This window comes from Populus nigra, chromosome 4 (genome assembly GCF_951802175.1).
Source record: "Populus nigra chromosome 4, ddPopNigr1.1, whole genome shotgun sequence".
Classification (NCBI taxonomy): domain Eukaryota; kingdom Viridiplantae; phylum Streptophyta; class Magnoliopsida; order Malpighiales; family Salicaceae; genus Populus; species Populus nigra.
In genome coordinates this window covers 4,969,685-5,039,148 of record NC_084855.1, presented here as the reverse complement: position 1 = coordinate 5,039,148, position 69,464 = coordinate 4,969,685, and the positions used below count along the sequence as shown (strand labels likewise).

The 69,464-nt window shown below is 33.1% G+C and overlaps 10 protein-coding genes and 1 non-coding gene across 15 annotated transcripts in view; 6 read left to right on the top strand and 5 right to left on the bottom strand.

The window, feature by feature from the left end:
* LOC133690793 (vacuolar protein sorting-associated protein 45 homolog) overlaps positions 1 to 1,794 on the top strand; it is a 6,464-nt gene extending 4,670 nt beyond the window's left edge. The window contains exons 12-13 of the mRNA XM_062111056.1: positions 1 to 8; positions 1,332 to 1,794. The exon at positions 1 to 8 is cut by the window's left edge and continues 124 nt beyond it. Coding sequence (XP_061967040.1) covers positions 1 to 8; positions 1,332 to 1,392 — 69 coding nt within the window. The 3' untranslated portion in view covers positions 1,393 to 1,794. The remainder of the gene's footprint in view (positions 9 to 1,331) is intronic.
* Positions 1,795 to 4,498: 2,704 nt separating this feature from the next.
* LOC133690665 (uncharacterized) lies at positions 4,499 to 5,926 on the bottom strand. The gene is made up of 3 exons (XM_062110913.1): positions 5,699 to 5,926; positions 5,395 to 5,572; positions 4,499 to 5,296 (listed from the first exon to the last, which is right to left on the bottom strand). Exons 1-3 carry the CDS (start codon positions 5,822 to 5,824, stop codon positions 4,896 to 4,898), a joined length of 705 nt encoding a protein of 234 aa, XP_061966897.1. The 5' UTR covers positions 5,825 to 5,926; the 3' UTR covers positions 4,499 to 4,895.
* A 6,649-nt stretch (positions 5,927 to 12,575) lies between these two features.
* On the top strand, positions 12,576 to 17,084 carry LOC133692239 (protein LAZ1 homolog 1). 3 transcript variants are annotated; one of them, XM_062113027.1, is made up of 9 exons: positions 12,576 to 12,733; positions 13,168 to 13,600; positions 13,741 to 13,797; positions 14,421 to 14,529; positions 14,640 to 14,824; positions 14,909 to 14,997; positions 15,276 to 15,531; positions 16,130 to 16,375; positions 16,543 to 17,084. In XM_062113027.1, the coding sequence occupies exons 2-9, from the start codon at positions 13,385 to 13,387 to the stop codon at positions 16,822 to 16,824; spliced, it is 1,440 nt and encodes a 479-aa protein (XP_061969011.1). In that variant the 5' UTR covers positions 12,576 to 12,733; positions 13,168 to 13,384; the 3' UTR covers positions 16,825 to 17,084. The 3 variants fall into 3 exon arrangements, with proteins under 3 accessions (XP_061969011.1, XP_061969013.1, XP_061969012.1); XM_062113029.1 differs by having other exon boundaries at positions 12,588 to 12,733; positions 13,287 to 13,600; XM_062113028.1 differs by having other exon boundaries at positions 12,591 to 12,733; positions 13,240 to 13,600.
* Positions 17,085 to 19,480: 2,396 nt separating this feature from the next.
* On the top strand, positions 19,481 to 19,569 carry LOC133693038 (small nucleolar RNA Z221/R21b). The gene has a single exon (XR_009842051.1). It is a non-coding gene; the product is annotated as a small nucleolar RNA Z221/R21b (small nucleolar RNA).
* A 1,842-nt stretch (positions 19,570 to 21,411) lies between these two features.
* LOC133690548 (uncharacterized protein C57A10.07) lies at positions 21,412 to 23,888 on the bottom strand. The gene is made up of 3 exons (XM_062110774.1): positions 22,846 to 23,888; positions 22,231 to 22,355; positions 21,412 to 21,966 (listed from the first exon to the last, which is right to left on the bottom strand). The coding sequence occupies exons 1-3, from the start codon at positions 23,423 to 23,425 to the stop codon at positions 21,649 to 21,651; spliced, it is 1,023 nt and encodes a 340-aa protein (XP_061966758.1). The 5' UTR covers positions 23,426 to 23,888; the 3' UTR covers positions 21,412 to 21,648.
* Positions 23,889 to 25,759: 1,871 nt separating this feature from the next.
* LOC133693020 (glycolipid transfer protein 3-like) lies at positions 25,760 to 28,076 on the bottom strand. 2 transcript variants are annotated; one of them, XM_062114213.1, is made up of 6 exons: positions 27,654 to 28,076; positions 27,496 to 27,551; positions 27,136 to 27,266; positions 26,407 to 26,542; positions 26,128 to 26,271; positions 25,760 to 26,033 (listed from the first exon to the last, which is right to left on the bottom strand). In XM_062114213.1, the coding sequence occupies exons 1-6, from the start codon at positions 27,820 to 27,822 to the stop codon at positions 25,998 to 26,000; spliced, it is 672 nt and encodes a 223-aa protein (XP_061970197.1). In that variant the 5' UTR covers positions 27,823 to 28,076; the 3' UTR covers positions 25,760 to 25,997. The 2 variants fall into 2 exon arrangements, with proteins under 2 accessions (XP_061970197.1, XP_061970196.1); XM_062114212.1 differs by having other exon boundaries at positions 25,760 to 26,271.
* A 6,160-nt stretch (positions 28,077 to 34,236) lies between these two features.
* LOC133691383 (uncharacterized) lies at positions 34,237 to 37,961 on the top strand. Of its 2 annotated transcripts, XR_009841659.1 has the most exons (10): positions 34,237 to 34,658; positions 34,764 to 34,829; positions 35,672 to 35,752; positions 35,867 to 35,920; positions 36,004 to 36,072; positions 36,960 to 37,022; positions 37,223 to 37,305; positions 37,417 to 37,482; positions 37,578 to 37,671; positions 37,781 to 37,961. XR_009841659.1 is itself a non-coding variant. In XM_062111861.1 (9 exons), the coding sequence occupies exons 1-9, from the start codon at positions 34,383 to 34,385 to the stop codon at positions 37,615 to 37,617; spliced, it is 798 nt and encodes a 265-aa protein (XP_061967845.1). In that variant the 5' UTR covers positions 34,237 to 34,382; the 3' UTR covers positions 37,618 to 37,961. The 2 variants fall into 2 exon arrangements, 1 of the variants encoding a protein (XP_061967845.1); XM_062111861.1 differs by having other exon boundaries at positions 37,578 to 37,961.
* Positions 37,962 to 40,401: 2,440 nt separating this feature from the next.
* LOC133692868 (LRR receptor-like serine/threonine-protein kinase RGI1) lies at positions 40,402 to 44,195 on the bottom strand. Its single transcript, XM_062114032.1, has 2 exons — positions 41,339 to 44,195; positions 40,402 to 40,986 (listed from the first exon to the last, which is right to left on the bottom strand). Exons 1-2 carry the CDS (start codon positions 44,145 to 44,147, stop codon positions 40,544 to 40,546), a joined length of 3,252 nt encoding a protein of 1,083 aa, XP_061970016.1. The 5' UTR covers positions 44,148 to 44,195; the 3' UTR covers positions 40,402 to 40,543.
* Positions 44,196 to 51,226: 7,031 nt separating this feature from the next.
* On the top strand, positions 51,227 to 54,062 carry LOC133691687 (uncharacterized). Its single transcript, XM_062112289.1, has 6 exons — positions 51,227 to 51,675; positions 52,068 to 52,185; positions 52,387 to 52,468; positions 52,917 to 52,971; positions 53,088 to 53,142; positions 53,815 to 54,062. The coding sequence occupies exons 1-6, from the start codon at positions 51,259 to 51,261 to the stop codon at positions 53,838 to 53,840; spliced, it is 753 nt and encodes a 250-aa protein (XP_061968273.1). The 5' UTR covers positions 51,227 to 51,258; the 3' UTR covers positions 53,841 to 54,062.
* Positions 54,063 to 56,030: 1,968 nt separating this feature from the next.
* Positions 56,031 to 57,269, bottom strand: LOC133691641 (dof zinc finger protein DOF1.2). The gene has a single exon (XM_062112234.1). The coding sequence runs from the start codon at positions 57,118 to 57,120 to the stop codon at positions 56,209 to 56,211; it is 912 nt and encodes a 303-aa protein (XP_061968218.1). The 5' UTR covers positions 57,121 to 57,269; the 3' UTR covers positions 56,031 to 56,208.
* Positions 57,270 to 65,517: 8,248 nt separating this feature from the next.
* On the top strand, positions 65,518 to 66,583 carry LOC133692450 (nuclear speckle RNA-binding protein B-like). The gene has a single exon (XM_062113408.1). It carries the CDS (start codon positions 65,733 to 65,735, stop codon positions 66,429 to 66,431), a length of 699 nt encoding a protein of 232 aa, XP_061969392.1. The 5' UTR covers positions 65,518 to 65,732; the 3' UTR covers positions 66,432 to 66,583.
* The last annotated feature ends 2,881 nt before the right edge of the window (positions 66,584 to 69,464 follow it).

Here is a 69,464-nt window from a genome sequence, read left to right as displayed (position 1 = left end):
TCTAAGAGGTAAGTCTGTCATCATTGTGATTATGTTGTTCCAATGGATGCTCAGAACCAGACACCATGTGTCCTTGAACCATTTGGCTAATGCTCCACGAATGGTAAGGAGTCTTGGAAACAAATGCTGACTTGATCTTCATATGCTTAATTACTTATGTCCTTGCTTTTGAAGGATAAAGGAATTATTTTGGTCTATTTATATTTAGGTTGCATTTGTTTTACATATTTTTAGGAAAATGGTTTGCTCCATTTTTTAGTATGAAACAAACATCGAGAAATAAGTTGATAAAAAATATTTTCTAATCAATCCTAAATAGTTCTAATTTGAAGAAAAATATTTTAACAAGGATTTTTTTTTTTTAACACAACCAATTTCATTACTTGACCACATCAACTACCACTACTTGCATTACTGTCATCCCAAGTTGCCATATTAGCCACTACCACAACCATCGTCTTATCATAAACCCTCCACCATTATTAGCGGAGCCTTCACCTCGCCACCACCATTACTTAGTCGTTACCATCGTTACATTATCATTACCACAACAATTATTATTTAATGATCATTTTCATCAATATTATTACTATTATAATTACCATTATAAATGCTACCATCTTGCCTAACATCGCCGTCAATATCTGTATCATAAAAATTATAATTTTTCTAGTCTTATTACTATTGATGAAAATAATTTATTTTACAAGAAAATATGTTTTTTAATACATTTAAATAATAGAAAATAACTCATTTTTCATAAAAATGTTTTGTAGAAAAACTTTATTACTCGGGAAAATATTTTCCACAAAACCCTCGGTAACATAGTTTTGAAACCTGACCTGGAGCTGGAACTGGGTTGGGTGGAAGAAAAAATAATGAAAGGAAAAACTTGGTATGACCCGGCGACTCGGTAAGACTCGGTCAAAACCTGGTTGTAACCTATTGAATTTTTTTTTAATCAAAATGATGTTATTTTGATTTAAAAAAAGAATTGATCCAGGTGATCCGGTTAAAACTCGAGTTTTGGACCAGACCGGGTCTAAAAACTAAACTTGGTAAACAAGATATTATTTATGTCAGGCTCATGTTAAGTTGGCTTGACCTTATGTTGAAATCTGTACGTGCTAGACTGTTCACTGGACTTTCTACTTGCCTACTGGTGGAAACTTGGAACAATATTGTTGCATCCAAAGGAGACTTTGGTCCCGATCAATTAGTACTTTAGGAGGTGTTTGGAAATAATATTTAATTTTGTAGGATGAACATGGGGGATGACAGCTGATAGGAACCATTGTATACACGCTTGATGATGAGATGTCTCTGTGCAGGTTCCTGAAGGACCTGGAAGAAGCTCAGAGAATAGCAAAATCCAGCACCAATGTCGTTTGAAGTGAAATAACTATCTGTAGCTGTTTGAGAGCCATGTAAATAATTGGATGCGGCTTTACAAGGTGATTATGTTTTGATGACTCAAAGTCGAGAATTTGTCTGTAGATTGCAGCAGCTGCCGTCATATGCCAGATATCACTGCATCGGGCGTTAAATGAATTGAAATATTTCATTCCCTGGCATGAGAGTGGAAAAGTGAAGAATTCCAAAAGCCCTTAGCCCTGTTAAAGTCATGTTAAAGGATGTTCTCACCTCACCTTTCCCGAACTCTCAACAGAAAACTCAACTGACAGCTTCATCACAATTTTTTTGTTTTGTTCATTGAGCCAGTCAGCCAGATATCTTTGAGTGCTTGGATCGATCACATTTCATATACGATAAGAGGAACCTGGTGTTTTTCTATATGGTACTTCTGACAATGGGGTCAGTTAAAAAAAAATAATTTTAAATAGCCGTAATTAATGAAACATTAACGTCAACCAGTACAGTCTTAATTAATGACTTTTCATGAAACTTTGGCTCTGTTAGTGAAGGTGTCATTTTTGTTTTGTGGAAAGTTTCAGCATTTCTTGCAAAAGCAGGGATTGACTTTGTTATCCATGAGATGATTTGGGAAGCCATCATCCCATAACGTATGTATACACATGGATGTATGGTGCATGTAGGATCTATTCATGGATGTGAGTGTATTCATATGCATGAGAGTTGCCAATGCAGCTTTTGAATGATTGAAATGGACTCCAGTTTCCGATTTGTGACGCGACAGGGACTACTGCACGGTTATCGGAATCGAAGAGATGCTTTCAGCCAATTACGGTGGCTACTGGTTATCATGTGGTTGGATTTAGCTGAGTAAAATATCTACTTGTACTAGGCATATATAGGTTAGCTGCGCTTCTGGAAATTCAATGATGAAACCCTAGCTAGGCCCTTGTCTGATAATAGGTAACAGCAACTCCTGCAGATGAATTGGCTCGCACCGCCATAAATGGCAACTTAAAAGAACCCATCCCTTTCCATAGCTTTATCTCGAAATTTGTTTCCTTCTCCCTGTCGTGGAGGATATATTACTCACTTTGGTGATTGTGGCTAATAAGTAATGGCTACGGTGTGTTGTACCCCTCGACATGATTATCAAGCTTCTGTAGCACAACATAAAGATTCTGTCTCCGTTGCAATTTCTGTGTAGTGACACCAGTATCCAACGTATCTGAGTAGTAATCATTATTCCTGTCAAAATCTCTTTCAGTCTTTCCTTCTGTGGTAAATTCATTAATATTTTTTTGGGTACGGTATGGTAAATTCCTTGATGTTGTGCGAGTGTGATGAACTGTTTGAACTAAACCAAAATAACTCCTTCTCATATGAATTTTTATCGTTTCCCTTTACCCAACACGCAGTAAGTTTTGATTATTATTATTTTTTTCAAATAAACGCTCAATTGCTATATGAAGATGAGAATCGTCACCAGGAAAAATCCAGGATTTTCATTTATTAATTTTAAACCAGTTAATTAGTAAGTAGGGTACTCATTTATCTCAAGAGGCAGATTAAAAGAAACTAACACTATATCTGATCTAATTTGTGTCTTGAAATTAAAAGAACTCCTCTCTATTATTTGTGTCTGATGGCTTGAGTTTAGCTGTGCTATGGATCGATAAATAATCTGATCTAATTTTGTTCTTTAAAAAAGAAATCATAATGATAACACTATATCTCCATTTATCACATTGATCAGTTATGATCGTCATGAAATATTTACTAGAGTATTGCTCCACTGCGACTGCTCGGAAAGTATTTGCTCTGCTTATTTACATGCTCCACAGTTCATGTGGTTGGTGTGGAAGCATGGATATACGTGCGTCACTATACAGAAACACTAGAAATTAGCCTTGCTTGTAATGAAGTAATAAAAGACAAACACTAGCTCTCATGAATGTTTCTTGGAACCCAAGTCATGCATCCACCTGCTCTTTTCTCCTAGGTGTTCGCTCCGTTTCATTGGATGCACTCTTCAAAATATACAGTGTATGCTGCCGTCAATGAACTGAGAAAAGGATGTTAAATTGTAGAACAGGATTTTATTAGTCTCCTGATTCCAGAAGCTGAGTGTCTGCCTACATTACTCTCTGTTGTCGTTCTTATCGTTAATTGCACACTTATCTTCAGCGTAGTTTCCTTCCCTTAATTAATTCTCTCTAGGATATTGTGATCCGATCCCACTCTGTAATTGTTGGATTTTGTGATTTATATATAAAATTTGACGTCTATGTCACTACGTTTAGGTTGAGTTCAATTATGTGGGAATTATAAAAAAGAAAAAGAAAAGGTCAGTCTGCCAAGTAAATTTTTAAAAAATATAGACCGGTATCAAAGAATTTTGTCTTTACCAGAGTGAGATAACCACGGTTAAACCCGACATAAAAATCAACCCGTATAAAATCTGAGTTAAAAATTAAGTAGATTAATCTAATTAGTTTGGGTTAATAATTTTAAATAAAATTAAAATAAGATTGTTCTAAAATTTCAAAAGAAAACAATAAAATTTTGACTACATAGATGACCCGCCAAGGTCGGGATGGGTTGACCAGGTTTAATACCATTGCTAAAGAATAGAATATTGGTAAACCGAAGAATCAACACACAAGAATTTTCAATGATGAAGGGTTTAGAAATGGTGGAAAAGGTGTACTTTGATCAGAGTAATTAAAACAATCACTAAATATTGATCTGTTTACAAATAAAACAGCATTTTAATAACCTCTGTAAAGTTCCAGTGCGAAATTGTAAAGTACGCCTACTAAAATCCACGCTTGTAGAGATCATGTTTATAATTCTACAACAATATTCTAGGTTTTCAATTTCACTTCTTGATTCTGACTCAGTCCCGGGATGAGTCATATCACATTCTAATTACGAGTAATTTAATCTCAGCTAATTGGTTAGTGTGCACGGCAATCTCCTTCTACAAGTACTGTTTCCAATAAAATACACTAGAAATTTGCTTGGTTCTCTATGAAGTAATTGGCACCAGCGCTCCAGAAATGGAAGAAAGCTTGTGTGGTTGATCAATAAAGGAAGACAGGCGGTAACAGTGACATAAAAGTTGGGTAAAAAAGTTGTGGGTTTCATAAATCTCACACCCATAATAACATTTATAGCAAAATAGCAGATCACATGGCTAGCAATATTTGCTCCAGTTCATGATCCCCTTCTTCCTACAAAATTGGCGAGGCTCATAATTGAAGAAGACAGGCCCTTGATAGTAATATGATCTACAGAAACGTACAAAGTCCAAAACTGAGGTCTGCCTCAAAAAACTGACCCAGATTTAAATTTTGAAATTTGCTAGAAGATAGAAAGATAAAAAAACTCCAGATTAACATGTACTAGAGGTTTAACAAAACTGGCTTGAACCAAGCCAGAACCCACCATGCACCAGTACTGGTTTCTTAATTTCTTCTCTAGGCTTTTATAATTTGCTAGAAGTTATTGCTCCTCTGCTAAAAGATGGAGGGACAACATGTAGCGCTGTTTTTCTCTTCACTTGCATCCGAGCCCAGTTCAGGGTTGAGCATGACCGAGACCTTGTTGCAGTTCTTGGAGAACCATTTTGACTGCATGTACTCGGCTTTCCTCCATGGAGGAATATGGAGATCATTTTCTTTGAGCGATGCTTTGGCAGCTGAGCATAAAAGAGAGATTATCTTGTCAAGCCTCTCTTCAGAGCCAACAAAGACTGAAGGAAGAGCGTTAATGAGCTCTTTGTATGTTTGTGTAGGCCTTGCCAACTCAAACTGAGACCTTAAATCCATGTCTACTATCAGCCTTGTTGTCTTGTTGCTAGAGTTCTGGTCCATGATCATCACATCTATGTAGTCGTAATCTCCTGTAAACTGGATAACTGAAACCCCAGACAGATTTTTTAAGAGTAAAAATAATAATAATATTATATTCCCTAATCATTCTGTGTATTAATTTAATTAGAGCAAAGAAATGTACCTTTGAGGCCAAGAGAGGAAACCCAGGAGGTTTTACATAGAGAAGCTTCATAACCATCCATTTGCAACCTCATGGCCACCCATTTTTTGAGACTATTGGGTTCTCCCATACCTCTAACATACATCAAGACCTTGTCAAGAAGCTGAGTCTCAATATCTGTTGCCTCCAAGAGAATATCCTGATAAAAATCAAGCGTGTATATACAATAACTAAGATCAGACATTGAGAATTTTAACACCAGCGAGAACACGGAAATGCAATAATTTTGCAGATAAGAACAACGAGAAGGTTATAGAAAGAAAACCTGCAAGATTGATTGAGATTTTTTGGGGGCAGGTTTTGACACTGGAGTTGGTGAAGTTGATTGATCTGATTCAATGTAGTCTCTGATCATTTGATCGAGCTCTTCCTCTCCAAGGCTACCCAACATGATCTGTTATGATTTTTCTGCTTCTCCCCGGGAGGATTTATATGAGTTATGCGTGTTAATCAAAGTCTTGAAGAAGTCAACTACTGTTTAAAAGCCTGTGCCACAAGCTTCTAATGGTTCGTGTGGAGTACTCCTTGTGTGTTATTCCATTTAAAGCGAGTGAAGTGATTCGAGCAATGGTGATGTCACCGTGAAAGGAAAGGCACCTGTTGTCGCTTTTTATCATCTACATCCAATATGAACGCATATCCACAGTACTTCGCCATGGGATCCATGTACTGTCATCCTTTAATTCCCCTTTGACTCCATCCCTCTCCCTAGTTAAGGCCATGCTAGATTCGTTGCTCTGCAATGGATTGTGCATTCCCATTGACACTGATCGATGCTGTCATGATGAATGGCTTCTGAAGGGTGAAACGAATATATATATATATATATAGACACACACGCACACATGAAAAGAGAGGAGAAGACAAAACGGGTAGAGTATATTTTCAAAAAGACCAATCACAAAGAATGTTTGAATCGAATTTCATTTCCTATGCAGAAACATTTTTCTTACAAAAAATTAGGTAAGCACAGATGCTTCCATGTCATTTCACTTCTGCGCACATCGAAGATCACAACATGAATAGACACTTAAAAACAACACAAAAGTTTATATTTAATTACAGTTACGCAATTGTATCTTTTCTGTTCACGATCTCCTTCATGCTACTCAAGTTGTTTGTTTGTATATTTAAAAATTAAATTTTAATCATGTTTTAAAAATATGTTTGATTTAAAAAATATTAAATTGATTTTTAGTGGTTTTCAATAGTTTTGATACTGTAATGTTAAAAATAAAAAGAAATATTTTAATTATTTAAAAAAAAACAATTAAAAATTACTTTACACTGTGTGAAGAGAGAGCTTTTCCAGATTTTACTCTGTATTTTTTTGCTTCTTTCAGTTGTCAACTCATTGCTTAGTGGAAATGGAAGGCCTTGGTCCAAGCCAATTGAGCTATCCTTCTTTTATTTTATCTCCGCCATGAACCTTTCCAAGGATGACGTCTCTGAATTTCTTTATACTCTCTGGTATTGCTAACTTGCTACTGCACATCCATCTTTAATCATGCATTTTCGCCAATTTCATTTCACGGTTGCATAACAGATCACTCCTCCGCTCCAGCCGTCGTGGTGCTACAGAAAATTATCTTCCGAAGGATATACGTATTAATTGTTAATTATTAATTAATACAAAAGCTAAAAGGTATGGAAAATTTATTGTTCCCACACACTAATTACACTATTAATTACAACAGTAATTCTTGAGTATTTTTTTTCTTTTACTTTATGCTTTTTTTACTCTTTTTTTAACTCATGTATTACTTTTCTTTTTATTTTTATTTTTTTTTGAGATTATCTTTGTTAATTTTATTTTTTTATATTGAGTTAGTTAAAAATTTCTCTTTGTAATTTTTTTCATTTAAAAAACTGTAGATTACTATGGTATTTTTCCACGTGATTTTTCTTTTTTATTTTTTTATTTTTTTAAATTATATTTATCGATTGTATTTTTTTAATATTTAGCTTATTGAAAATTTAGTTTTGTAATTTTTAAAAAAAAAAACATTATTGATTGCTATAGTGTTTCTCCACATTGTTTTTTTTATGATTTTCTTTAAAATTATTTGTTAATTTTATTTTTTTAATATTGAGCTGATTAGAATTTAACTTTGCAATAAAGTTTAATCATGTGGGAAAAGAACTGTAACTTTCTTCACAAAACATTATGGATTGCTACAGTATCTTTCCACATGGTTTTTTCTTGTAATTTTTTTAAAATTATCCTTGTTAGTTTTATTTTTTTAATATTGATCTGGTTGAGAATAGCAATTAGAAGTCATTGCAAATAAGGTTAAATTATGTGGGAAAGCACTGTAGCTTTCATCACAAAACACTGTGAATTGTTACAGTGTTTTCAACATGGTTTTTTTTTTAATATTTTTTTTTCTAAAATTGTCTCTGTCAATTTTATTTTTTTAATAGTGAGTTGATTGAGAATTTAATTTTGTAATTTTTTCTTTAAAACACTGTGAATTGCTGCAGTGTTTTCCCACGTGATTTTTTTCAAAATTATCTTTGTCGATTTTTGTTTTAATATTGAGTTAGTTAAAAATTATAATTACAATAAAATTAAATCATATGGGGAAAATGTTGTTGTTTTCCTCGCAAAACACTGTGAATTGTTACAGTATTTCATTAAATGGTTTTTTTTTTAATTTTTTCTAAAATTATCTTTGTCAATTTTGTTGGGAAAAACACTATAGTTTTCCTCACAAAACATTCTCAATGGCTATAACATTTTTTGTTATGGGTTTTTTTTCTTTCAAAATTATCTCTGTCGATTTTTTTTAATATTATGTTGGTAGAAATTTTAGCCTTATAATTTTTTAGTTTTTTATTAACAAAAGTTAAATCATGTAGTGAAAGCACTGTATCTTTCCTTACAAAAAACTGTGGATTGTCACAACTTATTTTGTTCAATCTTCAAGTTTTTTATCACTAATATATTTTTTTTTTCATCATGAAATATTAATTTTATCATATTTTTAATTTTTATTACTTATCAAGTATTAGTTTATAATTATAATATTATAAAATATATTTATTTTATAAATTAGCAGCAGCGCACGGTGACGAGATTGTGTATATAATTTAAGTTGTCCCCCGTTCCTTTTATTCGAATTGGATCCTCGGTATCTCCTCGGTCCTGACTGTCAATTGTAGTTCCTTTCACGAAACTCAAGTTTTTGGTTGGCTTCTTTCTCGTTTAATTAACGACAATATCCGGAGATTTCTAGACTAATGAATCTTGATGTGTTTTTTTTTTTACCGTTTGTTTCCTTATTCATTTGGTTTCAAGTGTATGTTTATCCTTATGTTACTTTATGACTTATAGTTATGGTAATTTATGATTTTTCAAGTTGTTTTGTTTTATCTAAAAAAATATTAAATTGATATTTTTTTAAGTATTTTTGATGATTTTGATATATTGATGTACAAAATAAAAATAAATTTAAAAAAATATATTATTTTATTAGATTTTCAATTAAAAAGTACCATATAGTATCAAATAAACACTAAAAGCCAAGAACATTGTTATATAGTTAGTGTTTAATTACCCTGCAAAGGCAAGAAGGAGGGAAAGGAGTACAAACATAAATGTATTTAGTTAAATAGATAGAAATAAAAAAAAAATTTGTTTTTATAATAATTTTGAAGTGATGTATTATACTTTAAAACACACGAGGCATAAAAAAAATATATCTTTAGAAGTAATATTTATTATTTTTTGATATTGTAGTTATTAAAAAAAATTATCATTTGTTTCTTTATTTCTTCGGTATTAAATGTAAGTTTAGTATTGTTTTGATTTATATCTTTTAAATTGTTTGTTATTTGAAAATGTATTAAATTAGTAATTTTTTTAAATTTTTTTTTGATAATTTTGATATATTAATATAAAAAAATATCCTAAAAAAATATTTTAATAAATTTTTAATTAAAAATATCATATACCATGATATTAAATAAACACTGGTTATTGCGCTAATAGCCAAGGGCACGTTCATGTGACGCTATGATGCCAGTGCAGGATGTCTCGATAATAAATTTATATTAATATAGTAATCAACATATTAATCATCGTGTCAAAATAATCAATAGAACGCATTCACATGTCACGTCAAAGTACATTTTTTAATTGCTGACCATTGAATGAAGAAGGGCGGTTTGATAGGGAGGTTTATCATGTTTTTCATTAAAAATTGATTTTTTTTATTTTAAATTATGTTTTGAAAGTGTTTTAATTATTTTGATGTGTTAGTGTTAAAAATATTTTTTTAAAAAATAAAAAATATTATTTTAATATATTTTTAAATAAAAATTCATTTTAAAAAGCAATATTTGTCATACTCCTAAACTCCCTGAATTTAAAAAGTAGACATGTTGCTACATGATATAACGGGCAAGTAGTATAATGGACTTGTAACATGATATTTATGTTTTCTAAATGCATATTTAAAATTATGGTGTGATGTATTTTTTTAAAAAAAATTATTTTAATGTATTTTTTATTTTTTTATTTTTAATATCAGCATATCAAAATAATTAAAAAATATAAAAGAACATCAATATAATACTTTTTTCAAGGTGAACATACTTTTAAAAAACAATTGAAAACAAACGCTATTGCATTCTAAAACAGTTTCAAAATCAAATAATGAATTTACTTAGATTTATGAGTCCACGCTACATCAAGAAATGAGGATTTTTTTTTATCAATTTAAAAACACAGCACAAAGATTACACAAATATGTTTTTTTAAAAAAAAACTCGAGTTGGAGTGTAGACACAACTAAACAAAAAAAAGTTGGTATAATTTAAATGAAAATTAAAAGAATTGACAAGTAAGGTAAATGGACCTATTTTTTTAAAAAAAACACGAGAACTGCATAAAAAAATGATTATCAAAATAAAAAAAAGGTAATGAAACTTTGATATCAGCCAATAAAAAATTGGAGGAGTAAAACTTAAAAAACAATGACTTGAGCCAACCTGAGTGAGTATACCAAATATGCAAACCAGGTCGTGAAATTATAATATGCAAGTCAGGTCGTGAAATCATAATAAGTTCATGGAAAGCAAGTAAAAAAAATATTGAAGTTCAATTCCAGACAAATTCAACATAAAATGATGAAATTTGTGTAAACCTTTGTCTTGGGCCATTTGATCAAATGCGTCAAGTATGGAAAAACCACAAAGATCAATTATAAGCAAATTAAATGTTGAATGATAAATTTTTTAAAAAAATCAACCACGCTAAATGGTTTAAAAAGAAAAAAAACAATAATTTTTAAAAAATACACGGGTCCATCTAGGTTAACTCGCCAAATACACAGGCTATGCCATGAGATCAGTATAATCTTACAAAAATAAAGACAAAAAAACCATGAATCCTTTTTGTTAAAAAAATAAATAATCAATGTCGAGTAATGAGACTGAAAGGGAAAAAAAAAGTAAGAAAAAAATAATGTGAACCCGCGCCAACTTATAAAACCTATGATCCAACCCATTTTGATCGAAAGCACGAAACCTAAAAAAATCTTGAAGGCTAAATCCCAACAAATCAAATGTCAAATGATAAAATAAAAATAATGATAAAAAATATTTTAAAAAAATAACAATTAAAACAATGATGATCGAATTTGAAAAAAAATGTCAAGATTTATACATTTGAATTGAAAGATAGAATTAAAAAGAAAAATTAATTTCACATAGTAACTAAAAGAAAAAACCACAAAAAAATGAGGAATAAATTTTAAAAAATACAAAATACAATTTTTGATTAAAGAATGAAATTAAAAGTTTACAAAAGAGGCATGAAAAAATTGAAGAAAAAAAAGAACCAAATTTGAAAATAAAAATAAAAATTCTAGATTAAATAAAGAAATTGAAAACCAATAAAAAATTTCATGAAGATTTAAGGATAAAAATTACAAATCAAAAAAACAATAACATATACTCAAATATCCCAAACTAAGTGGACCATCCAGAAAATTCAAATGCTAAGCTGGAATTTCAAGGGAGGAGAGAGAGAAAAAGAGAAAAAAAAGATTGCCGGCACTAGACTCGACGGTCTTTGTCCAAACGCACCGCCTCCCTAAGAAAGAGATGCCAAAAAGATTGCAATGTTGCTGTGGAAAGCGACATTTGACCACCGGACAACGCTGCACAAGTAGTCATTATAGCCCGAGAGCTATCTGCATGATGACACGTGGAATACACCAATCATCAACTTCTTTTAAAATATTTTTTGTATATATTAAATTATATATTAGCCAATAAACCAACCTCTTAATTACAAAAAGGCATTAAATACAGATATAAAATGCCCTTCAATATAAGATATATAAAATTCACTTTCAATGGTATGAGAGTCATTTGACTATTTATTAAAAATAAAAAACTAAAATATCCCTAAATGTAAGCTTTAAAGTTTTTTTAATCATGGAAGGACATGCATTATGAAAAAGATGTAATTGTGAACTTTTAAATCTTTAAATATTATAAATGTGAAAATGTGAAATTACCAAGTTACTACTATTGATTTTTTTTATTGTAAAATAGAGATTTCACCCTAAAATTTATGGATGTATTTAGAAATGTGGTTGTAATTATTTTTTATTAAAAAATATATTAAAATAATATTTTTTATTTTTTAAAATTATTTTTAATACTAGTACATCAAAAAAATGTAAAAATAATAATAAAATATTAATTTCAAATAAAAAAATAAAAAATTTTAAATCTTTTTAAAAATATTTTAAAAATATAAAAATAAAGACAAACGGGGACTAAAAATACCTTATATTTAGTCCGTCTCTGACTGGCTGGATGGATCTCAACAACCAAAACCTACCAGTCTATTAGCTGACGTGGACATGGATTTCAATTACCGTACGACAACGTTCACATGCTTACGTGGACAAACAAAGCATCCCCATACTAAAACCACAGCCCGTCACAAAATACCAGCATCACAGCCCCATATCATCACCACACCTACCAAAAAGACAAAATCCTTACCAACTCTTAAAGAGATGGACCCACATCTAACCTCGAATTAACGTTCCTGATCTGACCGGTGATATGAAAACCTGACTGTCATGGTAACAGTAGCCTCTTTGAATCCTAGTAGGAAACAAAGTTCCCAACCTCCTCCGCAAAAATCAGTTTACTTCTCATTGACACAACACCACCACCAACATAAAAAGGAAAAATTTCTATCCCATTTCCCCAGATTTTCCCGGGAAAATCTCGACAACCTGGTTTGGAACCCTAATTCTTAATGACAGGCTAAGTGAGCTCTCTCTTTCTTGATTTTTGTATCTGACAACGTGTGTTTATTCGATTAACTTGGTTGTGTGTATGTTAGGGTTTTGGTTCATTTTCCGATTTCGTTAATCGTATTGGCGCTTATTTGTGTTTTGTGTGATTTAAGAATAAACCAATTAGAAACTTAGTTTTCTGGAAGAAGAGATTTTTTTTCCTTTTCTTTATGTTCGAGTTCCTTTTCTTATTGTCAAAGTAATTAGTTTAATGTAATGATTTTGTAGGCTAATCGCGATGTAAAAGAAGTTAACTTTGATGCATAAGCCATAGCACTTAATAAATCTTTTGAAAGCCATTTGAGTATGCATAATGCGGGTCTCCTGTGCATTTTATTAAAATTGACTGTGATAAGTCTCGGTGATTTCTGGGCTTCTTTCTGAGACGATGATGTATGTGGTTTAGGTTGTGATCGACATTCACTACGTAAAAAAAGACAGAAGGTTCTTGTCCTTACAGTACTGTAAATATCTGCAGAGCGGTAGGTATATTACAGTTGATGGTTACAGAGTATTTCGCTGCAGATGCTTGGGTGACATAAAGCCTCCAATCAAGTAGCATTAAAGGTTGAGCTATACATACACGGACGTGTTAAGTAGCATCAGTTGTATTGTCCTGCTCCATGGAATGGAGAGGGGCTTGTTGTTCTTTGTTTTTTCTTTTCAAGTTGGTCGAGTCCACAAGCGGATTAGGGAAAGTTTGGGCATTAACTCTGGGAGCTGAGACTGCTGTAAATGTCAGCTGGCCAATCTTCATTGCAAGCATATTTGTGCTTCTTGCTCTTGTCCTCTCAATGTATCTTATCTTTGAGCACCTAGCTGCATATAACCAACCAGAGGTTTGTTCTCGTATTTCTTTTTAACTTATAGATTTTTTGGTACCTTGTTCTTTCCTCATACACTCATAGCTGTTTATTCCCTTGTTAATTTGGTCAGGCTAGTAAAATTGATAGCTATGAGTTTGATTATTAAATTTCAGGAGCAGAAGTTTCTCATTGGACTCATCCTGATGGTTCCTGTTTATTCTCTAGAATCGGTATGAAAGAAACAACCTATCATTGTTTCCTTCTTTAATTTGCAAATGGTAACTTGCATTTTGAGTGTAATGTATTTGAGCTCACTATTTATTTATTGAAAATCTTTTATAATTTAAAAGCTCTGCTGCTAATCCTTGTAGTATTAGAGATATCTAGACAGTTTTAGAAAGTGTTTAGCCTACTTACCCCGCATATGCTAAAAACTATCGAATGAATTAAGTGTGCTAAAGTCTGCTTTGCCTGCTCTTTATTGTAAACATAACTCATAGGGTTGATGTATCTTATTATCCTGTGAAGGATAGGAACCATCACTTTATATATCCCCAGAAAGGGTAGTGTTACTGTTTTAGCATAAATAAGCAAATTCATTAGTTCAAACATCAGGACTGCTAAATGCTGCTTTTTGACCTCTTTGAGTAACGCCTATTGTTTTTTACACTTTGAAATGTCAAATCCTACAAGCATTTGTTGACTAGCACTGGCTTGGTGTAAAAAACTAGCACCTTGACTTGGCATCCTTTTGGTAGCAGTTACTCAAAATTGAAGTATCCATGTTGTGTTTATTTGTTAATTTCCGTTGATGATCTGTGATTTTTTTTTTCTTTACTGTTTTCATGGGCAGTTCTTATCTTTGTTGGATTCCAGTGCTGCATTTAACTGTGAAGCAATTCGAGATTGTTACGAAGCTTTTGCCTTGTATTGCTTTGAGAGATATCTGATAGCCTGCTTAGGTACTGCTATTTGGGGTTTTACCTCATTCCTCAACATCCTTGATAGCCATGATTCGTGGTAAATTTTTGCACTCTCTTATTTTATTTTGATAAGTTTTTGCTGATATAAGGTGGAGAAGAAAATACGATTGAATTCATGGAAAGTCAGACCTTAATCACTCCCAGCTCGCCTCTTTTGGAGGATTCACATGCTTACGGAGTTGTTGAACATCCTTTTCCTTTAAATTGCTTTCTGAGGGACTGGAATCTTGGTGCTGATTTCTATAATGCTGTGAAAATTGGCATTGTTCAATATGTATGTACATGTTTGTGTAATTAAAACTTTCCCTTATTATGACATTTGCAACCATGTGGCAGTTGCTGAATATTTACTGTGCAGATGATACTGAAGTTGATCTGTGCGCTTCTAGCAATGACTCTTCAAGCTTTTGGGGTTTATGGAGAAGGGAAGTTTGAATGGAGATATGGGTAACAGACTTTATTCATTGTACCAGTGATTTCAGCATCTAAAGCTTACATGATAATGTTCTGTATTGTGTTTTATCTAACCACAAATGCCATGCTACTTACATGGAGTGGTCATAAACAGTTTTTTCCAACACTAATCAATTCTTGATGTGTTTTACTTTGTAATTTTCTGTCAGTTGTGTATATCTGCTAATATGTAACACAATATCATTAGAAAAAAACCAATATAGTTCATTCTCTTGATCTGCCTGTGATCTGAGTGAGATTGTTTTTTACAGGTATCCATATTTGGCAGTTATCCTTAATTTCAGTCAGACCTGGGCCCTATACTGCCTTGTACAGTTCTATTCTGTAATTAAGGACAAGTTGGCCCCAATCAAACCACTGGCCAAGTTTCTGACATTCAAGTCAATTGTTTTCCTCACATGGTGGCAAGGTGTTGCTATTGCGTTTCTTTTCTCCATGGGAGCCTTCAAAGGGGCTTTAGCCCAGGAGCTGAAAACACGTATACAAGACTACATTATTTGCATTGAGGTGTGACTGATAATGCATTTATTACCGATCATTGATAATAGAGAGAGAATTCATTTATTTACTGTGGATGCATTTATTATATTGCTGATTAGGTATACTAGTGAAATTGATAAACATAAACTTGATTAGGAAATGACATTAAAGTAGAAATCCATTTAGTGCTAGTCCTTTTGAATTCATCGGTGTGGTGTCCTCTACCGTAGAATCATGTCAGACTGCATGCGAGGGTTGATAAGTTTGTTATGCCGATGCTGCAATATGACACAGCTCCACAACTAAAAGTGACAAGTGTCTTTTAGGGGCAGTCTCACTATATGAGTAATTTCTGTAGGTGGATTTGGAAACCCTAATCCATTGATGAAAGCTATTCTTCAGCTGAAGTATCTCATCAAAGCCTGGTGCTACCATATAAGAGGCTGAACATCCTAATAAACCTTTATGTGGGAGGACTGAGCAGGGATGCATCAACTCTTCTTAATACAGTGCTGTCTTCATGTCCAATACTATTTCTGGTTGAATCTTAATGATAATCGTTCCTCTTAATTTCTTCAAGTTTAGGAGGGCGTTCTTGTTTCCTGATATTGAATTTGTGATACAGATGGGTATTGCAGCTATTGTGCATCTTTATGTCTTCCCTTCTGTACCTTACAAGCGCGGAGAGAGATGTGTTCGCAATGTCGCTGTTATGACTGACTATGCCTCTCTGGGAGCTCCTCCAGATCCGGAAGAGGTTCGGGATTGTGAGAGGTCAACTAGGGTACGTCTTGGTCGGCATGATGAAAGAGAAAAACGGTTGAATTTTCCCCAGAGTGTTCGTGATGTGGTCTTTGGTAGCAGTGAAATTGTGAGATACTTGCTCTTTTTCTGTAATGATTTGAATTAATTGCTGAACTTCATTTTCTCTACAGTGCTGTCACTAACTTTCTACACTCTTTTAATGACTGCTATTGAATTCCTTGATGTACCCTCATTTTATCTTTCTACATTGCTGACTACGAATTCTTTTTTCAGATTGCTGATGACATGAAGTATACAGTTTCTCATGTCGTGCAACCAGTTGAAAGGGGAATTGCAAAAATAAATAGAACCTTCCAAGAGATTTCTGAAAATGTGAAGCGCCATGAGGAACGCAGGAGGAGCTCCAAGGATGACAATTATCTTGTTCCCTTGAATACATGGACAGGGGAATTCTCTGAAGCACACGATAACCTTCTTGAAGGGAGCGTCAGTGACAGTGGTTTGTCTGATGGAAAGAGACCGCACACCAACCCAAAGCTTCAACATTTAGAATGAGAACAGGCCCGATAATATTAAAAGCGATTACAGAGTAAAATTCTAATTGCTTGCGAGTTCACTGGGCTTCTTGGCAGCGTTTGTTCTTGGTAAGCCGAACTCCAAAAATTTATCTGTGGCCTATTTTCCCATAAATAAGGCAATGTTTTGATGATGCTTTGTTTATGGGGCGAACTATTTGGTACACCAAATCTTGGGATTCAATAACCGTGAAATGTACAAAGAACATTCTATAGATACTACTCTACCATTGATAGAAACCCATTGAAGTTTTTGCTGCCGAGCTTAGGCTCACCGTGAAAACCCAAGCATTTTCATTCAAAACAAAAATCACTCGGAAAGATCATGACTGACTATTCACTGGTACAATTTTATGTGTGGATGTTACATAATATGATTATTCTCTGACCATCTACGAGTGCCGAAGGAAATTCTAAACGGAAAAGCAATATCATGTTTATTTGTTGATGCGAGTGATGGATTGATGAAGCTTCTCTGTGTAGTGCTATCACCGATAAGTGATCCCTTTTTATATTATTTGTTTTTTATATTATTTATTTGGGAACCCGGTTTTAAAAAATTAAAATTTTCTTAAATAAGATTTGTACTGTATTGTAAAAAATTAATTTTTTTAATTAAAATGTAATATAATTTTTATGTTTTGGATTATTTTAATGTGTAGATATTAAAAATAAATTTTAAAAAATAAAAAATATTATTAGTATATATTTCATATAAAAAAATTATTTGAAAAGAGATAAAAATAAATTTTAAAAAATAAAATAAAAATTATTTGAAAAGTGATAAAAATAAATTTTAAAAAATAAAATAAAAAATATTATTAATATATATTTTAATATAAAAAATTATTTGAAAAATAAAAGTTACCTTCGAACACACTCCTAGCAACAGATATCTCGAATCTCGTATAAATAAAGCACACACTCCTAGCAACAGATATCTCGAATCTCGTATAAATAAAGCAAAATGCGCAGGCCCTGCTTTTGCGAGGCACAGGCCCGGATACAATAGACTGCCATGCTGGCTTGTCTAGTGTCAATAGGCCTAACACGCACAGGCGCACAGTAATATGTGATATAATGAGAGAAAATGTGATGCAGAGGTGGAACACTATTTATTGTTTTGTATCTTCTTTTCTCTCTTTTTAATCTTTTTGTCATTTTTAAATCTATCATTAACATTTGGTTTTTTTTATTGAATTTCATGATTTATTTTAATTTATTTTTTTATAAAGTTATTTAAGTTTCATAATTCAGTTCACAAATTTAGCGGATTAACTTGATATACTTATTTTTTTTATTTTTAATGAATTTTTTTTAATTTTATTTATTAATATTAAGTTGATTGAAAATTGTATTTTATAAATTATTTTAATTTATATTTTATAACGTAATTTTGGTCTCATGACCCAGGATGCAAGTTTGGTAGGTTAATCCAAGTTGACTTCAGTTATTTATTTATTTATTTATTATGAGGCTATCCCGGTTTTATGACACGTTCCATGTGTCTGGTGAGTTAACTAATATTCTTGTTATGTGTCTTTTTTTTTAATTTTATCTTTTAATATTAAATTGATTGAGAATTGAGTTTGATTATTTGTTTTGATTTGCTTTTTATGAGGTTATTTTAACCTTGTGATTTAGATCACGAATTTGACAGTTTAATCATGGTTCACTTTATTTTTTTATATTATTTTTTAATTGATTTTTTAAAATTTTATCATTCAACATTTAATTGATTTAAAATTATACCTCGTAATTTGTTTTAAATTGCTTTTCGCTGGGTTATCATATTTCATGATTAAGTTTGTAAATTTTTATGGTTAAACCCGAGTCAATTCAACATGTTTTTGTTTTAATATTAAAGAAAGAGATTTCTTGCATTATTTTTTAATTAAATTATGTTTCTACTAGTAGTTTGAGTTGTTTCTGGGTTGATCAAGTCAACTAAGTTATATTAAATTAATATTCGCACGGTTTAATTTTTTTTATACTAGAAACAATAGTACCAACATCTAAATATTTTTTTTTAATATTAAGAAAATATTTTATCCATAGCATAGTATTAACCATTAATCTAATTTTATCTAGATGCATGAATTAGGATCGAGACGTTACGAGATCAACTTTACTTCAAATCTATCAAGTCTTCCCCAAGCATTTTAGCTATGGAGGTTCAAAGACTGATCACGAACCCTGCCATTAGAGTGTCGAGGAGTCTTATTCATGTTGCTGTCCAATTTGTAAGAATTAAGTAATGAATTGAAGCAGGCATGATGCATCTATAACACTTTATATTTGTTTAGGTATTCCTTTTGCTCGCTGCTTGATGGACTTAAGAGCCCAAGGGAACCAACGACCCAAAAAGAAAACAAAATGGAAAATACTACAAAGCATGGAGGGTAAGAATGCCATTATAAGTTGCGAGGGCTGGATTAGGGTTTCATTCTCTTAAATGATCTGTCACTATATATATCCGATCGCTGCTAGCCTATAACTCTCGGTAGGAGACACTATGGCTTTTCTTAAGTGTTAGTTCAGTAAACAGGAAGGCAGCCTCTCCCCTTCCCTCAAGATCTCTCTATTATTCTGTGTTTAGATTTTTTTTTAGTGTCAAAGGCGGGATTTCGTTGAGAGGGCAGTGATGAGGATTTTGAGATAGTCATGCACCACTCTGATTTAATCTGTGCTGATAAATTTCTCATACCCATATGTTTCTGAGCCCTCTTTCTCCTTCTCTTATGGATCTAATCTGCTAAAAACTTTATCGGTGTTCTTTATTATTGTTTTTCTTCTATAAAAATTTATAGTGAAAGATGGCAGGAAAACAGAAGGAACCATGTGATGTGGGTTTTTCTTAAATCAGATTAACCCAATGCCATGATGCGGACCGCATAGCAATTTTCTGTTGCTTCTGGTGATAACTTTTGGTTTCTGATGGTTCCTCTGTTGCTTCTTTTCCAGTCTTTGTAATGCTTTTTATGTTTTCAATCCTGAATCACCAATAAAACCGCTGTTTACTTGTACCTACAACATATTGTTTGTGAATAATGACGTTTTGCATCGAATTACAATCAAAAAAATTGTTTTTTAGAAGTAATTTAAGATGAAAATAAATTGATTTATCTAAAAAATGTCTTAAGGAAAGATAATATAAAGAAGTATTTTAGAAGAAATATGATGCAAGTTAGAATATTCTTAGAGTTTAAGAATTTTAATAAAAATAGAAAATATTACTCAATTTTCAAAATACTGCATTTGGATAGGCCCTTGTAATTTGCGTTTGCAGATTCGCTTGCAATTGCTACGGGATGAACTATTCTATCTATCCATAAATATTTTGCAGCCTAGTTGAATTTGCCCGTACAAGGTTCATTTTGTGCCCTATGTTTCAGGTCGAAGAAGCAGCTGCACATCCTCGATAAGGGTTTCCAATATTCTTCTTCCCTCGACATTGCTCGGGGCTTCACCTGTTATCCGAAAACGAAAGGGTATCTTGAGCGCTTTCATTCTCTTCGGATGGAAACAGCAACCAGAGGGGGGTTGATTCTCCGCGGGTTATTATCAATACAATTAAAAAATTGGGTTCGGCTTTAAGTACTTGTATAAATAGCGAACCAGACTATTATTTTAATATAATTATTTGTTCACACATTTGTTCCTAGTTTCAGCACTCACATTGTGAATATGACTGCTCTTTTTTTTTTAAAAAAGCCCGAGCGGGCAGGTTTATCTTACGCCCGCGAGTTCTTTGGGTTTTTTTTTCAAATTTATTCTTTAATGTTTTTATGAAATTTTGTCACTTATTATTGAGTTTATTGTGATTTGTTATTTATATTTTTATCATGTAATAAAATTAAATAAGTTTGGATTCCAAAACTGAATTCATGAATTTGGTGAGTTATCTATAATTAGGTTTTTTCCTCAAGGAGGCAAAAAAAATCATCAATAAAGAAAAAAAAACAATGAAAGTGCCAGGCCCAACACCTGGCCAGCAAGTTGTGGGTTGTCCATGTTTTTTTTATATAAAAAAAACACAAACAGCATGCCATTTGTACTTGTTGCCAAGAAAGTGGAACGAGCCTCCCCTTGCCTGATCTTTGCCTTGCACATTAATCACTTAAATCTAAAACACGAATTTAATTCAAAAGGGTGAATACACCTGGTTTGAGGTCACTCATGACCTGCCGCGAGCGTGCATCGATTCTGTTCTTTCAATTTTTTCACCGAAGGACACTGCAGACCTAAGATCTCTAACCATATCACTAGTTTCCTATCCAAGCTGGCAAACACGGTAAGTAGGGTTTATTCAGGCACGAAGCTACTATGGTTTTCTTGAACTCATCTTCTTTAATTACATGCAAGGAACTGCTAATGCATGGAATTCAAGGCTGATGCAAAGAGGAAACAAATAGGATGGTTAATAGAATGCTTTGTCGAAGTAGAGTATATTTCGAACTTGGTTCTGTGAGTTGTTTATCCTACACCCAGAAAGGACAAAGCAAAAGGCTGCTCATCCGATATATGCAAATTGTACAAACTCTAGTTGATTTTGTCACACAAGAACAACATGAAATGCATGGTAGGATATCTTATTGAGCCACTTGCCCATGGCCAATGTGATAACAAAATTTGAAAGCAGCAAAAAGTTTCTGTCTACTTGTCTTTCAATAATTTCTAGCAAATAAAATTAACACGAAGAAGGTATACTGCCAAGTCAAGCATCTGTTCTGTGATTGTTCTGCTGGTGTATCATATATTATGGACTAAGACAGCATATTATGGTTGAAATGATTAATATTTTCTACGCCCAAGGGAGGTAACCTGGATAAGGAGCTTCTCCACAGTATCTGAATAGATCTTTAATTTCAGGACAACCATTTGGATAAGGAATCGACCGGTGGAAGGGATCACGCCCTAGTTTTTTACGCCAGAGAGAACCTTTACAGCCATAAGGATCTTCTTGAAATTGAGATCTCACCAATGATTCGCCTTTCAAAGCAGCCTCTTTGGAAGTTGATGAGGCTGGGGTGCCTGAATAAAAGAACCTGGACTCTGGAAAACTAATTGCAGAGCGATGCAAGTTTGCAAATCTTTCCGCTTTGAAATCATAACTAACGACCTAGACCACAAATGTGATAAAAATTAGAATTGACTATCCACATCAAAAGCAAAATGAATTAAACTTCTACATTCTTATTGCTTTTTTTCTTTTTGATGGTATAGAAATAAGAAGCTGGGAAGATCTGGATGTAGATTTAATATAATCTTCAGTTACTTCTTATTTTCGATCTAGTTAAAGGATTTGAACTCATTATCCTGCTTTCTCAATCAGGGTCATTCACACATCACCAAAAGAAAAGACATTTGGAAACCATGTACTTACAGTTATGTTTTGGGGATATTTTCCAGTAAGTTCTCGGAATCTACACACACTGAAGAGAAGATTCTCAAAGCTATCTCTGGCATGTTCTTCGGTCAATGCCCTCCATCTCACACTTTCCTCGTTACCTGACAATCACACATTTTAATGACAGTAAAATCAAGATCAGATGGTTTGACACCTTTAAATAGTTGCACATGCCTTGTGTGCTATTCACAACATTTATGAGCTGTGGATTCCTAGCACACATCGGTTTAGACAATGAGTGCATTAGGCAGTAGCAAGAAATTGCTAAATTCTAAGGATGATACTAATCCAATTAAACATGGATCCCTTTAAAAACATGGCCATCAGGATGTAAAACCATGTCAGAAACCAAATCAGATAAATCATTCACGAAACACAAATTTGGTTTTCATTGTTCAGTTGAGTTGCCTAGGAGTTCCCTCAGGACACATCAACAACAACAAATTCAAAGATCGCCCTAGGCAAACATTGTTCGCTTTTATGCAAATCACAGTAAACACAAAGACATATTAAATCCAAGTTTATGAGGCATTGTAATCAAATAAAAAACGATCAAACAGCATATGAACTTAGAGAAGCAGAAGAACTCACTGAACCATCCTTTTGATTCAGCAACAGCCCAATAACTCTGTGCTTCACTACGAGGACCAGCATTTTTACGAGTCTCACCACCACTAAACAAAAGCAAAGCCCCATCATCCTTCGAAACAATTTCAACTCCCTCTTGAATATGAGCCACAAAAGTAGCAGCCTGTCCGGGATGCTTCTGATAAGACTCCAAAAACCAAGAATCCTCCCTATCAACTTTCCCACAACTACTAGTATAAACCGAATGTCCAGCAACCATTACAAGATTACTAAGGTTGGCAAATGGATAATCATTCAACCCCAAATCGAGTTTTCCAAAATCATTCATTGTTCGGTGCCGGCTCTCATATAGAAATAAAACAATGAGGATTGTGACCCCAAAAGACAATGAAATGAAGAATAAAAGAAATGGGTGCAATTTGTAAAAGTAATTAAGGCGGTTAGCAAAACATTTGATCATTTTGAAAGGGTGCAGGGAGGAGTTTTTCGATTTTCGGGACCTTCTAAGGGTTCCTGACTCTAAATCAAAATCACCTCTTGGATATGATTTGAAAGCCTTAGTATTATTTGCATATATGTTCATGATACTACATAATCAAGCATACCCAGATGGGGATTTGGACGTGAAGCTAAAGTAATGGGATCATAAACTTTCTAAGCACAATAAAATAACGAGAGGAAAAGATTATAAATTGATCAAAAAAGTTAGGCAAAGCGAAATCTAGCAAACCCAGATGAGGATTTAACGATATTAAACAATAGGATCATGAATTTGATTCAATTCAACAAGTCAAGCTCTAAGTTTAAGAAGTCAAAAGGTAGATTTTCCACCTTGGAATTGGAAATCAAACATTACCCAGATAGAAATCTTGACAGCAAAAAACCCACCAAGAGAGACTGTGAAATTGTTTTGCGGTGCTTACTGTAGAGGAAATCCAACACACAGTTGCTCTGCTTGAAATTTCTTTAACCGTGTTGTTAAATGATACTAAACTAAGATTCAGTTTTGGAACATTATGTTTAGAAAGACGGTTAGAGGGGAAGAAGATCAAATAACCAAATAGGCCATTAATAGACTGGATTTGATTCCTTCAAAGTTCAAATAGCCCATTTAAACCCAAAGGCCCAACTGCTCTGAATCAATTTGTCGTTGATTCATATCAATGTATTCTTTCATATATCAAATTTTGATAAATCAGCAGGAACATGGGATCTACGTTCAATCTGCACTACTTTGAACTGCACAGCTCCACAATCCCATTTTGCATTTGGATTCCAGGCCCTTTTAATTTTAAGAGATCTTGGGCCTTTGAAATTTAAATGGGCTATTTGATATATTCAGCTCTTGATTTGGTGCGTACTAGTCTCGGCACCCGTGCTTCACCGTAAGCTGGACTATTTGTTTTAGGATCTTCTTCAAATAAGATTGATCTGCTCTTGTGTTCTTATCTTTCTAATGAAATATACAAGAGGACACCAGGTAAAATCATGATCAAACACAGTTTCCAACATATATGTGCTTTTCAGTGGATATATGTGCAAATGCCTAACAATCTCATTGATCATTATATCCCTAGCCTATTTCTTGATATAGGTGGGTCGATCCTCAAGGCCACATCATGGTGAACCACTCCAGTTTTCTGCTACAGCATCTTTCCTTAGCAAATTATACAGTAACTGCCTTAAACTTCTGCGTAGAACAGGTGTAAGTTGCAGCAGTGAGTTTTACTCTCTGGAAATGTTGCGAAGATTGTCCATATCTCAGGCAAGCATTTATAGCGCCAGAATGTTGAATTTTGCAGGTCGGACCTTTCAAATTGTCTCATTATTTCTTATTTTCTCAGGTATATTACATGCTAGGAGATAATCCAAAGAAGATGAGCTACATGGTAGGCTTTGGAAACAAATATCCAACCCAAGTACACCATAGGGTTGCATCAATCCGTTGGGATGATCAAAATTACTCTTGTCCAGAGGGAGATAGATGGTTATCCTCTAAGGAGCCAAATCCAAATATTCTTTATGGGGCCATGGTTGCAGGGCCAGACAAGTTGGACAATGTTTTGGATGAAAGGAAAGTCATGGTTCACCGAGCAACCATAGCGAGTAATGCGGATTTAGTTGTAGCACTGATAGCGCTTCATGATCTACCACACAAGTCTTCTGATTCAAATGACACTCATTTGGGAATTGATCTGCTGGTATCTTTGAAAGTATTCAATTTGTGCCACCAGCTGAATCTATTACAGTTGGTCACTAACTTTCGTATAAGAATGACGGCAACAAAGAAGATAAAGGAAAACTCATGGTAGCTGAGAGTTAGAAGAAACGTACTCGAGGATAAATTCATTTTTCTTCACTTCGCAACCACATAACTAGACTTGTTTCCAAGTAATAAGAGGAAGGAAGGTGGTGAAAATTTTTCTGCTTAACGTTCCAAATGGTTTGTTGAATTTGTCTACATTTCATACCGTGGATGGTGAGTCAAGGAATTTTCTTCAGGAGAGCTTCCGTTGCTTATGGATTTACAGCACTTCGGACTGTAAAGGCTGTGTTTACCAGGAGAGCATCACAAACTAATCTATCTATGCAACATCACGTACGTAATCAATTTGTCAATCTAATTGCATAGGGTACGAAGTCCACTGCTGGCTATGATCAGGTGGAAGGACGCAGCAATGGAAAAATTCACTAGCTCTCATACCAAAGATACCTTCGCTTGAAGACATATTTTCTTGGAATGTTGCTAGGAGCTCAACACAAACTCTGACAACAAGCCCCTGAAGGGCTAACGAGGGAGGAAGAGGCCAGGGTAACTACTTACATGATTTTTCTAGCTTCAACTTTTGAGAATAAAAATAACCGTTGGATGCTCATCCAAAAGACCCGATCCTATGATGATCAGGTCGGAGAAATCTAAACAAAATGCCTTTGCGGCCAGATATGGACATTTTTTCAAGATATAGTTTGTGGACATTACAGTAAGTTAGTGTTACAGCATATTTCCCACATAACTCGATCAGCTATTCACAAAACTCATAGTTACACGAAAGAAACTAAAAGAAGAAAACTAGTAGTTATGTAAAAGACAAACTCTGTACATTTGCTTTGCTTTCTTTTGTGTGTTTTTTCGCCCATCTTTGTGTGTTTTCACCTTAAGTGGACTTCAACCTATCCAAACCGTACAATATCTCCGACATGGAAGAAAAGAAATGATCTAAGTAACCAGAAACATAGCAGAGACACTTTATATAAAGGACAGGACACATCAATTTGGTGGCTTACCAGAACAGAGTGGATCTCTTCTAAAAAAGGCACAAGTAGTGAGATCAATGTTTGCACATCCTCTTTAAGGGTGTCGGAGGTTTCGTCTTTTGGCATGAGCAGATCAATCAAGGTTTTATTATCAGGTACTAATTTAAGAGCTACCTGCAAAACATTATTAATTTGTCAGTTCAAGATTGGTTTCAGTAGTTAATATGACACGTGTATCCCATATGTTACAGCAGCAGTGTTTAAGTTCTGTGAAACAAAGAATGAAAGTAACGAGGCTCATGTAAGTACTTTATAAGCGGCTGATGAAATCCAACCATGCCATGGCTTTAAAGTGACATTGTAAGATTCTTCTACGAGCTTCTCCATTTCCTGACCAGGATCCGCCACTAACCTTTCTAACAAAGCAACCGTAAAATCCAAGGATCTGGGGAGGAAAATGAGTTTCATTGTGATCTAAATTAATACTGAGGATGCATCTGATAAAATATGCCTAAGCTATGATGTTAGACGTCCAACTTCCAGGTTTATAAACGTAAATGAACAGAACCTGGATCAGAACTTTCTATTTTGACCCTAAATTACCACTCCATCACAGCATGGATGGAATCAAGCATGCCAATCCAGATTATGGCAGGGTCGGTGCTAAGCTGTGTCGAGTAGTTTTCAGTTTTGGAAGGTCTAAAGTTAACAAAAAAGAAGTGTAGCAGCATGTGTCTGCATTTTGCAGAAACAAACAAATTAACATTGTAGTGAACCGGCAATTAAAAGGTTTTCTCGATTTCGATTTGTCGGCCATTAGGCTAGATAATTACTGAGAATAATGTTCAAGAGCTGCCAAGTTGAACTAATTAATTATACTGTTGATATCAGTGTTACTGACACAATTCACTAAGTTGCAAGCTGTTATTGTTGATTGAATAAGTATATAACTAACGCGTGCCTCTGATTTAAAAATAAACAAACCGTCCGCGGCAGAGATTAGACTTGCATCACTTTATAACTGATAATTGTCTATACCTGGCAAGCCAAACAGAGGCTTTACTGCAGCTGGCACCCTTTCTTGCACCGCCTTCATCGGCCTCTTTCTTTAAAATCTCAACCAAATTGGAGTACATTGAAGGATCAGAATCACATAGCATCTTCAATCTCTACAAATGAAACAAAGGGAAAAAAAATACAGAGAATAGAGAACCACTGTTCTGTTAGCATTCGGAAAGGAAAATGACAAATGTTGAACATGGACAGTAATAACCTAGTCTGGTTAAACAACGAAGCCTCGGAGAGCACGTTTGTTGAAATGTCAAGATCAGGGGTGTTTTGTCACGAGAGTAATTGAAAATAAAACACTTAAACTGGGCTGCAATCTTCTTTCTTTACCTGAATATTCTGATCAATATCTTGTCTCAAAACTGTCATTGTTGGGCCTATCTTATCTTCATAGAGACAAGAACAGAACGACACAGAGAGAAAGTCAAGGTGATTGCACGTCTTGAATGAACAAGTAGATAGAGATATAATTAAGAGAAACTAATTACCAAGAACCTGAATAACAAGGTTGCAGACATACATAAAAGGCCTTGTGGGTATATGAACAGTAGTCCTATCATGATTGTCACCTGTAGGCTTGAGTTTGATCAGCATCGAAAGTTCTTCAATTGCCGACTTGATCTCTGATCCCTTCTCTATTTCTCTGGTCCTTTTCATTTTTTAAGATGATTCTTGGCTCTTCTTTCACAACTAGGTCTTAGGCAACAAAAGGGTTTCTTCAATGTCTAAGCTTGCACTTGCAACAAGAGAATCGTAACAGCGAAATGGAAGCTTTTAGAGTTTGGTCTCAGTGGCCGTTGTTTGTGAGTGAAAATTTTGAAAGACTAACAACTTCTTTAAGGGTTGAACTAATAGATTCAAGTATTCTTTAAGACATTGATGGTGATATTGTATTTGACCTTTGAGTTATCTGTCAGCTTATCCTATTTACTATTTCAAGTTAATATAATCTTGCCTCTGCATATCTAATCCCAATCGTCAGTTCTACCGTATCATGATTTGTCAATGTTTTAATATGAGTATGCTGGTGTGGGTCCTTTGCGTCACAAAAAAACTATAATTTCCCTGTACCAGTTGTGGTGCAAGGGCCGCAGGAGGAGCTGATTTTCAACTTAAGCTATCATATTTTCAATAAAGTCCTAGTTGTGTTTGAAACTTGCAATTTGGGCTGGCTGAATAAATCTTTTCTTTCTTTCCGATCCATTTCATGCTTGAGATTCTTCATGATGAGTGCATGTTAAAATCATTTTAATTTCCTTCTCGTAATTACAGCTAGTAATTATTTTGCTGACATTCGTGCGTGCATCGAGAATAATCCATGTTGTCTGCATCGATTCTTACAAATCAAAAACAAATTTTTATAAACAGTTTAATCAAAATATGTACATGCATGTCGAAACCAAAGAAGATATAACTATGAAGATTTCAACTGTAAGGACTTAAAAATGAAATGCGTATATTATATTAGAACACATGAATAAATCTCTTTTAGTGTGAAAACAAACCTTCTGATAAATATATTATTTTGTAGTTATGTGGGTGTTTTGCAGTAATTCCAATATTTATTGCTGAGTTAAATTAGGATGATAAGCGTTATTTTGAGTATTGGGAGACCTAACAAAATACCTGATTACCACCAAAAGCCATAATGTTATGTTGGCATGATCTTATCCATCATAACGAGGCCAGAAACAAGCAAGCTTTGTCAGAGGAAGCTATAATCATGATCCAATCCTTCAACGTCTCACAATTAAACCCTTCTGCTTGAGTAAAACCAAACTTCATTCCAGATTTTTTGAGCCAGCGTATAATCTCTCAAAGAATGGAAAAAATATTCCTCTTGCAAGTTACATCTATTACAAATGGCACTTGTAGAGAGCTCTCGATGGTAAATGATCAGTGTCTTAGTATATAGGAAGCCGATCGTGGAAAGCCAACCAGATCAGTGATTTAATATTCTCTTTTGTTTGTAAGTTCATCAACCATTTCCATTTACCCTCATAGGCTAGCTAGAGTCCTGGATTAAGACAGAAGCCACGAGTAAGCTGGCTTGGAATTATAAACATTCGACGTTGAGTTACTCCAAGAAACATAATCATCCAAATCAGCAGTATATATTAAATCCACCATGAAGTTTTCAGAGGGATTTCAATCGGGTATTCATTTGGACGTATCCAATATTCTTGCCTAAAATTTTAACGATTATTTAACGAGTCTCCCCAAGGGTAACATAACTTGTTACAGGTATTATCATCAGGAAAAACCTTCGGCAACAGACGATTTCCATTTTCGTACTCAATACGTACCAGTTCTTGCCCTAGCATGTCCATCTTTTCTCTCGGGCATGGGGGACTTTTTGGTCCTATGACTTTATCTCTCTAAATGACACCTTGCCACCCTGCACTTCCTGCGTTCTGCATGCCCTTACTCCGGTTTCCACCTCCTCTGTACGGTGGTTTGTCTGGTATATGTTCTCCCCTCAATTCTCTCTCAGCAACATGGACCTCTATCTTTTAAATAACACTGCTACTATCCGAGAGGAACAACGCTCTTTGACGATAATGGAATACTTAACGAATTATTGAAAAAAAATTAGTAGAGGGATTAGGTTAAAAGAGGACAAATAAATATGGAATGATACAATCAATCAATCCTATTATACTGTATGAGGGTGGATTTGAGAAGGTAGCAGCATCCTTTTGATGCTCCGGTGGGACCTCCTATATAGAATAACCAGCCTACTCTCTGGAGTGACTTCGTTGTCTCTCTCCCTGGAAATGGAATATTTCCATTCTAGAAAGTCATGCAGAAAATACTGGTTATTGTCATAACTATTTTTTTTTTGTGTGTGTGTGTGTCTCATTTTACCTAGCTATGATCCGCTGTGAAATATGTAATTGGAAAACATAAAAAACATCATGCGAAGTTAATCTTTTTAATTGGAAAACAGAAAACACTTTTATGAGATTTCAGAATTTTTAATCTTCTTTCATTTCCTTATTTTTTTCTATTGAAGGGTTTTATTGTAATATTTAACTTTCCTACAAAATGTTTCCCTTTTAAACTCTAAGAGAATTACAAATTAAAACGTTAGTATTGATCATTTGAGTTTAATTAATTCCTGCCTTGGAAAATAAGAAATAGCTAGAGACACACAGGACTTAAACCTCACGACAATTTTTGTATCCTTAGAAAAAACGCTCAGACAGAAAAAAGGATGCAGGCCATTGGGATATTTGATAAAAATATGCTTTCAAGATCACTGGATTTTGACATTGAAACGGCTTAAAGAACACCGTGGATTCATTTGACATTGCAGACCAATTGTTGGATTTCTACTTATTTATTTCATCGATCCATGATTATAACTCTTTTACTAGTTGCAGGGTACGTACTAGCCTTTTATTCTATTCTATCTTGGAAAGCAAGCTGTTCACTGGTACGTAGTTATGGTGTCATAAAGCACGCTGGGTGATAAGCAAATTAATCTCTCTTCATGGGGTCTTTGACGCAAGCTGCTTAAGCTAATCATGGCCGACAAATAGTAATCTAATCGCATTATGTGAACTAAAACTAGCAGTCGGCATTTTTATCCACAACTCCACACATAACATGTATGGAATTTTTTGGGGGTTTTCTTTTGTATGAGAATGGCTGTCCGGATACGTTATGGAAGGAGAATATATATATATATATTTGTGAATGAGATCAATCGTACATAAATAACGGGTTACCACATTAGTAAACTGGAAAACAAGATTAAAATAGAAACCTCAGATTGTATGTGTGTTCTTCTGGATTACCATTCAAATCAATTTCAAGAAAGCTATAGTTTAGTTATATACGTCGCATATTAGTTTGTAGAAGAATAAATGTGTCGTTTTTTATGAGAAAAACAAATTTGTTTTGATATTTATTTATGGAAATTAATTATTAATTAATATGTGATGGATTACCAGCTTGTCACCTCTTCAAAAACACCTTGGCGTTCTAAGCAAATATTGACATCCCTCGTATTAATTAAGGCCTAACTAGGTCATGTCACTGGTGTTGGTACTTACACCTTTAAAAAGTGGGGCTAAAAACTATATTTTTATTAATTTTTCTGCTGCTGCTTCTTTCTTTGGAGATCCTTGAAGCAAGCATTGCTCCAATTCATGTGTCCAGTGCGTTTATGTTGGTAGATAAAGCTGCATGTATCGTTTCTCCAATTAAAAAAATATATATTAAAATATTATTTATATTATTTTTTAGCGCAAGTAAAATTTTTTTATACTTGAAACTTACACAGACCTATACTATCTTGTATTAATTTTTATTAAATAAATAAGAATGTAAAATTTCAACTCGTGACCACTTGATCATTAAAGCTATCACATCATGTCAAAGAATCATAAAAAAGATTTGAATGGCCATAAAAAAATCTAATCTTGGTATTAATGAGTTCATCTTAAAAAAAGAAGTTCAATAAAGATAGTTTTGCACTTTAAACATACTAGAAAAAATAGATCAAAATTTATGATTTTTTTATTTGATTTGATTTTGAGCTTTTAAATTAATTAGATAGTGTTTTAAGAATTAAAAAATGAGTTCATTAAGGTTTTTATAATGTTTTTAGATGAAAATGAGTTGAGAATTTTGATTTTTAAGCTCTAAAAACTCTGATATTATTTTTTCAATCACAAAAGATGACTAAAAAAATATTCTAGCAAACAACACGTCATCCTTTATTTTTTTTTATAAAATTAAACAATGACATGCATGTTATAAGCTGTTTTGTTTTAAACAAAAAATAACAAAACCAGGAGAGCTGACCTTCCAAGCTCGGGCATGCATGGGTGCACGCTTTTCATTTGTTTTTTATAATGAATTTTTTTTTAATTTGATTTTTAATTAATACCTTTTCTTTCATTGTTTTTTAATGTTTAGTTAAACTTTTTTGATATATATAGTAAATACTCTCTTGTATCGTTTATATACTTTCATAATACTTTGAAGAGATTAATTATTATAATTTATTTTTAATTTTTATTTATTAAGTTTTGGATAAACAAGTTCTATTTATATGAATAAAAATCACATCTACTTGGCAACTAAATTTAATCTCTAGGATAAATAAATGAAAGCCTAAATTCAACCTTTTAAATAACTCTTTTTATTATTAATTTATTAATTTGTATATTTTTTTTATATATTCTATTAAGCATAAACATTATTTTTTCATTCACTAATTTAAAAATATATCGGAAAACACATTCATAACTTAAACAACTTATTTTTTATATATTAAAAAGTAACTTAAAATCCTTCCGATATATCATATCGTGGGTACACACACTCTAGCTAGCTAAATTTCTGAACGAGTTAATTTCTTTCTTGCCAAGCTTCAACCCCAGCTCGCAACTAGTGACGATCGATGACATGAACTCCCAGATAATAATTAATGGATTAAACAATTTCTTAAGATCATTAGCATATATAATATATGTATAAGAAACAAACGACGGTGTGAACACAACGGATTCCTTGTTAAAACAATTAAGAATTAACCATTGAAGGGTATGGTCGACATTTTTCACTATGAAGCATGAACAGCTCAAGCTCTTTTTATAAGAAAATGAACTTCTGTCAGTAACGTATGGACGGCAGTTTTTTAACAATTTATATCAAATGTTAATTATCTCAACCGTGTTTTTAAAAAAATTAATTTTTTTTTATTAAAATTTAATATAGTTTATATGTTTTGGATAGTTTTGATATGCTGATATCAAAAATAAATTTTTAAAAATAAAAAAATTATTATTTATATATATTTTAACATAAAAAATTATTTAAAAAGCAATTGTTATCCATTACAAACATGCTCGCTAAACTAATTAGTAATTAATGAGGAGACTAGACAGTAACATGACACTGTACAAGGTGTAAATGCACTAGATTCTCTCAGGAACTTTGTTTTTTTATTCACATGGAAAGAGACCTCCAATTCCATAGGGATAATATCCCTTTAAGTTTAAAATAGAAAAATTATTTAATCCATATAAGCTTTTAAATCGCCATCTGATAGTTTCTTTTATTTTGTAGGAAAAAAAAATGTTTGGGCGTTGGTAACGTATCTTTCTAAAAAAATGATTTTAACTATAAATTAAATGATATTTCAATCTAATATTAAGATAGAAAAACATTTAATTCACTTAAATTAATTTAAGCTAATTTGTAAAATTTACGGGTATAATCTTAAAAAAAAACAAATTAGAAAGTTTAATTCCAAATTAACTAAATATTAAAAGATAAAATCGATGAAAAAAATATTTGTTTGAAAAAAACCGAGTGAATCGAGTCAACCAAACAAACTTGCGATGATAAATATGATGCATGTTATAGGATTCAATAAATTATTTACTTCAAGGACTATTTCTCATTCAATTATACGACAATCAAACACGTGATAATTTTTTTATATATATAAAACATGTTTTTTTTAAAAGTGAAAAACCGTGACAGAAACGTAAGGCTGAAATAGCTAAGGTAGATCATTAACAGTAAATTTAAAATTGCATTTTTAATGTTCGAGTTAAATAAAAAAATGATAATCAACAAAAAAGAATGAAATTATATATTTTTTTAAATTAAAAGATAAAAAAAATAGCCTGAAAATCATGGATTAGCGTATTAAACCTCTACCTAAATTATGTACTCCATTAATTTGTTTTATCAATTTCTTTTGAACCAAAAATAAAATAGAAAAAAAAAACCCACCCATATAGGTTTGGACATTAAAAAAAATAGCCTAGCCAGCATGCCTGCACCTATCTTACTTTTATTTTATTTTTTAAAGGACTTTTTTTTGTTTTTTGTTTTGTTTTCTATGAATATTTTGGGTGAAAAATAAATTAAAAAATAGATTCTAAATTAAAAAAAAAAGAAATAGAACAACTTTGTATTTGGACCTAATCATGGATCTTTATCATAAACGTGGGCTTTCTTAAAGCCCATACTTTCTATCAACCCACCGAAGCCCCAATTATTCCAAGGACAAAAACACAATGACCCTCTGTGATCGACTGTAAATCACAATTACACCCTTTTCCAAGTCTAAATGACATATGTACCCTTTTCCAGAGAAAACTGAAACGCCATTATTAACGGTCAAGAGAAAAGGAAGAAGAAAATCCACCACCATCAATCTCAATCATCAGTGAGACCCAGCCACGGCCATGGCTACCACTTGTACTGCTCTGAGTGTGGCGTCCATGGCAGGAGGCGCACGCGCATGCTTATTTTCTCATCTCCCCCGCACGCTAGCAAAAACCAATATTAGTACCACAATTATTGTTTCCTCAAAATGGATTTATTCCTCGAAAATGGGTCTTAATCCTCTGCAACGCGAGTGCGCGATAAACAAAACTGTACCTACTAGGAAGCTTCAAGTTCGTGCTGCTAGAACCGAGTCACAAGGTGTCTCCTTAGGGTTTAGAGCTCCCAGTTTCGAGGTATCATCCATGTTTATAAATTTGGTTCATCGTAGGAATGCCAAATAATTATGGGGCTGTTTGTTGTTAATGACTCGTTCTTTTTATTTATATAAATATATATAGTTGCCAGAGCCTCTAACTGGGAAAACCTGGAAACTTGAAGATTTTGAGCCATATCCTGCTTTACTGGTAAGTAGTTTCTCCAATATTTTGAGCAAACCACAACGTTTTGCTTTCTGATGAATAAATGTAGAATAGCTGTGCAATTTGTAATATGTAAAATCGAAAGAAAGGAAAACAAAGTTTAAGATGTGAAAATCTTGTTTTGTTGATGTTGTGGTTTTAATTGGAAAAGTTAGCTTAATTGCTTTATCTTAGTAATGGTTGCTGGAGCGAACTATAAAAGTGCAATTCAATGTTATTCGGTGGTTTGAACTTTGAAGTAGTGAGAATTTGCCAAAATTCATTTTTTTTCTTTTGAATGTTTTATGCATGCCTGTATTTATGCTTTAATATTTATTTGCAGATTGATGGTTTGGACTATTCTAGACAAAATATTTTAGTTTTTCGATTTTAGTGATCAAAAGTGGTGATTGCAGCCATGAAGAATGTGATAAAAGTATGGAAGGTTGCTTGAGAAGAAACTAGTTAAGTTTGGTCCTCTGGGCTATAGAATAGAATCTTGATCATTGTGAAGGTAGCTGGGAATTGTACGTTGCTTAGGCTAAAAAAATGCAAGATGTTTGTGTTTGATATTGGAATTGTACGAGTTTAATACAACGCAGAAGAGAATGAATTTGACCGTAATATTTGGGGGCCTTTCTGCTGTTAGAGTTTTGGATGGAAACCCTTGGCCTCTTAACTTTAGTTGATTGTCCCAACTTGGCAAATGAATTTTCAGTAGTCATGCAGTTCTTTAGTTAGGATATTTCCCAAAGTGGCTTCTCTTTGAAAGAAAAATTATGATATTGTTTCATCACACTTAAAATATATGCAGTTATTTTATGTGTGATAAGGATTTGGTGGCGCAGGTTATGTTTATCTGCAATCACTGCCCATTCGTTAAACACTTGAAGAAGGATATAGTGAAGCTCACAAATTTTTATATGAAGGTAGTTGAATCCATTTCCTTCTTATGTGTTTCCTTCATTTCCAATTGAACATGCCATGACTTAATAAATGATTATAGAAACACCATATTGAAGTCCATTTATGTTCTGCTACAGAAAGGACTTGCAGTTGTAGCTATATCTTCAAACTCAGTAGCTACTCATCCACAGGTCCTAATAAACCCCATTCTTTCAGATCAGAGCTGTGTTGAAGTTGTGGTATGATTTACCCAAAATGTAATTGTTCTTCACAGGATGGACCAGAGTTGATGGCAGAGGACGCCAAAATACTTAATTACCCTTTCCCTTATTTATATGATGAGGTATGCTAATGCTTGTCTCAACCTGATCCACACTATTGAGTTTTTCTACTCCACTTCTGTTTTTTTATTTCTATTTCCTGTTTGTTTCAAAGGAGTGAGATTAAAACGGATAAAAGGTAAAGCAACTTTTCATGAAATTATTTTATGCCTTCACGTAGCCAGCAGCAACTATGCATGCTATTGTTTCATAGTATTTTCGTAGGCAGCTCTTGTTTCTCCCAAGAGAGACTAAAGAAGAAATGAATGCACAATTACAAGAGGTGAATTGGACATTTGTGACAGAGCTTTTGTTTTTGTTTATTTATCATAATTAATTGGATGGTGATGATGGATGAAAGCCAGCCCATAGGATATGGTATTGAGTTATTTTTTCCGTTTTCTTTGATTGAGTTGCAAAGCTTCTACGTTCTGTCAATAGTTGAACAGAGTTAGTCATTATTAAGTTTTGAAATATCCCTGAGTAATAAACTACTGGCTCCAGGTTTTTTAAAAAAAAGAAAGAGAAAAACAAAATACAAGTCTATGAATATTACAAATGCAAGAATGTATATTCTTACAAAAGAGAGAATGCGGCGGATCGAAATTCTAATATTCACGTAGATGCAATAATATTATGTCATAAATTAAGTATTTTTTTGGGAACACAGTTAAAACCGTGTTTTTTAAAATATTGAATTGTTTTTTGCTCAATTTTGTTTTTGTTGTTGGATCGTTTTAATGTGTTAATATCAAAAATGATTTTTAAAAAATGAAAAAACATTATTTTGATGTATTTTCGAGCGAAAAGCAACCACTATCATACTCTCAAACATCCCCTAAACATGTAACTTATTTTATTGTTTTGGAACAAATGTATTACTTATCTGGTTGAAATTGCTTGACTGCAGTTGCAAGAAGTAGCTCGAGACTTTGGAGCAGTTTGTACACCAGAGTTCTTCCTATTTAAAAAGGTACTCACAACCTTCAGTAATTGTTTTACGTGGGCCTTTCAAGCATGTCACATGATTACATGCTCTTGTTTTTCTCTACCACTCAACACCCTTAAAACGTAACTTTCTATTCAGGAATGTCATGTCATTGTGAATTGAGCCATAAGCACCCAACATCACAGTGCACCTAAGAGTGGTACTAAATTAATTTAATTCCATAGGATGGACGGAGACCATTTGAGCTGGTGTATCATGGCCAATATGATGATTCCAGACCCAGTAATAATGTGCCTATCACTGGAAGGTTGGCTTCTTTAGTTACAAATTCCATTTGAACTGATGTTATGTAATCTTGCAATTTCAAAGAAGATAAAGGTATTTATGTTTTGAATCACTTGTTAATAATTTGGTTCAGGGACTTAAGTCTTGCAATTGACTGTGTTCTTAGTGGCCAACCAGTATCACCAGTTCAGAAACCCAGGTATATGGTTTCTTGTTTTTCTTCTTTCTTAGATGTCTTTAAGTTCTCTTTCTGTAATAGGATGCCCAAAGTGATGGATTCTTGTTGCCAAACAGTGTTGGATGCGGCATAAAATGGCATCCTGGGGCGAAGTAACCTTCCATGTTGGGTTTCAGGATCATAATCCAGAAGCCTGAATTTTGTTCTATGGTATGCTATGTCTCCTTTCTGAGAATTCATAATCATTGTGATATCCATTATTCTACAGCATCATGAATTTTTTCTGTCGCGGCTGCTGTTTCATTGTTATTCCCTCCAGTGTTCCAATTCATCTTTGGAGTCTTCCAAGAGCAGGACCGCACGGTTAAGTTTAACATGAGTAATTGTATTGAGATATGTATGTAATATGGTTTCATGACTTATGTAGGTTTACATTCCTATACGTTTGTTATTTAAAAATAGAAATGAATAAAAAAAAGAGTGTATTTTTTGAGATGCAACTAATTTTATTCTGATGGCAAAATGGAAAGGGAAGATTCCAGTGTCCGTTCTTGTTGGTTTTATGGTGCCCAAATAATGTGGGTGATGATTACCTGGAAGATTGGAAGATTAAACATAATTTTTAAATTTATTTTTGATATCAACACAACACATCAAAACGGATTTATAATTTAAAAATATTAAAAATAAAATTAATTTTTTTAAAATTAATTTATCCTTTCTCCTCTTCATCTTTTCACTTTATCCAATCCATCCCTTGTAGCAAGCATAGCTTAATTGTGCGTGTAGGTGAATGCATGAGTGTTCTCAACATCGTTGCTTGACAGTCGGGCAATTAGATACGAAAGTCATCAGAGATTGATCAATCGGGGGGCCTAATGTATGCTTGGGTCCAGGTTATATCTCTTGATGAGGTTTGTTTTAGTTCTTGCATCACATTCCTTCCTGTTTCCTTTAATTTCACATTAAAAAAAAATAATAATCCTAGTCAGGTGATTCGTTTGATAAAATGGTACAATCATGTTTTAAATTTCGAATTTCTCTGGCATCAAATATCCTGGGGTCACGAGCTGCAGGACTTAACCCTATATAAAAACTATAACCCTGTATAAAAACTAGTTTTGGGCTATAAGGAATTAATCTAGTTTATGCAAGCTGATCTAAAAAACCCTACATTTTAAAAAAGAATATAGTTTTAAAGCATTAAAAATAATCAAATTGAATTTGGATATTAAAATAAGATTTTTAAAAATTACAGGATCGGTAACCTAATATCTAAAAAAAAAAAAGAGATAAAAATAAACTTCCACAACAAATTTCAAACTCACCCCCTGATTTACCTGTTTTTTTCAGTTCAATCCTCTATCTTTTATTTCATTCCCCTCTCTTTAGAAAATATGTAACTAGGAACTAATTAATTTGGGTTCAAAATGACGCGCAAAATAAAAGATTAAGAACAAAAGTAAGAATTATATTGTGAAAAAGTTAATAGTAAACAAGGTATTCGCATTCAGACATTTTTGAAATCCTGAAATAGGATTTGCATGGTCTTTATTCTTGGACTGTTTTGCATTACAAGATTAATTTGCATGTTCTAATAATATTATTGTGTTGTGCAATGTATGTTGTGAACATACAGCCAGATTTTTTGTTCCACTGTTGATTCCTGTTGCCACGGTGCTGTCGAAGGGCAAAATTCTGTTCTTTTACTATGCGTCTTGATTCTTTGAATAATTTTCATGCAGCAAGCATTCCATATTGTTTATATTTATGAATTAATTCACTGGTATTAACAAGTACTGCAGCAGGTTAAAACATTACTAACTCTTATGATTACTGGAAACACGTACAGCAGACGATAAATATGCTTTAACAGTATTATAGTAGTTGATATGTGGCGAGCTACACCTTTCATTTGATTTATTAATGTTACCAAGTGTGCTGTGTGAACCGTTTGCCTCCTAGAAGCACCAACCATAATTGATCATTATTTTTTCCTTTTTTAAATTGCTTGTTCGTACATATAAGAAAACAATTAAGATGAAATTAGTGAAACGTTACTGTTATTATCGAGGTTTGAATCGCGTGCATGAAAAGCTCCATGGAACTAACTAATGACTAATATTGCTGGTTACTTGCATTCTTAGCCATTAGAGCTTGATAGGGTTCTTACAACTATCTGTGGGCCTGATATGGTCTGCGATCACATGACTAGAAAGCAATGTATCCTTTCCGGAACATGGAGCGCATGAGATCTCTTTTGGATGGTCTTATGGGGAGCGGTGGTCCTTCCGCATCCCCATAATTTCAAGCTTCATCTTGACATCTGCCAACCAAGATTGTCACTACCATGGCTTTTCCGAGGCCCGGATCCCTATAGACAACCCCATAGGATCATAAGCTAAATTTCCTTTTACGTTGGTCCCAAGCTGAAAACTGCCTCTGATAACAAGGCCATGCTAATTGATATACTTGTACTGTAGCACTTTTGATTTTTGTTTGCTTTCTGTGACCCTGCGGTCGATGGAAGCATCTTCCTGGTGCTAAGATGACAGTCTGGGGGGCATTTTAGTTTCTCATAAACGAATTTTAGCTATCAGGGAAAAAAGAATTAACGTAGACAGAACCATTTTGGGTAGAAGATAGGCTACTATTCTCCTGACATTTTGATCTCCTTGGTTGTGGGGCATATGCATCTCTAATTAGCAGTTATGGATGTTCTGACTGGGAGGAAATTGGAATAAAGAATATCTGAGTGAATCTGAGTGCATGTCTGAAAAATCTGAACTTCTTGAGAGGATCTATCAGAATCATTTTCTATCATTTTTAACTACAGGGTGGCGGAACTGGCAAACTGGGAAGTAGAACAACAATCTTTTACTCATAGCCTCGTCTTCTCTTTAGAAAGATGACAATAAGAACAGGGAACGCGCCCACTAATTGAATGAAGCCAAACTTGAATTAGGTAAAATAAACAGAACTTGTTGCCCTGGTGGTACTGCATATATCAATCTATACAAATTATTTTGTTGTTTGAAAAATAATCAATGAACTGAATGCAAGATTTTACAGAGCTACGGATTTATGAAGGTGATCTAATTAGAGATTCAGATGATCTGGAGAAACTAGAGGAGTGAACTGCTGCTTTTGGATTGGAAGTCGCTTCCATGCCACGATAGTTTGGTTTTTCAAAATCCTCATTTACATGTCTGATCTCCTTCAACATCGCTGTTACATCTTTCATGGTGGGTCGTTCTTCTGGTGAAGGGTTCACACACAAGAGGGCCACCCCAAGCACCTGAAGCATTTCTTGGAGTTGTGTACCTGATCGCAAAAGAAGTTGCGGGTCTAGGATTGTTGTCAATTCTGTTCTTTCTCGGAGTGCCTTGCTAACCCATGTGACAATGTGGACACCTTCGGGGATCCGGTCATCAGTAGGTTCTTTCCCTGTTAAAACCTCTAGGAGGACTACACCATAGCTGTACACATCACTTTTCTCTGTGATTCTCAAACAGTATCCATATTCTGCATTCACACATGGAAGGATGGTTAAGTTTAGGAGTTATTGAATGCAGTGCAAATTCAGAACTTGTGACCTTTGAAATGTATTTGGAATGATTTAACATGTGAGCCCTAGCAAAGCTGAGGAGTATCGGATCCAATTATATTTTTCCAGGGATGATTTGAGTTCAAAAGAAAACCATTTGCAAAACTGATGCTAGAATTCTTCTGTAAAAGAAACCGTTAATTTTTCTTCTTGAAAAAGAAAATTAATATGAAGGCTGGGGACGTTACCAACAGCGTTTGAATTACATATTCCTGTGAAAAAATGTTGATAAACTAAACTACTGAAAACGGAAGTGCTCGTTATATTCACCTGGGGCAATGTACCCAAAAGAACCTGCAACTACATTAGAAACTCTTGAACATTCTTCAGAATCAACAAGCTTTGCCAGCCCAAAATCTGCAAGAAAAGCTTCAAACTGTGGTCCAACCAAGATGTTATTAGTCTTGATGTCACGATGTACGATTGGAGGAATACAATCATGATGAAGATAAGCCAAGCCATGAGCTGCCCCCAGTATTATGTTGTATCTAGCATCCCAATCCAAGAATACCTTCTCATGGAGTAATCCAGCCAAACTCCCCTCGCTGATGTAGTCAAATAAGAGCAACCTAGTTTTTCCGTTGTTACAGCATCCTAGAAGCCTCACTATATTTTTATGCCGTATTGATCCAAGAGCTCTGACCTCGGCAGAAAACAAGTCTCTCTCTGGAACCTCACCATTCTTCAGCGGCCACAACTTTTTCACAGCAATGACCTGTTTCATTGGAGTCTCGACACGATAAACCATGCCTGAAACACCCTTCCCAACAATGTTTGAATCTGAGAGCTTTGTCACAATATCATTTACCGAGAAGTTAAGCTTTTGAAATGGGGTGATATCCCACTCCAAATTGTCTTCTTCATCTTTCCTCCCAAAAGCAGCTCCACGAATTCTGGTAAAAAGAAGTCCTCCAAGAAACACAATCAACAAGGTCACTGTTACGCTGAGAAGAGTGCACACAACAAGGTTTCTGGTGGAGTTCTTGCCATGGTCACTTCCATTCATGTGACACTTGTTTCTGTTAATGCAGAGCTCTTGATTGCCAGCATATGCGGAGGCAGGGAGATCATGGAAGAGCTTGGTATCAGGAAGCACACCTGAAAAGTTGTTGTGCGAGACATTGAGAGAAACAAGATTGTCAAGACTGCCTAAGACTGTCAGCGTTCCTGTGAGCATGTTGTGCGAGAGATCTAGGTTGGCAAGATTTGAGAGATTTGAGAAGCTTTCAGGAATAGAGCCCGTTAGAGAATTCCTACTCAAATTCAAGAGGATGTCTAACCCTTGCAACCCACCTATCTCATCTGGGATTGAACCAGTGAGTCTGTTGCTGCTCATATCTAACAGCTGCAGATCCCTACACAGGCCAAGTGACTTCGGGATAGAACCAGTAATGTAGTTTTCACTGATTACCAGTTTGTTTAAGGATGTAAGCATGCCTAAGTTATCAGGTACGGATCCTGCTATAGAGTTCTTGGAAAGGTCTAATACGTTTAGACTAACAAGAAACTCGACAGATGCGGGAATGGTTCCATGGAGCCTATTGCTGTGCAAATCAACCATTTCTAGTTGAGTGCAGTTACCAATCTCTAGAGGGATTTCTCCAGTAAATTGATTATCTGACAATTCGAGGAAGCTCAATTTATGCAAGAGACCTATTTCTGGGGAAAGTTGACCAGTAAAGTTGTTTGATCCTAATCGTAAACGGATCAAACCAATGCAATTACCAATATCTGGTGGGATTTCACCTGAAAATCCATTTGATATCAGAAGCAATTGACTTAAGTTCTTGAGATGGAACAGAGAATGTGGAATTGAGCCAGTGAGGAAATTGTGTGAAAGATCCAATGCTTGAAGTTTCTCACATTTGGCTAGTTCAGCAGGTATGCTTCCATGGAGCTGGTTCTGCCATGCAAAAAAAATTAAAAGCTCCTTCAGTTGGCCAATGGCAGGTGGAATCTCGCCAGTGAATCTGTTGTTATCCAGTTCAAGCTGCTTCAGGCCGAAAAAGTTGCCAACAAAAGGCGGGATTTCTCCTGTAAGGTAATTGTCTGATAAAAGAAGCTCCTCCAATGCAGCCAAATTGGCAAGAGACCCAGGAATCTGACCACTTAGAGAATTCATCGAGAGATCAATAACTTCCAAAGCTAAACAATTGCCTAGAGCATCTGGAATGCTCCCGGTTAGATTGTTCTGCCATAACAACAACCTCTTGAGATTTGTCAACAAAGCCAATTCATCAGGAATCCTGCCTGAAATTTGGTTTCCGTACAGATAGAGATGCTCCATCGCTGAGCAGTTGCCAATATCTGCTGGAATGCTGCCTGTAAGTTTAGCTGTGTAGACCGAAAGAGTCTCAAGATGCTTCAGTTCTCCTAAAATACTTGGAATCTGTCCTGAAATCCCAGTATCTGCAAGACCCAAAAAGAGTAGTTCTTTGCAGTTGGATATCTGCATTGGGATTTCGCCATAAATTCCCGGGTTACCACCTGCTCGAAAGGTCTTCAAAGCTAACAATTGGCCTATTTCTGCAGGAATCTTTCCGGATAGCTGGTTATCAAACAGTTCCAGCTGTCTAAGCCTTGAACAGTTTCCTATTTCTTTTGGAATCTCACCATGTAATGAATTTGTACTCAGAGCAAGTAACTTCAATTGAGATAGTCTCCCAATTTCTGCTGGGATGTCTCCAGTCAAAGAATTGAAACTGAGGTCTAAGGTGCTCAGCGAGGACAGGTTTCCTATCGACCGTGGAATTTCTCCAGTGAGATTTGCATTTGAAAGGACGAGAGTTGTGAGATGGTTAAAGGAGAGTAGCTGGGTAGGGAAGCTGGTAGGAAGGTTGATGGAAGTGATTGTTATTCCCGAGACAAAACCATTACTAGAACATCTAACATAATCCCATTTGCATGGATTTTTGTGGCTTGGATCCCATGTTGAGAAGAAAGTAGCTGAAAGGGAAGAATTAAAGGTTGAAAGCCATGAAAGTAGACAATGACCTTCTTGGTTCAAGGCAGAGATGGCTGGAAAGATAGAGATGTTAAGAAACAAGAGAAAAATGGTGATTGCGTTGCTTGACATCATGAGGTCAGTACTCCCTAGTCCCTACTACTGTGCAATCTCATTTAATTATAGCACACCAGTCTCTCAAATTCTTATTTGTGTTCTTTTATGACCATGGAGTACTAAAATGCCCTTGCTTTATTCCACATTTACTCACTGTCTGTAGACTAGAAAATTAGTAGAAATCCTCTGCTGTTCTAATGATAACTCGATGTGTTTGTAATTTTGTATAGGAGTGGATGGGTACAGATACAGTACAATTCTAGCTTCCAGATTTACTCAAGTGTAATTTGAAATAATATAAATTATATTTTAAAGTATTATTTAATCGATAATTTTTTAACAATCATTTAATTAATTTATATAAATTTCAAGCTCAACAAATTTTAACTCGAAAAGATAAAACTTGCTTAATAATTTAATCCCTTGCCTTAAACAATTTCACAAGTGTTAATCTTAAACACCAACTATGAAAAACTTGGTACTTTGAGACTGTTCAAATTTTATTTTAGTTCCATGATGCTGCATGACAACAGGATGCTACTAGCTAAATGGAATCTTAATCTAGAAACATGTTCAACAGATAAATTTAAGGAGCGAAAATGATGTCATTGTATTATATATGCACTCGTATTCTTTGAAGTTTTTGTCATAAATTATGGTGAAAATAACTTGAAAAGTTAAACAAGACATTTTTGTGATTAAGACTACATAAGCAGATCATTTCGCTTGCACGCGCGTACCTTAATGTTATTTCATTAGAATTGATTCTTGCATATATAGGGCAAGGGATCGGTGAAGTTCATATCTAAAGAAAATACATGGTGATCATCATGTCTGTTAAAATCTCCTTGTATGTGTAGGATAAATGTCTGGTATCAGATTTTCATTTTCAGTGGTTCTCGTACAATGATTGTTCATCCTTTTGAGTTAAGATGCACTTACAACACAGATTGTGAAAGGGACGAGCAGCAAAAGGAGGTGGACACCACAACCTCTTCTGAGATATATATAATTATATGTGGTAAGCTCTCCATGTCAGTTTATATGGGAGTAAAAAGGAAAAGGTGTTCGGATCCTTGCCTCATTCGGACAGAACCTATGTCTCTTCCCGTGCATGAACCTTCTGATCATGGACCTAATGGATTAATAACAGAGAAGGTAGCTCGACTTTGGTGTCCTTCACCCTCCGTTGTTGGTACAATATTTGCAAACTGCCTCCGTCGTTTGTTAATCAGCTCTTCATTTTAATTAATTTATGGCCTTAATGCTTCTGTGCTGACACCTAATTCTCCTGTGGACATTGCTTGTTTAAATTTCCATTAATCTTGGGTGTAAAGCTTGCCTTACGTCTTCCTTATTTCCCATGCGTTATCGTCATGGTAATATTGCATTGGGGATGAATAAAAATTACAGTTTGCGCTGCAATTCTTTTAATTGGAGAGTCAATTCATGCCATCGCCTCACTCATTAAAGCTAGCTATGGTGTGCCACTTGAACATCTTATAATTATTGGTTGTCTCGTCATAATTATATATGTGATTATAGCGTGTATCCATGTGGAAACATACCACAATCTGGAATAAACTGTGGAAATTATCTCTTTTTTGGACCACTAGAAGCAAATAAATTGCTCCCTGCTATCTTAATGACCTTTATATATGAGTCAATCCAATGTCTGCCCGACAATGACAGCGTTCATATGAAAAATAGTAGCAGGTGCTCAACTAGAATTTTACTCAGTGGGGGGTGTGTGTATAAAATATATTAGGATACATTTGAAAATAGTAGCAGGTGCTCAACTAGAATTTAATTTACTCAGAGAGAGATACTAACATGTTTCTTCAAATCCTTTTTAAGACTCAAAAGATTAAATTTAGATAGAGCTGAATTCCTTGGTATTTTTAAAAGAAAAGAAAAACAAATTATATATCTGGCAAAAGTTCTATTTAAATATATAAATTAGATTGTGTTCTTAGATTTGAGCTAGACTTGGAATTGGATCGATCTAATGAGCTAAAACATGCATGTGTCTTAAATGGGTAAAGAGAAAAATAGATTCAAGTGATCAATAGTATATAAAGTCTTTTTCGGAGCTCGGAATAAGTTCATCGTTCAATCATGAAATCCCGATGATAACACCTCCTCGTCAAAAGGGGATTTGTTCATTTTAAAATCTCAGGATACTTAGGGACATCAGTCTGGTTAATTAAAGTAATTTACTTATCATAACCTTTAAAGATGACACATGACAGCGACGACGACAAGGACTGATTCCTCTTACAAATTTACAAGAATGTTGCTTTAGATATCTATTCCATTATTCAATATCTGTTTACATCCAACAGAAGAGAAGTTACTGGATAACTTCTTGGAATTTATGGATGCTGCTCAAGATTTTCAAATATTTTTTTTTTCAAAAAAGTTGTCAAAATACACGAAAATGCTTGTCTTTCACATATCGGAATATTGCAGTACTGTGCCCTTCATTTGTAAAATAACCTAAGCAAATCTTTTCTGCATGTTATCAATTTATGGATAAGTTTGCAAGGGAAACCACAATGAACATCGTAACTTCCAACTACCAAATCTTTGCTAGATATGTGTCACATAATTTAGCTCCAAAATCAAGCGATGGCCCAGCAAGAAGACATGAAGGGAAATAACTTAGAAATATAAGAGAACAAACAAATAAAAAAAGGAGGAGGAAAAGGAACTCTCATTCATGTGGGTCTTGCATAGATGTCTAGTGACCTGATTTGAAGAAGGAAAGCAAGCTAGATCAATTAATTGTGAAGGGATAATATGGCCCATGGCTGGAATAAGTTTCTGGTTCAAAAATATGGCTGGAATAAGCCGTGGAAGGTGGGGCAAGTGATCTCTCCCAACCATCGCTAGTGGTCTAACTATTTTTGCCGTATTTTATTATTTGGATTGGTGCTTTGATACGACCCATCATTCTTTTCCGGAGAAATTTATCGGAATTTTTATTTTTTTAAAAAAAAGAGAAAAGTAGAAATAGCTTAATATCAAAGAAGTTTTATTGTATAATAAAATAATTATTTCAGAACTTGTATAAAACAATTATACTATTTTTTTAATTGACATGTAACGACACTTTGGAAGAGGGCAATGGCAATTTGTTATTTATTTAAGAAAGAATACCAATTTGATTTATAAATGAAAGTAAAAATAACAAAAATAATAATATAAAATAAATATGATTACATGATGAGTAATTTGAACTTGGGGTCACCTCTGCAGAGGAGCTATAATATCAATACCACTAGTACTTGTAAATTGCACTTAAAAAAAAGTAGGAAATTATAGGACAATAATTGAGCATCTAGACACCGAAAGTAAAATAAATAAATAACCAAATCTGTGAACGAAACAAAATGTCCCAGCCAGGGAAATGCACCAGGGACCAGTCCTTTTAAGCAAAACTACGCGCGGTAAATTCATTGGAATAATAGACATAGTTTACTGTGAATTACTATAATAAATTTATATTTATATTTTTTGATGGAAAAATTAAAAGGTTAGGACGTGGAGGTATTTTGTTTTTTTTATATTGATTAACTAGTCATTAAAAAAATTAAATATAAGTATTATTGTCTTTGCAGATTATTTTATATAGTAAAAATACTTTTCTATCCCCAAAATCAACAAAAACAATGTTTTTTTTCTTTATTTTACACAAACTTTAAAATAAGTAAAATATTTCTTTGCCATTAGATAAGATAAAATACCTTCTATGCATTAAAGGGTGTTATGAGAGGGTTTTTTAGTAATTTGATATTTATTTTTAACATTAAATTTTGAAAAGCTATTGGTGCATGTTTTTCACACCCCAACATGTTGGTGACATTCACGCTCTTTTAATGGCACATGTGACGTCATCGTTTGTTCGAAAATAACCTTCCGTTGTGCACTTGAAGTGCCATCACATGCTCTTCCTCCTGGTGTGGAGCGTGTTGGTGATGGTCCGATAATTTATCACTGATAGTCGTTTCTTCTTTTTTCTTCTTACTTTTCTCTTTCTTCTGGTTAAAATGCATATTTGTTCTTTTTTTTTTATTTTTCAATTTCAATACTTATGTTTTTATTGCTTATTTTCATTCTTGACCATTTTAGAAAAGTTTTTTATGTTTTCAATTTAGTCTTTAAATTACAATTTGTCATATATTGTTTTTGTTAATTCAGTCCTTATTTTTTTATTTGTCTTTTTTACTCGTGGATATTTTGTTAAATTTTTATTAGTATTCAATTTTATCCTTTAATCAAACTTTTTGTTGTTTTTTTTTCAATTTATGCTTCATTCTTTTTATTTGTCTTTTTTCCTTTTGTTAATTATTTTTTCCCTTTTGATCTAACCCTGTAATTTAATTTTTAAATGCCCTCAAATTAATTTTTTTATTTTGGTTTCCATCCTTATTTTTTAATTAATTTTTTTTATGTAGTTGATTTTTTTCCTGAATACATCCTCTGGTGTTTGATTTGTTTAGGATTGAGTTTCAAGGTTTTTCCATTTGTAACCCTTCTAATTTAATGACATGGATTACAAGTTTTAAGTGTTAATATAGTTATGAATTTTTTTTTCCGCATTATATTTTGTGATTTTATCATCTACGTCGTTTTAAAAAATTGTTTTGTGGTTACCTTCATATTCTTTTTTTATCAACTTATCTTTGTCTCATTACCTAAACCAAGAGTTTTGCAAGTTATTTTTGGATAAAGGTTTTTTTAAAAAAACAAAAGTGTTTTGTTTCATGTTTAATTTTTGCTAATTTTTTATTTTATTTTACTTTATACAAGTAGGTTTAATTTTGTACAAAAAATATTTATTTTGAAATAATATATCTCATATGTTTGACCATGCATATTTTTTTTTATTTTTTTATTCACTCTGTTTCATATATTTTTTATTTCTATTATATTTTATTGATTTTAATGAACAAATTTAGTGGACACAAATTGATAAACATCTCATTTTACGAGATTAAATATCTTGATCTAAGTTCATTTCTTATTTTTTTTTTTCAGTTTCTCTTTTAGTTATTATCAACAATTATTTATTTATTTATTTATTTACATTGATGAGTATTAGTTGTTTGGATAAACTTTTCAATTTACACTTATAATTTATATTTTGTAAAAAAAAACATATCAAAAGAGTTTATATACTTAATATTTTTTAGAAAGATAAATTACAACCCACTACGAAGCGCATATCAAATCAAAATTTTAATTGCCCTCTAATTAATGTTTTTTTTTAACTCTTATGTTTTAGATCATTTTGTGTAATTGATTTTTTTCTTAATTTTATCTTTCGACATTTAATTTATTAAGACAACAGTTGTTTTTACAATGCAAAAATATTTTTGAAAAAACTTTAAAATATTTAGATTGTATTAATGTGCTGATGTTAAAATAATTTTTTTTTTAAAAAAATATATTATTTTAATGTATTTCCAAGCAAAAAATACTTTAAAAAACAATCATTACCATAATATCAAACATCCTATAAGTGAGAAAGCATAGGGTCTTAATTAGACAATTCAAGAGCATAATGATTTTTCTTGTTCAAACACATTCAATACAGTGATGTTGGTGTTGCAACTAGTTAGTGTATGTTTGATATAGTAATAATTTTTGTGATTGTGATTTTAAAAAAATATTTTTAAATATAATTTAAAAAATATGTGTTTAGTTTAAATTATTGTGAGATGAATTTTTATTTGTAAAAAAAAAAAAATTTGTTCTTCAATGAAAAACATGTTAGTTTCTATAAAACCAGAATTTAAAAAATAGCAAACAAAATTTTTTTGGTGGATAAAAAACAATCTCTTGGTGTTATACATCTGGGCCATGACACAAGCTGTAATACTCACAACACATGTAAGTAATAACAATTATCATCTAATTTTAAGGGTAAGGGTGTAACTTAACTGGTCAGGTTCTAAATTTACTTAATAGAAGTCACTAGTTCTATTCCCACAAGTTTAAGAGCCACTAGAAGCTTACATGGTTGTTAACTTTAAAGCTCGTGAAATTAATCGAGGTACACGTAAGCTTATTTAAACACCCGCGTTAATAATAATAATAATAAATAACAGTTAACAGATCAGTCAGGAGTGCTTCCAGAGTTGGCAGCAGTCAGGGAACTTCTGTTGATCTAAAACACAGATCAAGGGAGTTGCAGGGAAGTGGCAACAGTACAGACTTTTCGTCAACTATAAATGTGTTTCCAGCGTATCTACTTACATTTTCGACTCTTGGCCTTGTATCACTATACTTATTTGTTTTATGCTCTCTGGAAGTTCTAACAAATATTTGTGTAGAATCCACAGCTTGAATATATCAAATATCATAGATAAGATTAGAAGGCAGCACGTACTAAGCCCAGAAACTAAATCCTTATGGGCTTAACTACTCCTGTACCTGTTTAAACAAAATTAATCCTGGCTGCTAGCTTCTTTTTCTAGTGCGAGATTCAGGCCTAGGGGCCCCGGGTTGTTCTTACAGAAAGATGGATGGTGCTTCTTCTTCTTCTTCTTTTCTTTTTTTCACCCTTTGTCAAGGTGATTTTACACGTTGTGAAAAAGAGATTCTGAGAAACATCTAGTCCCCCATTACAAAAGTTAGAGGTTGAGTACTCACTATTAGCCACTCCTCCGGTTTATAACATCACTTCACCAGTGTATTTTAATTTCATTACCCTCACAAAGCTTGTAATAGAAAGTGGTGTTGTAAACTTGGAGAGTGGCAACATCGTTTCCCTATTGTTTGGACCTTGGTGTACGCATGGAATATGATTTGTAAAAAGCAATTCTGATTTCATCTCATGTCTAAGCTTATATTTACTCGCCAAACGCGCCCTAATAGTACAATCATGATACATGCTAATCTTTGACTCTCTCTGTTTGCGTTGCTATTACACCTATTTTCTCATGCTGAAAGGAAAGGAATAGCATCTGCTTTGCCTCACTAGCAATCTTGGAATGCCGCGAGGCTAGATGCCAAGAGCCTCTATCAAGCGATTAAAAAAATGACATTTACTTCCATTTCCCTCTATATATATCTCTATCTGTCCGAGCTTGTCGTACATCTTCAGCTCTTACACTGAGTCATGGCATCTATGATTCATTACAATTTAGGTGCTGGCATTAGTCTTAGAAAAACCCTGAATAGCAAATTTTTTGCAGTCCAACCAAATAATATTGCTAATGCAAGGCATTTGAGCAACCTAGTAGTCACCAATAATGTCCATTCTCCTATCCCCAAGTTCACATTTCCTCAACAATCATTAGCAACAAAAAGGCAACTAAATGTTGCAGCAAAGAATAAAGAGGATCAATGGAAACTGCGGTGCAGTGATTGTGCACCTGGTTTCAAATCGGATTTCGTTGATGATATTGGCATCCTGATCCACAGGTTCTTCTATGCCATCAATTCGAGAAACGACGAACAATTACTGGAGGATGTTCTCTCATGTGACTGCGTGTTTAAGGACTTCATTTTTCAGATTGCATTCGATGGAGAACAGGTTAGTGCATTTTAGCACAACTCCATCTTTTCTCCAAGCTGTTCGTTTTCTCGATGTGACAATGTACTAGATCTTTGCTTCAAATACTCAGTCAAGATTTATTGTAGAAATTTAATGCAAGTATATCAAGGAATTCACAACGAATATAATACCGACGGTTCAATATTTTAATATGCAGAAGGTTTTCACTATGTTGTAAATATTCTGCTGTATTTACTCTGCATTATTGCTTCCCTTCTTTAGCTCTTGATCATGGGCACTAATTAAGCCTGTTTTTTGTATCTATAGACCTAAATGAATTGAGTCAAAACAAGTCTCGCAATCTATTTTATTTGACTTTCAATATATCACAACATCCCTGAATGTTAACAGTTTACGTTTATCATGTACAGAGTATCATACAATTTCTTCGGAAGGTAATGATGGCAATGGGGCCTAATATTCGTTTCAAGATTGAAAGTGTGCAATGTAAGAATGAATTGCAGGCGGCAACTGCTTTCCTGCATCTAGGTGAACGCCACGGCCACAAGCTCTTTTCAATTACTCAAATTCAATAGTTAGATTATACCATTATTAATTAGATACAACAGCTTTTCTTTTACCTTGACCTCTTGGAAATATATCTATATCTATATGAACGCGCGCGCATGCGTGGTATTTGATTGTGTAACAAGCTAAATGCAACTGCTAAACTATTTTGTTCCTTTTCAGAGTGGGACAATCAAGTTATACCCTTCACCAGATTTTGCACTGACTTTGAGTGTGAGGAGTTTGACGAAAAACTCTTGATCAGGTGCAATAATTTGATTGAAATATTTTTTTTTTTAACTCCATGTTTTAGTATAATGGTAATCTGTATCAATTAATCTGGAAGGAAGGGATCTTATTGCTTGAATTGAATTTCTCGATGGTCTCAAGGAATAGCTGATCGATTTGTAAACTGATCAGAACCAGTAATCTTGAAGGAGATTTCACTTCGTAAGCACGGATATGTTGTGTAATTTTAAGATGGGTCGGAAAGAATGCCGACAAATGGAGGAGATCCATTTGTTCTCCAATGGCCAAGATAAAATGGGCCGTCCAAGCAAACATAAGGGAGCAAATGAAATAGTCCCATCATCTCTATTTGCATTTTTTTCCCTCTCTAAATTCTAAGTTTAAAAAAAAACTCAGGTGATTAAGAACTTTTACGCGTTAATTTAAGATTTTCAACTGACCAAGGAAGACTATGAACATTGTAGGAAAATCACAGTAGTGAAAGAACAAGGCGAAGTCGTTGATGTTGACGTTATGCTGGTATGAGCAATTGATCATTTTTTACTTCTTCATAATTTCTCCATTCTCTTTACATATGTACAATCACACGCATATATAACTGCGTTTCTTATGTTGTTTCTTATGTGAGTTCGCAGAAACTTTTGGAGGCAGCAAGTAGCATATTTGACATGTTCCCAGATCAAACCAGGAGTAAGCAGAAGTTCTTTGATGAGATAAACACAAATTATCATTATTTATACTTTTTCGAAGATTTATTTCAATTTATACGCTTCAATTTTCTTACATTTATTCCAAATACTAATGACATGTTACAGTTGTTTAATTAATACTCTTGAAAAGCATGTTACCGGAATACTTAATCAATTCTAATTTTTAAAGGTGCAAAAATCTAAATAGAAAAAAAATTGAAGGCTGAATTAATATCAAGATATTGTCATAAAAAAATAAAATATTTCACAAAAATATCCTCCAAAACACCCCTTTTGGTACGAGAAATTAATATTCTTACTACTTTTAAATTCACTCCCTCAATAGTAATTAAGAGCATTTTGTATTAAGAAAAAGGTTCTCCTTATGTTTCAAACTTTTGAATTTATATTTCTTTAATATTTTAAAAGGGTTATTATAATGTATTTTATCTGAGATTAAAACGTAAAAACTTCATTAAAGATTCTAATTTTCTCCTTTTCTTGATTACGTCAACCTATGAACAAACTGATAAATTACAAAAGGATGCAGGGAAAAAAATGAAAAGAGAACTAGTTTTTTTTTTTTCCATGGAAAGAAGTTAGTAGAGGATATTAATTTCTAAAGATTAGACAATGACAATGACTAATTAATTTCTCATAATTTCTTTTGCAGAGTTACTATCGAAATTGAACGAATAATAAAGATGGTTTTGGAGATATTTGGAGGATATTTCGAAGATATTTAACTCGATATGGATCCATTATCTTGCCGTGATCTATATGCAGTGGCAGATTCAAGACATCAAATTCGGAAGCACCGTGCATTATATATATAATCTATAGGATTGTCGGTTAAATTAATTTTCTGTAAGAAAAACAAACAAATTAATTAATATGTCACCAGAGGATAATTTTCTAGTTGCTTGAAAAATCTTATTTGATTGTGAAGTTCAAGAGGGATATTTATTTTCTTCATATTTTTTAAATTATTTCATATTTTTCAATTTTGTACATGCTATTTTTTAAATGAAAACTAAATATTTGTTCCAAAAACTAGGTAAGTATATACGCTAGATTAAAGACGAAACATTTTTTATTTAGTTTTACAAACTCTAGTTCGTAGATATTTATGTTACAAATCGCATAGCATATGCTATACAATAATATGTTTTTGTAAAATTCTTGACATGTGCCATTGTGCCGTCCGAAAATTGGAAAATCTTTAATAGCACACTCAATTGAAGAATTATAATACTTTGGGGAGAGAACTTATAATTTTGATAACTAATTTTTTTTGCCAACTAATCTTAGGTTTATCAAAAAATAATAATTTAATGACATGTTATTTGGTTCAATAAAAATTAAATTAAAAATGAAAATAAAAAAAAACTATAAATAATTTATTTAAAACTCAACTAGTCAGATTTTATGTTTGTTCCCTAAAGATTACCAGTTTTAGTGTTATAAATCTCAGGACCACTAGAAACTTAATTAGTATTAACTTCAGGGTCTCGAGGGATTAGTTAAAATATGAGTAAATTGACCCGAACATCCACGATTATCAAAAAAAAAAAAAATACCATGAAAGGGGTTCACGATGCATTTTTCATGATGAATTCCCCAAGCATTTTAAATTTATTGTTAATTTATAAAATCAATATACCAAATATTATTAGCACAAAAAAAAATGGTGAATGGAACACAAGAACAGAGAACAACAGGGACTCGAAAACACAAACCCCAACACCAAGATACCATGGAATTAAAGACAAGACAGAAAACCAGTACCCAATATGATCAAAACAAATCAGCATCATCTCTCAATACTCCACCAATTCCAGCAGGGCCTGGTTTATCCAAGGAGGATACACCTATTGATTAGTGCATTTAATTATACCATCAGCAGAAACCACACAAGATCTGAAACCCAGCATTCACAGAACCGAGCCAAATCTTCCAAATAGAATAGTGTACAAGATGATGATCAACTGATTCCTCCAATATTGCAAAAAGGGCAACAAATTAGAGAAATAAGAAGAATGCCTCTGTGAAGAAGATATATACGCGGCTATATCTTCCCCGAAAACCAATGAACTTCTAACTGTTTCATACAAGGAACTGGACTTGTTTATATTTCAGGTAAGAGATGGACTTGTTTAATATCTTACTGTGATAGTCAGATTCAGTCCGACTTTTCCTTCCTTCTAACGTTATTAACTAAGCACGAATGTAAAAAACTATGAATCAAAAAAGAATTTTGATTGACATAGGGGAAAATGATTTCTGCAAAATGATTTAGGCAATCGCTTATTTTTGCTGGGGCAATGCTTTTTTCTTCATCGGCCCATTTTCTAGTGTGTTTTTGTTGGCCCAATGGACTTGAGATCTGCACTAGTTGAGGGTATGATTTTTGCTGCGGCAATGTTTTTTTTTTTACTCGGTCCATTTTCTAGAGTATATTATTTTCTCAGCCCAATGGACTTTGAGATATTACATGGTCTAGGATATGAGTTATAGGGTTAATAGTTAACTTAATTTGATGATTTGTTTAAAATAATATTTTTTAAAAAATTATTGATTTTGACTTGAATAGATCCATCCGGGTCAACAAGTAAAAAATCTAACTTGTAAAATCACATTAATTTAATCAGGTCAATGTAAAAATGAAACCTAATATTTAAAATAAAACCCAGTCTAAAGAAGATTTTGGGTCAACTCCTCAGGCTTTAATAACTGTGCATGTACAGTTCTCTTTAAGCCACGTATAAATGATTCCTCCATGTAGGATACAATGCTGGTTTAATTATAGAACTCTACTTTTCGAACTCTCGTTTCGACACTGCAAAATTGTTTTCGTCGTCCATTACAGCCAAATCAATAACAAAGAGAAAACAAAGTAAATATCTCTGATATCTTTTCATTTCATTCTCAGTCCTTGTGCAATGATGTCCATGCCATAATCTTTCATTTTGATCATGGGTATTTAACAGTAAATTTTGCTTCTTTAAAGAAGAGCAAGATCATAAAATACAAAATCGAAAAAGGTTAATATATAGTAGAGTATGTATCAAGGTCTTGGAAAAACCTCAAACCCCGAGAGATCAAAAGAACTCCAATTATTGTCGCTGGTAAAATTGGCTGAAATCTTTAGACGATCATCCACTGAAAATGAATCAAAATCTTGCAATTGTACCATGGGTTGCCAATTAGGAACACTAGGCAAGGTTGCATCATCTGACCACAAAGCATCTTGCACAATTTCATCGATCAGTAAATTTTGCAACCCAAATGCATTCATGTCTTGACTTTCGATGAGTTCTTGAAATCTCTGATCCTCTTCAAATTGTTGCTTCTCTCCTACAAGCACCTGAGATCTCCCTTCAAGTAAATTGGATTCTTGGGTCAGATCAGACCGCTTCAGGCTTTCCATCATCGGATCATTTTGGTAGCTGTCTGATATTGGGGTTGAAGAATTCGATATGTTAACCAACTCAGTACTGCCCTCATCACGCAATTCTTCACCAATAAACTCGGGCCCATAACTCAAGTCTTGATTCAAGAACTTAGAGAAAACAGCAGCTAGATCAATATCGGACCCATTGGCTCCATCTTGTTGAGCCATTGAGTCTTTATAATTCGAGGAACAAGCTAAAGTCTCATTAGCCCTACTATAATCAAGCGAAACAGCAGCACGTTCATTCTGCGAGATCTTAGAGGACCTCGCTCTGCGATACTTGCGACAACCGCCACCTACAGGAACATTTCTTAGCGACCCTCCTTTAGTCCAATACCTTCTACAACCCTTACAAAAATACCTAGGCTGTGACAAGCTGTAGTTGTTGTAGTAGCAGAATTTCGTGTTCGGAGAAGCACAACGAGGGCAATTTGGAGCAACTTCGATGTTGGATTTCCATTTTCTCTCCATTGGCAATGGCCTAGGAGGGCATTGAAACATCATCTGGTCACTAGCAGAGTACATGTTCGTAAACAGTACTGTATATCTCCTTTTTGTTTGATGATGGAAGGAAAGGGAGAGATTTGGGGTGATATAAGAGGATGTGTATTGGTGTGATATTGTGTGAGAGTTAGTGCAAGGGCATGTGTGTGGGGACTGGAAATTTTATGGCGTTTGGGAGTAGCAGCATGATTTTTGATTGATATAAACGTGGTCGGTTGCGAGCCGTTTGGGTTAAGGAAGGTAGGGTTCATGTGTGTGCTTGTGTGGTCATGGTTACAGTGAGCTGTCTCGTTGAAGCTCTATTGCCTCACATGGCAGTTCCTCATTGGGCACATCAAGATGGTGATTGAAATCGACAAGTCAAAGCTTCTTGCAATTTAACATCGTCCTTTTCTGACTCTGAGAGCTTAAATGACCAATATGTCCTTGTGTGTCGTGGATTGTAGTTTTTTTTGCTGGATTGGAGTAGTGTCCGGTAACGTGTCGAGATATTTTTAATAATATATATATATATATATATTATTTTAATTTTAATACTGATATATTAAAATTATAAAAAATATTTAAAAACACATTAATTTAATAATTTGTAAAGCACTAAATCATAATTAATAAGCAACTTTGTTTTGAGAGTATAAATTAGATTTAAACAAATCATTGTGAAATAGAGAAATTCTATTCTAGTTGTAAAATTCTTTTTTTTATTAAAAAAAAAAAGAGAATGGAACGCTTGTGACGATGATAATGTAATAAATCCATCTATGAAAGAAAAAAGGATTTAAAAGAGTCTTCTCTTTCCTATAACCAAAACCAGAAACTTTTACAATTATATGTTGTGACTAGGACATGTACAGTTTGGTAATTTAAAGATTTTGCACGATGGACTCGACCCAGCCAACCTTCTCATGGGGATTTAACCAAAATAAATAAATCAATAACACAAGGGAATGAATTAGTTAATTAAACTAAATTAAGAGGAAGCGTCAAGGTCACGCTTATTGCATTGCCATTGCACGTGCATAATCCGGTTACGTGGCATGCCTTCCTCGCCTTCAATTCCTCGGTTAAGGTCCTTACTTATTATTTTTCTTATCGTAAGCAACCAAATTAGTCGATAATCATGGTCTCCATCTCGGGTTGCGGATCGTGATAGCCACGCGTCAATTCTCGATTCTCGTTAATAAATCCCTCCAATTTCGAAGTCAACGTGCCTCTTGGGCTCAACGCTAAGAACAAGCGATCAAGGGCGATGCATACTTTTTTGTACGGTAAACTAATACAGAATTGAATTGCCAGAGAGAATTCATATTTTCTTTTAACATTCTTTTCGAATTTTGCGAAGACTAATGTGATTGTTTTCGAAGAGAGTAATATTTTAATTTTAAAAATATGATTAAAAAAGCAAAATTAAAATTTTCTATTAAAATTTAATATTTCTCTATTAAAATCAACTTACCGAGAAAAATAAAAAAAAATAGTTTTATAATTTTTTATGGGTTATAAATTTTATTATCTTGTTTTATTTTTTCCCTTTATAATAGACACTAGAGAGTAACTAATATGATGTTATTAATTACCTCATTATGCATCATAAAATTAACTTTTCTTCTAAATCATTGAAACAACACAAATTTCTTAAATTTATATTTAGTTTTAATTAAAACATATTTTAGAGGTTTTATATTTTTTTATAAGATTTTTTTAAAATTATAAAAAATCAATGATACAATATTTTCCTTTTATATACATGTATTTTCTAACAATTTAGAACATTAAAATTATTTTTATATTTTCATGTTTAATTACCATCATAAATTCTTTTTTTAATTATAATAATAATATAAGATATTTTACTTTTTGAGATAATAAATAAAATCTTTTCTTGTAATTTTAAATCTGAATAAAATTAAATTAAAATTCATAACAATATTATAAAAATATATAAATTATGGTGTTGATTTTTTATTTTAAATTGATATAATCTTGACATGTTTTTTATTTTTTATAAAAAAATATTCTTTATTTTCAATAAATGAACATGTTTTCTAATTTTTTATTGAAAAAAATATATATTTCTATTACTAAATAGACTCAATAAATTTTACAAATATAAAAATTTATGTACTATAGTGAAATGTAGAGTGTAGTATGATTGATAGATATCTTATACTGAAAAATAAAAATAAAAATAAGATACTTATATATAAGATAATTAAGACGGGTCTATAATTCATCAGTCTAGATTTTTTAATTGAAATCGATGATGTTCATTAATGTTATATATTAGTCTTGAATATATATATATATATATATATATATATATATATATATATATATATATATATATATATATATATATATATATATATATATATATATATATATATATATATATATATACTTCGATAGGAAGTTTGAGTGGTCGAATATTTCACCTCAACGAGTAGTATCTCTTGATGAGGGAAAAGCAGTGGACGGATCGAGACGTCAGTTACATGCATACACGCAGATCTCCAATTGAATTTGCTCATAACTATGGAAGGTGTTGATAGTATTTTAGGAGTAAGAGTCACTCTTCATTTGTGTAATCATTTTTTATTGAGTATCATGATGACATTCAAGAAGGAGCTAGAGATTGGGAGGGACGTATTTACCATAATATTGTTAAACATTTACGCTAGCAATTCTCACATACCATACTTTTATTAGTATTATTTTTCAGTTTAAAATATATTTATTTTTTTATTTTAAAAGTGTTTTTAAAAAAATTAATTTTTTTATTTTAAATTAATATTTATAGTTTTTTTAAATTGTATATTAATATTAAAAATAATTTTTAAAAAATAAAAAAATATTTTAGAAAACAACAACTCCAATATTAAATGAGATTAAAAGGACCGAGCTACGCAATGTACGTGGTTTTAGCTTTACTGAGATGTCATTTTCGAAAAACACAATAAGTCAATAAGGTCTCATTTCTCCTTGTAGCTACAAGGATTCACCAACGTAAACGCACACCACCCAACAATATTTTCCACTTGCATTAAAACGAAGACTCCTCTAATGAGGTAGTATATAGACACACCCCGGCCCTTACCTTATTCCGTTTTCCTCCAAGATTACCACCGCCGCCAACTACAACCAGAAAACGTCATCACTGACACAGAAAAAAATTAAAGGAAAACGCACCGATCAGGTAGGGTCTGATATCGAGAGAGCATTAGGATCACGTGGGAGGTTTTGCGTCACTTTCATATATATATATATATGATCATATCCATATGAAATCAAATAAATTCGCAGAGATAATATGTACATATAGCATGGGTTAACAAATTGATAAGCAGCTAGCTTCCACGACTCATTTTCTTCTGATTTTTGGTAGCATGTTGAATGTGTGGGTACGTGGCTCTGCAACCCTGATTAAACACCGTGCATTAATGAGCATCATGTTCAATGTGTCCCAGTAACAAGGTCTAGGAAAATCAAAGACACGTGCATGCATGGTGCTCGCCTGATATAATGTATGGTTTATACGTATTGGTTTATGAGGGTTAATTAATTTATTGGGACCCATAGTTTCATACATACATATTTGAGATTGGGTATATCGAAGATTTTTCAAAATATTTGCTTCCATAGACCGCAAATCGTTGCTCTTTGTTGGTTAAAGTTATCTTTCTGGTTTCCGTTTGAGGAAATTAAAGGAAGAGATTGGCAGTTTCGTCGCTCTTACATGTAATCGCACTATGACTTGACTAAATATTCATACAACAGGGTTTTTTTAATTAAAAAATAAAGAAAAGAAAGGTCGATATTTAATCTCCGGAAAGGTGGGGTGGGATTATGTCATATGATCCTTGAGCATTAATGTTGTGAAATTTATGAAAGAATACAAGATTTAACATAATTCAACAACATATTTATATCTAAGAAGTAACGAACTTTTATTTTACTATATGTTAGTCTAGGATTACATAATATATATTTATAATAGATCTTAGATCACTCTAAAAATATTGATAATTTTCCGCTCTCCTCAGTACGCTCTGCTCTCACATCTGCCTATAAACTATAACAATTCAATCAACCAAGAAAAAGTTCCTGCCTGGATCAAGATTAATTTGTATACCATCTTTATCAAGATTCAAGAGCTTAATTATTGAGTCAGAGCACAATTCCTGGATCCTCACGAAATTGGTGCTTTCGCCATGATGGGCTGCTGTGATTAGCAGGCTCGGAAACAAAGAGAATTGGGTTTGACTTTCCCCTTAAGTTGTATTTTGAAGCCAGGCCCATTTGGTTATCATAAATGTTATGTGGTCGGATAGCTTATTGCCAGAATTTTTTTGTGGTAAATATCATTCCTTGGTCTCTGACGGTAAGAATTTTTAAATTAAGTTGTTTAACTTTTCAGATTGAAAATTGATTTTAATAAAATATATATATATATATATATATATATTAATTTACTTTAAAAAGCAAGGCATGTAAAATCATATCTTTTAGATTTTAAATGAAAGGTTGTTATTCTATTAAAGACATAATTAACTTATAGTATAGTACTATAGTTTACACTAATAACCTTAAATATTTTAAGATTACCAAACTTTTTTGCCTCAAGAAGAATCTCAAAATGGGCCAGAAATTAAAGAGGAACATGGAATATCAAGTACGGATTTTGTTTGTGATATGAATTTTAATTAAAATTATTTAGTAAATATTCTCTTTACTTAAAAAACATGTATATAATATTTTTATTCATCAGGAGCTTCCATGGATATACAATGAAAGGTAGCCATCTCTATCACATACTAATCAAATAAATTATAGTCAGTAGGGCTGAACATACTTCATAGGAAATTATACATCAAGTACACAACCGCTCTGCTTAAGATTCTTGTTTCTTTCTTACTTGTGTTTTTTTTTTTATTATGATATTTGTATGTTGTTCAAAAGAAGAACTCCATTTCTTAAAAACTTTATATATAACTGTTATCACGCAAGCCGATCGATGGATCTCACATGAGGTTAAAGTGATTATGTTTTTGTCACGAGAATAAAAGATTTATCCGGTTCACACGATTACCAGACGCCTAGTATTAACGAACAACCAAATATATATTAGCAAAAAAATAAAAAAAACTTGGAGAATTATATGGAAGGTTCTTTCTAGGTATCAGAAAACTAGTGGTTGAACATGAAGATTCTTCACCTTTTACTTCCAATGGGCAACGAGTCAAAGGCTAAATCATTGAAATGAAATTCACGAGACAAAGAACAAATACAGAAAATGACAGGTTACCAAATACTTTTATCAAAAAGGGCAGAAATTAGAATGGTTGTACGTAGCGGGAACGCTGATTTTTATCATCAAATAGAAGAAAAAAATTGCTTTTCACAAAACAATTTTAAAAAAAATTAAAATTTTTGTTATTTTAAATTAATTTTTTCATATATTTTTAATATTAAAAATAAAATCTTAAAAATAAAAAATACATATTATTTTAATATATTTCTAAATAAAAAACATATTAAAAATTTCAAGCAACCGCCTACTAGTAAAATAGCTCAAAGTCAAAATAAGCATGAGGTTCTTGTAAGATCAATGAGAACTCCATTGCAGGCAAGAAGCTTGTAAAAGAAATTTCCAACTTTGACTGCTTCAAATTTGTATGCTGGGGCAGCCATGTGATCTCGAAGGAATGGAGCACCAATTTGCTATATCTTTGTAATCCTAATCCTAATCCTAGTTGTGTTATTGACTAGCACTTTAGAGGATCGGATTGATCATTGGCGTAATTAGTAATGTCACTGTAAATATATTTATTTTGTTTTATTTGTTAAAGTTAGGGTAGTATTTTTAGTTTAATTTATATAATTTGTTTGTATTCAAGTTAAAACAATAACTTCAAATAAAATGATCAATGAAAGTAATAGTCTATTTATCTCTTACGTTCATATTTTTTTTGTGTTAATTTAGATTCCTTTGACTTGGTATCAGATATAATTTCAAAACGAGACTTAATCTCAAACATAGTTTTCACAGATCCAACTATTTATTCAGTTTATAGTTTGTGTATGTATTTGATGGTGGAGGGTGGTTTCAGACCAGGTCTATATCTTGTCTTTTATTTATTGAGTTCAAATTAAACTAGATTGCTAGTTCTCGTTACGTCGCGAGCCAAACCAAATTTTTCAGCGTAAAAAAAAAGATGTTTAGGCAATATAATTGTTCCTAAAAAAGTAAAAAAACTTTGAGACTTGGATCATTAACTTGATTGGGTTTAATAAACTCGATTAATTTAATAATATCAGTAAAAAAATACAACTACAAAAAATAAACCGACAAAAAAATTGACAATGATCAACTTAAAAAATAAGCTTTATCAATATCATGGGAATATATCTTCCAAATATTCTTAAAAGGTTTTCATGATGTTATTTGATGATAAAGCAAAAATTAATTGAGAATGTAATAACCACATAGAAAAAAAAACAAAAAACTTTAAAACTTAATTTCTAGTAAATCAAATGTTCAAGGAAAAATTGAAGAAAAAAATATAATTTAAAAAAGGAAGCATGTCAAATCTGCGACCTAGTTGTGATACTGAGGTAACCCATTAAAAGTAAATTAAATAAAATTATAAAGCTTAATTATTAAATAACTTAACATTAAAGGGTGAAATTGAAAAAAAAAAAGCAATGAGAAAAATTCGAATCAACCCATGTTAGCTTGTTAGCTCGCAATCAAGTATATAAGACCAGGATAAAAAAATGAAAGTGAAAATAAAACACGAAGATCAATTTACAGCCAATCAAATGTTTAATGATAAAATGAACAAATATTAATTTTAAAAAAAGAACAAAAATTAATCATAAGTTGGGCGACGATATTGATTTGCATATGTATATATATTGAGTTGAAATGATTTTATTATACATGTGAAATGTGTGTGACAAGCAATAAAGTGAGACTGTCATGGGCCGGTTCGAAAGTTTTAATTATTGGTATTTTTTGTTTAATTTAATTTAATCATTTATTTTTATGCCCTGTTTACAAATTAACAAAACCTTACTTGTTCATATATATAAAAAAAACGAATGTAAATTGTACAATTTATAAGTTCTTTGGAGTGACGAAACGAGACATTGCTCAACTTAAATTTTGTGAGTGAGAGCATCCCGTATTCGAATCCAATTGCCTCTGACATGCAAAAAGCTAGTGTCTTAAGGATGATTCTGGAAAGAAATAGTGGAATTTAGCTCAACTTAAATTTTGAAAGTTTTCATATGCCATTAACGAAGGACCAATTTTAAAATCAGGAGTTTACTTTAGGACCAAATAGTGAGTCACGTGACGATTGATGTGGTGTAAAAATATTTATGATAAAGTATCTCTAACAAATCTATGAATTTTAAAACAAGAAACAATAGAAGAAAAAGGGCATAAATTCAGCCAAGTTTGTTTGTTTATTTATGATGTTAAAAATAATTTTTTAAAAATAAAAAATTATTATTTAATGTATTTTAAATAAAAAATATTTTAAAAAATAATTATAATTACGTTTTCAAACACGCAGAAATCTTAATAATTCTAGGCATATTATTTGACATCATGAGTTTATAGGTTTTCAAAAAAAAATTAATTTGATAAATTTGAGTTTGTTAGCAATAATTACTAAAAAAAATCCAGATTATATATGAGAAAATAATTTAATGGATGCGGCAGAGACGAAATAGTCGTCCACTACCATGATGTCTACGTACAATAAACTTGCACAGCCAATCATCCGTGTCTCATAGTAAAGGTTTGGAATTAAAAAATTTATTTTTTTTATAGTTTTAGATTCGAGACATGTGGTTGTTTATATAATAGCCACTAGAAACTTACATGGTCGTTAACTTCAAAACCTATAAAATTAATCAAGATATACGCAAGCCGATCCGAATACCCACGATAAACTAAAAAAAGATAAACTTGCACAGCCATTCACATTTTGGTGCACTCCACTAGGACCCACAGCCGTTTTCTCCTTATATGAGAACCTAGAGACGAGACAGCTCCGATGCCAAGCTCACACCATGAGTAAGTTACGACACAGTGTACTAATCCTAGGAAAATTAGATTGTTCGTCTTTCCTGTAAAGTTAATGAACCCCTCTGTAACAGGTTAAAAAGGTTTTATGTAGCTGCTCGAACATTTTGATCCCCACCCCTATTTTACTTTACTCCTAGATTTGCTTACATGGACATGCACATCCCACGTCACTGAGGCTTGGTCTCACTTGTCAAATGACTCCTTCCACGTCTGACATCCCTCTCAGAAAAAAACTTGGACACGTTCAAACATTAATAACACCACGAAACCGGCCACTTCTTAGTTGAAAATCACTACAGAATTAGTAGCCAATCTTTACTTTTGTCATCTTCCAATGGTATTTAATTAATCCCATTGTTAATTTCCATTGACTTGCTCTCCTTCAAGTATTTCAATGTCCTTCCCCCTATGTTCCCCTTATAATTTACAGCACAACAATATATAATGCTTTTGTCCTCCTCCTCCTCCTCCTCAGTACCTGCATCATCCCAATCTCCTTTTGTTCCTTCTTGTTCACCATTCAGGATTCAGCATGGATTCATCAGACTTCCCTATCAGTAGATCACCAAGAAAAGAATTGCAAGGTCCTAGACCACCAGCTTTGAAAATCCGCAAAGATTCACACAAGATCAGAAAACCACCAGTAGCACCGCAACCATTCCAACAGCAACCACAGAATCAACCACCAACACAGCCACGCCCTCCCGTGATAATCTATACAGTGTCACCTAAGGTGATTCATACAAACCCTAATGACTTCATGACCCTAGTTCAACGTCTCACAGGCTCCTCATCAACATCAACCTCCTCCAATCCCTTTAATGATGATTGTGGTGCAATATCGCCTGCAGCAAGGTTTGCTACAATTGAGAAGGCCAAGTCACCCAAAGATCAGCAAAAGCAGCAGCAGCTAGGCGGAGATTTGGGTTATGTTGAAGGGATCATGGAGATTGATCGAGTAATGGAGAGACCAAGTTTGGGTCCTGGAATTCTGTCTCCTGGGCCAGCTTCACTTCCTCCAATACCACCAAACTTCTTCTCTCCTGATCAAAACTCGGTTAGCTTCTTTCATGATTTGAGTCCTATTCTTCATGGTAACAGGAATTTTATTGAGGGTAGTTTCATGCCTAGTCCTTCAACCTTTGTTTGGCCACGCATAAATTCTCCAAGCACTCCATCTATAGACCTTTTCAATAATTTCAATGCTTACAATAATTTATTTGACTTCTGATAGTTTCAAGGTAGGGAGAGATACAAACAAAGGGAAAGGTTTTACTCTTTTTTTTATTATTATTATTTTCTTTTTCTAAAGCTTATTTTGCTTTGGTGATAGAAACATGGGGCAGAAGTGGAAATCTAATCTTTCTTTTGGTGGGTTAGCAAGTTGGAGACTTCTTGATGGCTTTATCTATTCACATTTTTAATCTATTCAATGCTGAGCTAGATGAATATTTTTTTTCTTGGTCGACAGCTAAATCAATACAGTAGTTGAATCAGAATATAAAACCATAAAAATGCATCATGTAATGCAGCACCGGTACCCTTGAAATAGGTGTTAATTAACATCAGATCCAGACACTGATTATAGAGCAAGACACTGATTATAGAGCAAGAGAGTATGTATGATTTTCATTGATTACCATCAAATTACTCTATGTATGATGTTCAAGGGGGGAAAAAAGAGAGGAAGAAAAGATAAATATTACTCTATTTATATACTGGGATAACTAATAATTTTCTTCGAGCAACTGACAACGAGCGCGTAGGTAAATATTTCAGATGTCTTCTGTTTTTGCTTCTTCTTCTTTCTTTTTTTTCCAAATATTTCAGATATGAACGATCACCTTTCTTCTTCCATCCCTTTTCTTGTTTTCAAATTTTCATGACAAAAACTTGTGGCTGATAAATAGATAACAAGAACACCAATATTTTGTTTTAAATGATGAGGAAAATATATGGTCCCTTTAGATATTTCACTCAAACGCAGCTTGAAAAAGGGTTGATTTTTAGTCCCTCATTACATCAATCAAAGTCAGGTCAAGCTCCTCTACCAAACCCAACTTCATCCTTTGTGACAATGTCATTCTGAACCTTAATTACATGAATCGAAGTCAAGTCAAGCTCCTCTACTGAATCCAATATACACCATCCTTTTTGACTAAGTCATTTTGAACCTTACTCTCCTCGTCATGGAAACCCTCATAAATTTTTATCTCCTTGACTATCTTAAAGTTTGAAGGCGAGCCTCAAGTGAGTTTCAAATTTTAACTCTTTCGGTCTTTACCTGTTGCTCTTCTCTTTAGTATATGATTTACCCTTCCAGTAATTAGCTCAAGGAGTGGATATCTTGAAGCTCAAAAATCCCACGGCAATGCAACCACCTTAAGGAAGTCGCCTGTTTTTCTTCATGGCGTGGGCATTATTATAAAGAGCAAAAAAAACCCTTCTTTGTTTATTCAACAGACGTCAAAGTTTCCAGCTGGATACCCACAGATCAGTTTATTTGACCCGTGTGAACAAGTTCTAAATCTACCAAAGTAGACAAGTTGAGCTAGCCTGGCTAAAACATTGACTCAACCAAACCCAACTTGGAGAGCGGCTTGGCACCCTTCTTACCGTTGACCTTGACTTTCATATGTGACCTTAAGGTTGAGGTTGTCATGCATTGGAAACAGGCTGTGCTACCCTGGAAATAAATTGCTAGCATCGCTGAAGTGGTTTGGAAATAAATTTTTGAATATTTAATTAGTGATATGCTATTGTTAAAGCACCTGGATTTCAAGCGCTTCATCGTGTGGCCTATATGACACCAACACCGTGTCAAACTATTAACAGAAACATGCTGTGCTATCCTCTCCAGTCTCCCCTAGCTACTTGCCTTTTTAATATTGCCAAACCAAGTAAATGTAAAGGCACTTAACATCCATCAAGTATTTTCTGATGCATCCATTCACCGTCTATCAATGTGAAACAAACACTTCCGAATTGACTATGAGCTAAAGTTTGAATGCTGCCCTGTTTTTTAAAAAAAATACAAGGATTAGTGCTCTACACCTGGAGTTTTTATCTCATTCACTGTCAGAAAATTAAAAAAAAAATATATCAACAGAATATTCAATAGATGTTTAGACAAAATTACATTGGTAATAACATTACCGATAGAATTATCAATAAAAAACTATCATAAAAAAGTTTCTCGTCAGAGGTTTTTATTTTGTCAACGTTGAAAAATGCAACAAATTTTTCATTAGTGATTTTGTTGGAGATTGCATTTTCTTGATTAATGTATCCTATGATCCCCAGTCACAACAATCATACTACCCTAAATCCTAAACAACAACATGGAACTCTGAATTGGAATATAAAAACTTAACAATTGCATGCTAATAACAAGGTTAAATGTTAATTTCATTTTTCTCAACTAAAATTCAAATGGCATATCTTAGTAAAATTTGTTCACCAAGTTAATATTGTTCATCAAATAGACCTATTTAATATTTTAAGTACAAATACATGCATGAACAATGATATTGACATAGAGAGACACATAAGAAAACGAGAAAAAGTTTTGACAAAAATAAAAAAACATTCTCACATAGCACTGAATTTTAGTATCAATTGGGTCCTCTTTATGAGCTGTAAATATTAAGAAACTTATTAAACCTAAAAAAAATTTCACAACAAATATATCAACTAGTTAGTTTAAAAAACACAAATAAAAAAGAAAGCATAAAGAGTCATGAGTTTTGAATTGCTTACTAGGTTTGTTGAGAGACACGATATCTTTATAAAAAATGAATCACCTATTATGTTTACCAAATAGAAAATTCATTAGAAAAATAATATAAAACTAGCTTTGCCCTGATTTGCCTAGAAATCAAATAAAAAAATAACATTTATCTTTTGAGTTATTTTAAATTATCATAAATAAAATTTTTACATAGCCCGAGAAATTCAAAGAACCCAAATTTTCAACTTAACTATAAAATTAATAAAAAATAATTGATACCCATTAAATTACCCATCACTTCTTCAATTTTAACATATCTAAGTTAAAAAATCAACTCAATTTTATCAAGTCACAAATTAAATCTATTTCTCTCAAATCTCAAACAAACCTTAAAATATAAATCATACCTTAATACAACAAATTAATTATTATTATATAACAAGTAAAACACTTAAATATACATGTAAATTATAAATTCAACAAATAAATTTTAAATAAATTAACTTCAAACATAAATAGGTAGGTGTTACAATA

Bases quoted from the DNA above. Each gene is read 5' to 3' on its own strand.
- LOC133690665 (XM_062110913.1), bottom strand. From the start codon at position 5,824: ATGTTGGGTAGCCTTGGAGAGGAAGAGCTCGATCAAATGATCAGAGAC. The intron at 5,573-5,698 runs GTTTTCTTTCTA...GATTTTTATCAG, and splicing joins AATCTCAATCAATCTTGCAG to GATATTCTCTTGGAGGCAAC. The intron at 5,297-5,394 runs GTACATTTCTTT...CTGGGGTTTCAG, and splicing joins TTCCTCTCTTGGCCTCAAAG to TTATCCAGTTTACAGGAGAT.
- LOC133692239 (XM_062113027.1), top strand. From the start codon at position 13,385: ATGGAATGGAGAGGGGCTTGTTGTTCTTTGTTTTTTCTTTTCAAGTTG. The intron at 15,532-16,129 runs GTGTGACTGATA...TTTGTGATACAG, and splicing joins ACTACATTATTTGCATTGAG to ATGGGTATTGCAGCTATTGT. The intron at 16,376-16,542 runs GTGAGATACTTG...TTCTTTTTTCAG, and splicing joins TCTTTGGTAGCAGTGAAATT to ATTGCTGATGACATGAAGTA.
- LOC133690548 (XM_062110774.1), bottom strand. From the start codon at position 23,425: ATGAACATATATGCAAATAATACTAAGGCTTTCAAATCATATCCAAGA. The intron at 22,356-22,845 runs GTGAGTTCTTCT...TGTGATTGTCAG, and splicing joins TGAATCAAAAGGATGGTTCA to GTAACGAGGAAAGTGTGAGA. The intron at 21,967-22,230 runs GTAAGTACATGG...TTTGTGGTCTAG, and splicing joins AATATCCCCAAAACATAACT to GTCGTTAGTTATGATTTCAA.
- LOC133693020 (XM_062114212.1), bottom strand. From the start codon at position 27,822: ATGAAAAGGACCAGAGAAATAGAGAAGGGATCAGAGATCAAGTCGGCA. The intron at 27,552-27,653 runs GTAATTAGTTTC...GTCTCTATGAAG, and splicing joins CCTTGTTATTCAGGTTCTTG to ATAAGATAGGCCCAACAATG. The intron at 26,272-26,406 runs GTACTTACATGA...AATGTTTTGCAG, and splicing joins TTTCATCAGCCGCTTATAAA to GTAGCTCTTAAATTAGTACC.
- LOC133691383 (XM_062111861.1), top strand. From the start codon at position 34,383: ATGGCTACCACTTGTACTGCTCTGAGTGTGGCGTCCATGGCAGGAGGC. The intron at 35,921-36,003 runs GTCCTAATAAAC...TGTTCTTCACAG, and splicing joins CAGTAGCTACTCATCCACAG to GATGGACCAGAGTTGATGGC. The intron at 37,023-37,222 runs GTACTCACAACC...TTAATTCCATAG, and splicing joins AGTTCTTCCTATTTAAAAAG to GATGGACGGAGACCATTTGA.
- LOC133692868 (XM_062114032.1), bottom strand. From the start codon at position 44,147: ATGATGTCAAGCAACGCAATCACCATTTTTCTCTTGTTTCTTAACATC. The intron at 40,987-41,338 runs GTGAATATAACG...GTGTGAATGCAG, and splicing joins TTTTGGGTACATTGCCCCAG to AATATGGATACTGTTTGAGA.
- LOC133691687 (XM_062112289.1), top strand. From the start codon at position 51,259: ATGGCATCTATGATTCATTACAATTTAGGTGCTGGCATTAGTCTTAGA. The intron at 52,972-53,087 runs GTATGAGCAATT...GTGAGTTCGCAG, and splicing joins TTGATGTTGACGTTATGCTG to AAACTTTTGGAGGCAGCAAG. The intron at 53,143-53,814 runs GTAAGCAGAAGT...TTTCTTTTGCAG, and splicing joins GTTCCCAGATCAAACCAGGA to AGTTACTATCGAAATTGAAC.
- LOC133691641 (XM_062112234.1), bottom strand. From the start codon at position 57,120: ATGTACTCTGCTAGTGACCAGATGATGTTTCAATGCCCTCCTAGGCCA.
- LOC133692450 (XM_062113408.1), top strand. From the start codon at position 65,733: ATGGATTCATCAGACTTCCCTATCAGTAGATCACCAAGAAAAGAATTG.